Source organism: Psittacula echo, assembly GCF_963264785.1.
Source record: "Psittacula echo genome assembly, chromosome: 2".
In the NCBI taxonomy this organism is placed as follows: Eukaryota; Metazoa; Chordata; class Aves; order Psittaciformes; family Psittacidae; genus Psittacula; species Psittacula echo.
In genome coordinates, this window is record NC_137737.1 from 121,127,738 (window position 1) to 121,199,826 (window position 72,089).

The 72,089-nt window shown below is 40.0% G+C and overlaps 1 protein-coding gene across 1 annotated transcript; it reads right to left on the bottom strand.

The window, feature by feature from the left end:
• Positions 1 to 27,780: 27,780 nt before the first annotated feature.
• BPNT2 (3'(2'), 5'-bisphosphate nucleotidase 2) lies at positions 27,781 to 47,041 on the bottom strand. Its single transcript, XM_080611813.1, has 5 exons — positions 46,546 to 47,041; positions 33,180 to 33,339; positions 32,135 to 32,230; positions 29,985 to 30,146; positions 27,781 to 28,601 (listed from the first exon to the last, which is right to left on the bottom strand). Exons 1-5 carry the CDS (start codon positions 46,921 to 46,923, stop codon positions 28,330 to 28,332), a joined length of 1,068 nt encoding a protein of 355 aa, XP_080467939.1. The 5' UTR covers positions 46,924 to 47,041; the 3' UTR covers positions 27,781 to 28,329.
• Between the last annotated feature and the right edge of the window lie 25,048 nt (positions 47,042 to 72,089).

Sequence of the window (72,089 nt, forward strand, 5' to 3'; positions counted from 1 at the left end):
ACTGTCTCTTAGGAATGTACTATGAAAACTACATGTAGAGAACCTATTCCCCAATGTACTTAGCCAAACGAAAAATCTCAGGGCCCATTTTGAAAGCAGCAGGACATAATTATGGTCTTTGTTTAGATGAAAGGTGGAAGAGATGTAGAGGAGCTCCCTTGTTTGAACAGCAATTCAAGGTTAGGGCAGTGTGCCTGGATTCTTTTTTCAAACAAAGAGCTGTTCAGGTCTGTGAACACAATACCTGGCATGTGAAACTATGTACTCTTCAAATATTATTAGGTTATAAAAGAAATAACTATGTGGGCTGAAGGTAAAAAAAAATGCTTTAGGAAAAGTTTTCTGACTGAGTCTTAAGCCTAACTGTATTAGTAACCTAAACACTAGAGTGCTCTCTGCGTACCCCTCAGACTCCCTCCTTGCCAATCACTGGGCACATCCTGACACATTGTCCTTCCCTGTATTACGGAGGAATAACTTCAAGGTATGAATATGAAGATACCTGCTGGTATCATGGCTACATTTGTATTAGAAAGTGTACAAACACAACCTGGCTCACTATGGCCCAAGTCGATCCCAGTTGAAAGTCTAGCACATAAAATCACCAGCGTTTTACACAAGAATGGAAAACATAGGAAATGGATGTGGTTTCACCTAGGATTTAGGCAAATAATGTCTTTACATAGAATTTTACCCAGCATCTGTATCAACAGGAAACACTTTAAATATTGTGGCGAAAAATGAATGGGCAATAGTCTACATTTGTGACTGGAGAATTTCGCCTGTGTTGGGAAAAGCCTTCATAGCATAAAGCTGGAGCACAGATTTTCCAGCTGATTTAAGGAACTTCTCTGTTCTTTGATACTACTACAAACTAAATAAAGAGCTGAATAGGATGTCATGCCCTATCCAAGTTAAAAAGAAGAAGGATATATGCAAATTGGATGTAAACTTATCCTGTATTGAGACATCAAGTTTTCTTGTGCACAAGCTGAAGTCCTTGTTGCAAATTTTTCTTCTAACAGCATCTGTGGACCTAGACTCGTATGTTGAAGCTGGAAGGCTTCAGTGGTTCACCTTCTGGATTTCTCCTCCTCTTGGGGATTTCATACAGCTGTTCCTGTAAGAGGCTGTCTGAAGTAAACTGGCAATGATTTTGGTTTGTTTTGCTTCCCTGACTGTGACACTGGAAAGCTCTGGACCTGTCAGACCTCCTGCTGAGCCATGACAGGGTCAGGGTGGCATCCTTCTTGAGAGGGACTGGATGGGCAGGTTGAATAACCTGGCCCAGTTTAATCCACACTATATTCAAGAAGCTACAATAGCATCAACTCAGTACAGCTTCCTTAGTTGCACAAAGTCCTGTTGACTTCAGCAAAATACTTATTGCAAGGCACATAGTGAATCTGAACACTGAAGCTTAGGATGTTTAAAAAAAATAGGAATATTAGTCCTGACAGAGACCAAAGGACAATTGAGAGCTGAAATAGTGTGCTGTTTGGCAGACAGCAATTAGCTGAAAATGGAACTTCTTTGCTTCTCCTCTCTTCATTTATTCTCACAATACAGATAATACATTTTTCATGATAAGCAAATCTCTATGCAGATAAATGTCTTCAGAGAGTGCAACTGGGATGCAAGAACCTGTTTTGAACTTAGTTATAAGGACCTTTTTGAAGCTACTGATTATAAAGCAATATTGTGATGGTTTAGGTCATATAATGGAATTTGTATTGTGCCCTACTTGTCCAAAGATAAACCAGCCACTTGATCCAAATGAAAAAAAACAGGTCAAGAAGAGGGAAAGACATTTCTCATTTATTCTCATCCCTTCGCTGATACTTTCAGCAAACTTTACTTCTTACTATATTTTACTTGTATTGTGTTTCATTCCATATTTCTGCAACAGAACAATCAAGAGTAAAGCAAGTGACTTTCAATGTCAAGGCTGAGCTTAAAAGCTTTATTCACTAACATTCTTCATGCCAATCTCCTGCCCATTTCTTTGAAAATGCATCCCCATGTTCACACAGAAATGCTTGCTACTTGCAGTGTAGCACAGAGTATTCATAACACTTGGGTTTGCCAAAAAGCTACAAACAGAGATGATGGAAACTGTCAACCTCCATACACAGAACACAGGAAAATCTACTCTGAACTGAATTAATTCAACAAATTGACTTAGAGTTTGAAACAATGTCCGTAAACATTCTATTCTATCTTGACAGCTGTTTCTCAAAAAGAAGGGGTAAAGCTTGTTTTCAAAATATTCCCACAATTTAGAGAAAAAATTGTCAGCTCCTGCCATGTCCCCCACTGTAGAGACAGGCACTTGGCTACCACTGTGGAAAAAAAGTGGACACTTTTCCATGTTTGAATGCACAAAGTCAAGCCCTGAGATGAGTCAAATTCAACTGGGGAAAGAGGAAGGAAACGTGGATTAAAAGTTTTGTTTGCTTGGTCCTGGTATTGGTCAAAGTGATTGTCAGCATAATTTAGGGAGACTTAATACAATATTTAAATCTTTGCTTATGACTGATCACCAACGGTCTTGCAAGTGTGTCCTGCCAACGGTGCTTATATTGTAGATCAAAATGGGTCTAAAAATCAGCCCATGCAGAAGGTCACTGATTTCAGTGGCAGGATTTCACTGCAGCAGTAGGCCTGACACCAAATGGGTCTCCTTGTCCTCCCCTAGCCTCCCAATTTTTTCCTTTTTAAGATGGTATAAACACAGGACAGCGTAAGAACCATTTTCTCAGGCTGTTTCAGTCAGAGGGCTTACTACTGCTAATGCTTCTCCACAAAGATTTAATAAAATCAGTGACATGGAATGGAAACGTAAAATGTCATTAATAGAGACTAATAAGCTTGTTGTTCCTGACTAATTGTATTTTCAGATTGTTTGTGCAAGGATACGTACTCAGAAGGCCAAAGAAGGCAAGCCAATAAAACATACCAGGATGGTAAGCTATTACAGCAGGCTGAATTCTCTTTAATTTTCAAAATTATTTCTAGAGCATAGAAAAAACAAAGCAAACCAGAAAGAATTACACAGCCTACAGGAGCTGTGTAATATGTGAGTGTAGTTAACTTCCCAAGAGTTTTAGAAGTTACTCCTAGCAAACTTGTTATCCAGTGGGTATTATAACGATTATTGCTTTTGGACAGAGTTTTGCCTTCACTTTATTCTTTAATCATAAAAGGAGCTGTTGTGCACTGCATTGGTATTTATTTGCTTCTGATGGTAATTTACTCTACTGGAGACTTTTGTAGGAAATATAATCATCAGCACTCCACGAAAATTTATGCTGTGTCCAAATTACATACATTCACTGGTGCAAAATAAGATCAAGAAAAGGAAGGCAGTTTTTAGATTTTAGTTTTGCTTCTTTTTGATTGTGGAGTTTCAAAATCAGTCCATGAAATAACAAGAGAGAGCAGTGTTCTATTTTCCAGTTCCCAAATAAAAAGAATTATGCTACTTCTGCTAATAAATGTTATGAAAAACGTGTGCCCATAGGATACCCCAGCCTCCAGAATCCCTATAGAATACAATGGAGCAGTTATTTCAGCAAGATTCAGAGAGGGCTGTAGCTGTCAGGAAGCTCATTGCTGCAATAATTCTGTTATCTAAGGTGGTGAGATGCAAAATAGCTCCAGCCATGCCCAGAACATGAGAGTTGTGAAGCCACGGGAGGGCAATGTGATATGCAGAAATGTACCACATGACTAGGGGGTCAGGAGAGACCTTTCTGCACCATAAAGTAACATGATGGCAGCTAAAACGAGCCTTGGTAGTAAGGTCACCAGCGGGGTGAGCTTCCCTTGGACAGACACCTTTTTTTTCGTCTGGAAATTTTGTCTGGGAGGAATGGGAGCTTTAATGAATTATTTGGGGTTCCTGGATATCCTGCAGTATCACGGGGGCAGAGTCCCTGTCTAAGCTGATGGATATCAAGAAATCCCAGAGCCATATCCCCAGTGTGTGTCTACTAGGTCCTGTGTACTCTGTGTATGTTTAAATAACTTGGGCAGCACATGTGTGGTTTAACACATGTAGATGCCCTGGACCCACTGCATATCTGCCATAAGGCATAGACTCACATATTTCTATTAGAGAGACCCATAAGTATGGATCCATAAGTAGGTCACACATTTAAGTTCCCAATTTGTATATCTTCATGTTCAGGATTATATCAGTGTATGTGTGTATATGTATACAAATATAATGTACACATACATATATATAGACACATACTGGCCTCGTTGATACCAGTTCTTAAGCTCTAACAGAAGCTGGGATTCTTTGCATAAAGTTATTGCTCCCTAGCAGGTGCCCACACCCCCAGGCACATCAGTCCTCTAACAAGCTGGACTTTTCACCCAGGAAAGCAGAGCAGACTGGTGAAGCAGGATTGCAATGCAGCTAAAGGTAACACAGGGAGAAATACCTTTGGCCTGCTCTTCACCTTCGCATCCAAGCAATTCTTTGGACCATCTCTGAGTCAAGAATTCATTCAGATCTTATTATTTCTAAAGTCACTACTAAATCTGACTGAGCTTGAGTCATTACTTGTTCTGTATTTCTTTAGCTAAAATTGGCCTGCTTTGGTCTGCTTTGTTAATGCCATCTTTTGTACTCAAACCACTTTTTCTGCGGTCTCCATGCTCCACGACACCTTTTGTGTCTGGGCCCTAGTAATTCTTTTCCTGGCATTTCTTAATACTTATTTCCTGCCAGTGTACTTTCCTGCAAACTGGCTGGAAATAATTGGGTACAAAATAACATCAGTTCCACAGAAGAGTCGGTGCAAAAGCCTAAGACAGCAGAAAGATTAGACACTTTCTGTAGTATTTAAATCACAAAAAAATACTGACCTAATAATTGACTAGAGATGTAGAAAGAACAACAATAACAAAAAAGACTGTGATCCACTGGAAAACTCTCTTTTTTGTTGTTTTCAGTGTTCTGAAATATACATCTTTTCACACCTCTAAGCTGTTCTTTCCTCCAGAGCTGACTAAACTCAGCATGATTAGCTCCTTCCTGCTCAGAGGATACGTATTTGGCAACCTTTCAGAGGAAAGAAAATAATAAGCAACTCGGACTTTCCAAAATTAACCAGAGAGCACAGAACATGCTTTGCAAGAGCTACTGAGATTGAAAGAGAGCGAGGTTTCCAAATGCTCATTTGCAATTGCCACAAGATTTTTTAATTGTGTTATTTAGTGACATGGCCTTTTACCAGAGTTTCTACAAGACATTGCAATGACTTCCTTCCTCCTACTGAAGTTTTACTTTGCCAGAGTAATTTAAAATAAACGACATGTGTATTAGAGTCAAGACATTTATAAATTAAGGATAAAATCGTGTCCTTACCCATTTGTTACCATATCTTCTTTTAAGATTTCTATAGAAAATATCAGTGACTGAGGTTTAATAACCCTTAAAATCTCCTTGTAGCTATTAAAACAAAAAATACGATGCCTCTTGTATCAGCCATAGAGTCTGATACTGAGGCTTTTAGCTTCAAAACAATTTTTTCCTGCTTTCTGGTTTCACACAGCCTTGCTAAGTAGCAGAATTAGGCCAGGAGCATTTATTGCATTGGATATAGTTCCTGTAATATTCAAAGTACTGTGGACTTAAACAGAAATTTTCTTTCAAGCTCTAAATCTAAGTAAAACTAAAGAACTGAGGGGATGCAAACGTACTTTTTTAATGTTCATTGAGAGTAATTAATCAGTAATTAATCAAGATCAAGGGTAATTGCAATGGCTCAGGTTGGGAACAAAAACCAGGTTTATTCCAGGGGATTAATTATATTTTTGTATTTCCAAATGGCTTCCTAATTTGAGTAATGTGACTATTTGGCTATTTTTGGTAGAAGAGAGTTGTGCTCTTAATGATGCTCCAAGATAGAGCTTATATTACTAATATATCTGAATCACTTTTTTCTCCCATTGATTATGTTCCCTTCCGGACTGAAAACCATTAGTAAATCTGTAATTGCTAGAGTTCAGGATGCTGGTTCAATACTCCATACCTGGGATTAGACAGTTTAAAGGCATGACAGCAACACATACTGTTCCCATGGTAACTTTTTTTGGCATTGATGCTTCCAGGCAAATGACAATACTGGTGAATGTTTAAAGAGCAGGATTTCACGTTCTGTTTGAAATAGTTCTCAAATCCTGTTGTTGCTTAAGGGAGAAAAATAATAATAAAATACCAATATTAATTATAATAATGTTCTGACTCATGCACATTGCCTTAGAAATTCAATTTCTAAGTGACTCGATGCTGATCCCAACTGCATATTGGGATTCATTTTGTACTGGGCACTTTAATTGCATCTGATCTGGTAAAGGCTACAGAGGTGATTTTTCATGACTGCTCTTGGTATTTGTTTTAAAATCACTGAACTGATTCTTTATTTCTGGGGCCTGAAGCTTATCAGAGGTTATCCTGCTAGCCCTCATCAGCCTGAGACAGGAAGAGGGGTATTATTTCATCCTCAGGTGCATGTTCCAACACATGACATTAGACATCTCCCCTTGTGCCCATCCTCACAAGCTTTCAGGTCCTGTTGTAATTTATACAGCACTGGTCTCCCCAGGAAAGCTGGGATCTGCTTATGGACATTGAGGCAGGAGAATGGAAGGAGCAGAACTTTGTCCAGCTGTGAAGCAGCATCTGTTCACATATAAAGTAGGTGAATAGTTTCTTCCTTATCCTATAGTGCAGTGTTGCTGAGCAGCTTGGGGTGAGCACTCAGTGCAGAACCCTTCCTTCAGCTCTTTATGCTGATCACCAGTATGAGGGGCATCATATCGGCAGTGATTTTCTTGACCTGTTCTTTACTGAATTAATCCATTTGATCTTTTGTACTGCTTACTAGCCTTATTAGAGAAACTTCACTGGTGTGTTAGCTGTCCTTGACTTCCACTAATTACTTTTCAGTTCCTAAGTTACTTTTTTCCAAGAACATAAAAGATCACTTTTCTCCAGTAATACCAAATGCTGCGCAGAAAACCCCATATTTAAAAATACCCCCAAATACAGAAAGATGAGCAAATAAAAAACAGCGATACCTCAGAATAGAAAACTTTCATTAAAACAAGGACAGAATAGAGAAAAAAGAAGCTGAATTGCAGGGAACAGGGGGTTCCTGCACAACTCTGGGGCTGCTCTGGTGAAAGCTTTTTTACCCATTGACTTTGAGCTGATGCTGATCCTCACAACCAAGGAAAACATGACTGCCAAGGTCCGAAAAATAAACAGCATGGTTCTCACTGAAAATTTATGGCAGCAATAAAACTGACAGATAATTTTGTAGTTTTCACAAGAAATAAAAATATGTAGTATTTTATTGAACATGCCCTTTTTCTTCTCCCTGTGCTCCTCTTCATGATGACTCCAAGTGGCAGAGAAACTACCTTTACCACTGAAAGGCTGTTTGTGAAATAGAATATCTGGCACAGTGGGCAGATAAAAGCATGTTTTGTTAAACCCAGTGGTTGCTTATAATACTGCTTAAGAAACGGGCTATGGAGAGCTAACAGCATATTAAGGGAAGTTAATAGTTCTCAGGAGTGCTCTAGTTACGTATCCTAGGCTGGACGATTCACTACACTGTTCTCCTTTTCTGAGTACAAGGGTTTTCCTCTGTAAATGTGGAAAAAAGAAAAGGGTTATTGTCACAGCATGATAGACAGCATGCTGAGCCTTCCGGGAAATAGCACCATTACTAGACAGGTTTTGCTTAACATTGAACTGAAACCTGTGCTACCAAAGGAGCAGAAGCTACTAATTATTGGTCTGCCTTCTGAAATCATTTCACAAGTGAAAAGTGAGTGCTGAAGCGCTCAAGAGCTGAAAGGCTATGAGATGTAACATGAGCAGGTACAGATTTGTATCATCACTGGAGCATACCTGCAAGCTTCCAAATATTTTGATACCTTGAGTAAACATACACACAAATTTGTATGCTTGAAATCACCACATTAATCCAGCCTTTGGGCAAAAAGGGTGACAGGTAATACTGAAACAAACAGCCACTAATATTAATTAGTAATATTTATATACAGTAACAAAATACATATAAAACGTCATTGTTTTTTCCAGCCTCAGAGCCATTCTTTTGCCTTGTAACAATGATAACTTGAACAAGGATAATCACATTGTTTATGGCAGGTAGGTTAGATGTCAAGGATTTTGTTTTCCAGCTGGGATCCCACAGTCTTACATGGCATGGCATTTCTGCATTGCCCTTTTGTACAGCAGACTTGTCACCGCTGACTAGGAACACCCAAGATCCACCCAAGATCTGGACGGTCTGTCATCTGTTCTGCTAAAAACACGAGACAAGGAAGAGAAACAGAAACTAAATAACTGACACAGGGTTATACAAAGTTTTCTCTACTTTTAACTGGAATCATAAGGAAGCCAAGAAGAGTCAAAGCAAACACTATCATCTGTATTTTAACATGTGCTTGGAATAATAAATACTGTTACACGTTATTTGTTGGAATCACAGTTATTTACTGTTTGTGTCTTTGTAGCAATTTTACTTTAGGAAGTGCATGAGATTCCCAGGACTGTACAAAGAGTTGATTTTACATTCTACTTTTACGCAAACGTTCTGCTAACAGCTTGCCTAGAGGGAGGCATTAAGAAAAGCTAAAGCAATCTGACTAAAGTAGTGAAATTAAAGCACCTTGGATAAAAGCTCTCTTTTCAAAACAACCACCGTCATTCCCCCCAAAAAACCCTACAAAACAAACAAAAACTGCACCACATTGTGAATGAATCCTTCTATTAAAATTATCTTCACTGTAATTGTTTTCTGGGTAAAAATCAAAACCAAGTTTCCTTTCTGAAGGTTTATGGGATTTTGTAATCACTTTTCAAACTCTGTATGAACTTGCAGGAAGCAATCAAGTGATGAGAGATTTGTCTCACTCCAGCTGAGTGGACAATTGCATCAGCAGAGCAATCTTTCCTAACTGAAGAAAAAGATGAGCAGTTGGTCAAGCAGCAATGAAGAGGAAGACATCACAAACCCAAAATGTTAATTCCAAACCAACTGATGTATTTCTGACTCCACAGAAAGTGAGGAGAGGGGAAATGCATCCAAACAGAGCAATCCTAGCAATTTGAAAACTGTGACAGGAAAGGAATGAAAGTTAAAAGGTGGTTACTACTCCTGCTTGTGCCAGGAAGCTTCCCATCCTCACATGCACAAAGTGGGCACGTGTTGAATGAAATTATAACGAAAGAGCAAGGACAAGTTGCAGGATGTCAATGAGACAGGACTTTCTTCTCATAGAGGACTGGCCTCTGGCCGAGCAATTATAAAGTAAGTTCCAGGTTTTCTGCAGGCTATGTCAAACAGTAAAGAAGAAGTCATGGAGAATGAGAAGAACCTTATAATATCTCCCCTGTCATTTCAGCCTGGTGCCCAAGCAGGGAACTAGTAGTCACAGGTGGGCTTCTAGGTGGACCATGCATCTGGGATACTACTACAATTAAGCTTTTTAATAAAGAATAAAGTAAGTGTTGATCACTACAGAAACCTCTGGTTGTCTTTCAGTCACAGTCATTATGACAGTATTTAGCATGTCTGGTATTAAAACTACACGTGTGCTCCTGGGGCCATTTCCGATAGTAAACACCTGTATTATCAGGAGTTCTATTCTGTACCCCAGCAGAGAAAAATAAGCTTTGGGATGGAGATCCCTTATCTTAATCCATCTCCTCCAGGAAAGTTAATAAGCTGAACATAAGTTTCTCTGGCTGAATAGGGCATATCTCCTGGCCCAAAGATTCCTGTGATTCTTCTCTGAAGAATATGGATGATGAGTTTTCCCTTTTCTCTTCTAGCAGGCAGTCCTTGTTTTGCTGACTTTTTTTCCTGAAATATGGAGAAATGGGCAAAATGCTGCTGACAGCAGCAGGCGAGCTGTAAGAACAGTTCAGTCTGGCTCACTTACAAGCTTATATGGGGAATTAAATGGACTCCCAGAAATTCCTGTAGGTAACTGGGGAGCTGGCAGAGGCAGGCAAGGCTTGCCAGGGTGCAGGTATAGATATGTGCACTAGTGATGCAAGTGGCACACGGCCCATTGCTCTTCCCACATAAGGGACAGTGGTGTCAAGCACCCTGTCCTGCAGAAAAGCTAATTTTTGATGAGCTTTGCATTGCCGTGGATGAACAGTTTCCACACCCAAAGGGAGCTGCACCGTTAGTGCTATAGTGTGGCCTGCCAAAGAGCTACACATCATCCTGGGAAATATCCTTGAGAGATGTGTGAACGTGGGCTAAATGTATATGTTACAGCCACGGAAAGAGACAGTTAATGGGAGCAAAAAAGGTTAACTTAATATCCCTGAGGCTTACAGGTAAGCAACTAAGATGCCCATGTGTTTTCACTGAATGCTAGTGACAAATCACTCTTAACCTACTATGGAGATTACAGGAACAGATCCTGCTTCTTGCATCTGAGATGGAAGACCTCAATCCTGACCAGGTGCTCAGATGTACCACCAGACTCTGTCCTGGGAGGAGAGCCCAGCTCAAGCCAGGAAGATGGATGGTTCAGCCCTGGGAGGCTCACAGGCTGGAATACAGTCCATCTGCTTTGCTGGCTCACTACTGCAGATGCTGTGTTCTAACTTCTGTCTTTCTTTCTTTCTTTCTTTCTTTCTTTTAAGATTAATTTCTTGCTCCTTGGGCTCTCAAACCCTTCCACAATTTGTTGTGAGCCAGGAAGAAGCAACAAAGTAATTAAAGCCTTACCCAGATCACCATTTGGTCTTTTCGCATTAGCTCTCACCAGACAGCAAATTATAAACCAGAAGTTTCAAAGACAGCGTTAGCTGCCTATTAGCAAACCCCTGAGCAGCACGCCTGAATCAGAGGACAGTGTCCTGCCATGTTAACATCTGTGCAAAAAACAATGCCTCCCACTCAATTCAGTGGGGACAGTTTTCCACATGAGATTTGATTAGGGCTGTAGCACTGATTTTGTTATGTTTTCCTGAGAGCACATAACAGTCCCTACAGAGGCAATGGGGCTATTATTAGCTTCCGTGTCGACACACTTGTAATTCTGACAGAATATTAATCTGATGGCGTCAGTAAATGTGATGGCGTTAGTAGGGCCTAATTTTCAAATTAAGCTTCTTTGTAGCAGACACTGCTTGAAATAACAAGCACAATTTTTATCTTCGCTATTTACCCCTCTTGCCATGTATGCATTTATAGTCTTTTCTTCTTCAAAAAAGGAGAAACACCTCCATGCAAGCACTTTGCAGCCCTCCAGATCATTAACATCCACAATGATTGTTGATCTCTCTGAAGCGTGCACGAGCAAACATGAGAAAGCAAAAGCAACAAGCTTGCACATATCTAGTACCCAATCCTGTTACATCCCCTTATGCCTAATCCACAAGAATTTTCAGGTTACCCAATACCTCAAAGATCCCTGCCCATGGCAGGGCTGTTGGAACTAGATGATTTTCCTACCCAAACCTTGTTATAATTCTATGATTTCTTTAAAAGAAGTTCTGCATGGAGACAGTTTGGTCTGGTCCTGTTCACCTCCGTCGGTGACTGTTCCAGAAAATACTCACCCAAAGGTCTGACTACGAAAACCATCATGCAATACCACAGTCACATTCACGAGCCTGTTCGTGTGAATGACTTATACACATAAATGCTCCTTAGGTATTAATGATGGTTCTGTTCCACTGACATTAAACTTCTGCATTCCTCATAAGACATTTCAGTGAAAAGTCACCTGCTTGACAGTTAATTAGTACCTTCTAAAATAACATTCTTCTTTTTAAGTCATAATCCTGACATGCCAGCAGAAGGTTAGGGAAGTTTTTCTGAAGCCAAGCAGTACATTACAATCCAAAAGCAGAACCAAGCTGTGAGCTTGGTTCTTTTCTACCTGGAAACTACTTTTCCAGGTAGTTTATCCTCATTCATAACAAAATAGTAAGGAAAGAGCAACACTGCAGAATTTAAGGTTTGAAATACAAAAAAGCAAACATTTTATTTTCATTCTTTACATATAAAAATGAAAAGGTTGGTGCTGGAAAAGGTTTGGGATTTCAGTTTTTACTGACAAGGCTTAAATTCCATCAGAAAGTAGGAGCTGTTGCTTGCACCACCACGAACTTACAATGATACTCTGCTTCCCCTCTGTGGCAGAGTTTGACAGCTCACCAGTCACGCAGCAATATAGCAAGGAACGGAGGAGGTTTGTGCTTCCACTTATTAAAGAATGATAATGAGGAAAAGAAATTAGGAATGGTTATCAAGAACAGTTTCAATGGCATTCATCATTTCACTAGTCATTCATTTTTATTCCCACCTTCCACCCGTTTCAAAACTATTTCTGTCACCATACATTGCACTTCAAGGCAGGCTTTTAAAATCTTCCTATTACTGTACTACCAGACTTCAGGCTTGCAGCAATGTGAAAGAGGAAAAATGGTGGAGAGGAGAGTTTGCACTGCACTTAAAGGTCTTCAGCACCCACTGGGTTGCACTCAGGCACATGTGGACTTGAAAGCGGCATCACTGTCATTGTGGGGCTTGTTGAATTGAGCAATGCCATACGTGTGTGCCACTGCTGCAGAGCGCAATCAAGTACATCCCTATGACATTCTGCTTTAAGTTGAAAACAAAGGGAGGCTGTCCCACAGAGCCTCTTCTAGGATCTGCACTTAAGTGTTTAATAGGATGTCCATCCAGGTGAGCTGTTTCTTCTCATAAAAGGAAACCAGATGCCAAGATTCCAAGTCAATGTATTCCAGGGTTAAATCATTCATTCAAACAACTAACTTCTGTACAGGAAGAACCCCAACAACCCACATAGAGAAGGCAAAATAAAGCACAACTCCAAACATATACACTGGAAATCACTGTCTGCTTATTTTCTGTTGTTGTTAGAAGACAGTGCTAAATTTAGGCAATTCAATGATGCATTTGTATAACCTCTATTTAAATTTTATATATATAAAATGGTATTTTAATCTCATTGCTTTCTTTCTGATTCTGACTGCAATTCTTTTGGGGGGACAGATTCTCTATAATTTCTTAAATTAAATTTCCCTTATTAATCTGAAAGTATTTTAAGTCTCCAGACAATGCATATGACCATACTCTAAACATTAACTATTCCTGTATTTCTGGAAACATAATATATTGGTATTTTAAATCACTGAAGTCAATTAAAAATGGAGCTGTATCAGTTTAAAAGCTATTGACTTGTGAATCTCTGAAATTTTATTGCCTTTATTACAGTGATTTAGAGTGATTTTATATTGATAGTGGGTTTATCTCTCAATAGACTATTTCTTAAGGTCTTACTCTTGTACATCTTCCATTTTCACTTTTCTTTTTTGTCTTAGACACAGTATTTACAATATAAGATGTGCTGTTTCAGCTGTCATTGCTCACAATTTTCCTTTCTTGCTTAAGTCCCAGTTTGGGCACGGATCTGAGGTGGATGGGGAAGAATGTGAATCCTGAACAGGTGGAACAATTTCTTGATAACCCAGAAGGGGCCAGTCAGAGGTTTGCATTACTGCTGCAACAGGTGAGGTGTCCTTTCTAACAAAATGTGGGCACCCTGACTGTGGCAGAGTTGGGAGAGATGAATGGGAAACTACTACTTATACTAGGTAGCAAACTTGCTCAAAGTCACAAAGTAGAGCAGGAATTTGAATCCCTAGGATTGCAACCCATTGCATCCATGTTTTGGTTTCCCTATGAAAGTCAGAATGCAACGTTTCAGCAGTACCCAGGTTCATACCAATGTTACAGCTGAAGCTGAGAGACAGGCAGTCAAAGCTTCTTTCTCTGATCCTTTTGACACTGATGCTGCCAGATCAACATCCAAAACTGGAAACAACAGAACAACATCTTCAAGGGACATATAGCCAGCCTGGGATTTTTCAAGAGCAGCACTGTGTGAGGCTTGCAAAAGCCTCCTCACACAAGCATCTTCCATGAATCTTTTTATGAGTCTAGTTATGAAGCTATAAAGATGATCTATAGTTGTTTCCTAATTGCTAGTATATTGAACTCTTCTGTCTAGCAATATGAAGGTGAAACAATTTCTAAGACTGACATAACATAGGTGCCAGAAGAGCTATAGATTTCTTCTTCACTCTGCTAGAAATAGAAAGAGGATATGATGGTCCAATTGCATTTCAGGAGCCATGGGCACAAAGCAACAGCAGGTCACAGTCACACAGGCAATTCTGTGGCAAGCAAGAGCAATTCAGCAGCTGCCTCCTGCATCCTCTTTCCAAGTGGCTGCCCAGCCCTGACCTGAAACATTTCCCTATTCTTTGTCAAGTGAGTTGTTGTGTTGCCTTAGAGAGCTTAAACAGCTCTGCACAGGGTCAGGTGAGTGCTCAAGGCAGCAAGAAGAGCGGAGCAGCAGCAGCAGATTGGTTTGGTCTGCTGCAGCAGAGCAGCGCCTAATGCCAAGGCTAGGCTAAGGGATAGAGGGAAGGAGATGTAGCAAGTGAAAGCAAAAGGAGAGGTCTGAAGCCATCCTTTCTTCTAAGAATAGGTAGGAGTCGACCTGAAGCCTTTAGGGCTTTTTTGAGTATTTCTGAAGGCATTTTCCTGAAGGTTTTCTCTGTTACACCTGCCTTATAGAAACAGAGAAAGAATAAACAAAGCAAATACTTCAATGAAAATTAGCCTTTTAACTGCAGGGATAAACCACATTTTCCTTCATAAGCCTGTGCCTGAACTAGAGCTATTCTGCAGGGGACATATGTTCTGCATAACACAAAAAAAGGAACTTTTAAAGCTTAATCTCACATGTTTATGTAATTTTGGGAGGAAGGGATTGCTAAAGCTCACTAATCCAACATCCTAGGAGGTTGCTCAGTCACAACTGCCACCAGCTCTAGTTATTGCTCATGGCCTTGTCTAGACAGATCTTGAAACCCTTCAAGTCTAGAGACTCCACAACCTCTCCCAATACATACTAACCTCATAGTGAAGGAGTTTTTGCGAATGCCCTTTGTTGCACCATCTGCCATTGCCAAGAGTGTAACCCTGATATCTTTGTAGCTATGCCTCAAGCTGCTGTTAAACTGCCTCTCAGCCTTCCCTTCTCCATGCTAAATGAGCCCACCCTGCTCCTCAAAATTCCCTGGTACATTTTTTATTCAGGACCCTGACCTTCTTAGCAGTCTCCTGCTGGAGACTGTCCAGTGTCTCCACAGCTCTCTTGCAGGAATGAGGGGGGCTATCCTGGGCAAAGTGTTTGGGTATGGCCTCACTATCACCAGGGACAGTAATGATTTCCCTTGATCTACTGGCTGTGATACACTGGGCACGTGCTTTACGTTTTTTTTTGCAATGAGACACTGCTACTTTCTCTTATGGTGTCCACTACTAGCTTAAAAGGGTCATTCCTTCACCTCACAAGAGAAAAAGGGACTGGAACATCATTTTTGTGGCACTTCTCTTTAGCACTTAACTGAAACAGTGTGATGCCTTAGCACTCGCAAAAAGAGTAAACTGCAACAGTAAAAATGTAGGTAAAACTTAACCTCATTGCCAGGACACAGCAATGAGCTTAGCAAGATCGACATAGGTATAAATTCATGCTCATTTTTAAAGTTGCCATTACACTGTGCTCTAAAAGGAATTTCTAAATTTAATTCAAAGTTTTCTACATCAAAATGCAGGCAGGCGAGAAAGGATTTCTCTCTGAGCACACAAACCATGCCAGTCTCAGACTCCAAGCATATGCCCGCAAAGAGGAAGAGCTGCTAATTCCCTGCGATTTAGACCTTTCAGTACAAAGTGGAGGACATGCTGTACTTCTAGATGAATGCATTCCTGCCTCTGCTTCTACTCTATAGCACAGGAGTAAGGAGCTGAGACTGTTCAAGTTCATCTACTATCAGTGCTTTCCCAGTTAATCCTCTCCCATCAAAACTTTCTGCTTGCTTGGATGCAGGCACGGATCATGAACTTAAAAGAGAGGAAGTGGCAATTTGGAAAAGTTTTGATTTTTACCTCAGGTATGAATCATTTAATACCTTGCAACAAGATGGAAATTGAAAACAGATTTTGTCTTCAAATTTACTTTCACCATCATAGAAATTATTCCATGGACTTGTTCTCTTTTTATGTGCAAAGTATTTGCAATCCCCAAGGACTGTAAGAGAAAATAGAAAAGCAGCATAGTCTCTGACAGCTTTGTTGACAAAAATGCTCAGAAATATACCCACTCTACTATCCACACAAGGAAGAGAAACTCAAAATTCGCTCTTCCCAAAACCACAGTCATACCTCTCAGACAAAATCTGGAACTTTATGATTTAGTATTCCTTTAAATTCCCATCCTGAATTGTCTTTTGAGAGACTCCTGTGAGCGTTCACCCTGGCAGGGTTTTCAAAGGGCTCAAGTATTCTGCAGTTCTCAATAAAGACTCACAAAGCCTTCCACTATAGCAATCAGCTGAATGTCGCAGTCTAGATTTATATCAGACCCCATCATAAAATACTCTGGGGAGTCTCCAAGACATGAAAAAATCCTGAGACGAAACTACACAAACAGCAGGTCTTTCCACTTAAGGGAACAAGGGGGAAATAGGGTCTGAGCTCAAGTTATGTCCTTACATGGAGTATGACCTAAATTTCTACCTAATCCAATGCAGTTATGGTCATTGGCTAGTGCTTAAGTTTTGGGGTTTTTTTTAGGGAAAATAGTTGTACTGAGGTAGTAGGAAATGGATATAATCCACCATCTCAAGTGCCTCAGATGTTCCATCCATTCCTGAACTAAGTGCACCATAACGGTGACATAGAAGCTCAAGCCTCTCTGTCCTTGCTGTCTGGGCAGAAGATCACCCAACACCAAGATGCTGATTCTCTAGATTTTTAATTATTTATTGGCAAGGCAGCCATTTAAAGGATTACTGCCATTTAAACCAAGAAGCAGACAATCGCATTGACCTCAGGTAGTCCTTTGCCATTTTTATTCCACAAGTCTTGAAGGCAGAGACGTTAAGAAAAGACACAGAGTATGATATTTGTAATATCCTTCAGATCTTTGCCTTTGAAACAGTAAAGAAAACCCCCAGCCCCTTGGCGACTGAAAAAGGGAAGACATGGAAATAGTCTGCTATTGTCAAGAATTTTAATATTTAATACAGTGAAATATGTTTTCCATTAAGAGAAAAACATTTCTGGAGTTGCTGCAAAGACCGCACTGCTGATCCTGGAAATCTTTATTTTATATTGTTTGTCCCATTTTTCTTATAGGGTCAATCACAAACTACGGCAGGGCTTACAGATATGCCCTCCAACACTGAAAACACCTTTGAAACATTAATTGTTCATTATTATTTCAAACAAACTCCCTTTGCTTTGTCTATTATATATTTACAACATGATGCTGAAATATTGAAGCATATAAGAATGAACTTTGTGTTTTAAATGTTTGCGTTAATGGATTTCAGCTCAAGTTAAAAATTCCCAGACTGAACCAAAACCTAAGTAGCTTGGCAATGCAATTTTTCCGCTTTAGCTTAAAAGTCAGTTTTATGAAATACTGCTGATAGACATTGCCTTCTTCGCTGTCAATGTGTCATCATCATGATACGAGATTTGCAGTCTAAATATTTGAGTCATCTATGACAAAGTGACTACATCAGTGGACAAAAAAAAGGGCTATGGATGTTATCTACCTGGACTTAATGTAATGCATTTGATATGGTCGCCAACAACATCCTGGAAATGGATTGATTTCATGGATGGACTGTTTGGCAAATGAGGAATTGATTGGATGGTTACATCCAGAGGGTAGTCATCAACGGCGCAATGGGAGGGAGGTCAGTGATGAGCGGTGTCCCTCAGGGGGTCCATTCAGGGACCAGTACAGTTTAATATCTTCATCAATGACATAGTGGGATTGAGTGCACCCTCCGCAAGTTTGCAGATGACACCAAGATGAGCAGTGTGGTTGACACACCTGAGGGATGGGATGCCATCCAAAGGGATCTGAAGAAGGTTGAGTAGGTCCATGTGAACCTCATGAGGTTCAACAAGGCCAAGGGCAGAGTCCTGCACCTGGGTCTGGGCAACCACCCCTACATTGATACAGGCTAGGGCTAAAGGAATTGAAAGCAGCTGTGCAGAGAAGGGCTTGGGGTAGTAGCAGATTGAAAACCGTACTTTTTCCCCCTCAACTGCAATTTTAATAAGAAGGCTGAGTCTCAGCTGTGGAGTTTCAAGAATGGGTAGAAATGGTTCTTATTTTCCTTTTCAAGTGACTCAGCAGATGAGGACTGAGGAAAATTGCTCCTTTCTTTCCAACAGAAATGGTGCCAAATGGGAAGCAGCAACAGGCATCATCTCAGCAGGCTTCTCACTGGGCAGAAAATTTCTGTAGACCTTTATTTGCCCTAATGCAGTTTCTGCAGGTAAAAGTGTCAGACATGGAAACAGAAATCCAGAGAGTGCTACTCTCAGTACGGATTTTTCTCTGCTGACTCCAATTAGCCCACAGAATGATGAACCTTCACACCCAACGCACCCCTGCAGCTAGAAGACAGACACACAGAAAAGCTCAGATTAGTCCTGTTTCAGTCAGCACTGCAGAAAATGCCTGTGATGAACATGGATCAAGAACGATGCAGTGATTCAAAGGCTTCCAACCAAAAAGAAAATGCTTTCTTTTCTTTTTATTATTTTAATATTAGCTTTCTTTTTTTTAATTCCCTTTAATCTCCCAAGGTAGCTAAAGAATTTAGTTTTCATATTATTTTTAAGTATTGTACTTATATATGCAGCTATACATAATCAACAGGAGTTGCACACACAACTGACAACTCCGAAATTAGCATCGTATTAGGAGACAGATGTAAACCCAGGAAAGACCCAATCTGTTTTCTTCACTGTCAGCTCTCTCTTTAAAATTAGGATGCCTATTTTCTTTCAGCTGTTTTATCTGGTGGTTGTTGTCAGACTTTCTGGTATCTGTACCATACCTCTGGCAGGCAAGGACCCATTTATATTAGCTTCCACCACGGGAGTGCAATCTCTGCAGTTGGAGAGTGAAGTCTGGGTTGTAGCAAATGGATGTTCTTCAAAACTCCCCTCTTTCATCTTGCCTCAGTGAGAGTCTTGACTAAGTGAGAGTCTGTAGAGGCAGAGAGCAGCACACATTGCTTTGTTTGTGCAGCTGAATCATGGGGGACATGGACCTTTTCCACAGGCAGGAAGGTGACAGTCCTAGAAGTCTATACGGTGTGAATAAAAGGCAATGCAAAGAAAGCAGTAATATTACATTTTTATGTTGTTAATTCCTTACCAGAAGACAATTGTGGAGAAAAGCACCACAAGCTTTCTGGAAAAGGCTGAAAGAGAAAATTACCTTTTTTCTTCTCCTCCATGTGAGAAATGAACACAAAGCACAAAATGCCAGTGACAGACGTACCCAAAAACCTTCAAACAGCTTTTTCATTTGTTAAACTGATAAAAATTGTCTGTTGGGGAACACCCAGATTTTAAGAAAAAAGGGGAGGGGCCTTTATAAAGGGTTATCAAGTCATGCTTGTGGTAGGTGAGAATAAAGATATTATTTCCATGACACTGAAATGTAGTTGTTTTTGAGCTGAGGGAAGTGAAGGAGTCACTCTTCTAACAGTATCAGACACGAGCAATTGAAGAGGCAGGTGGAGAGGTTATGTACTCAAAAGCACACAAAACTTAATGTACAGTTGTCATAACTGACCTTGTTCTCACGACTTACAGAAGCAAAACTTCCAGGAAATGAGCATGAACATTAGACATCTTCAGGGGAAGTTCACACTGTGACTTTCAAGCTCTAGTTACAGATGTCTGTGAATGCATGGGATAAGTTTTAAGGAGCCTGAAAAGAGCTGCTTAACAGAAAGTATATTACCAGTAGCTTAAAAGCACTGTACAAAGTATGCATTCTTACTGCGATATTAAATCAAATTAAAAATACAAGAGAAAATGTGCATTAGAAATAGCAAGTAGCTGTCAAATTGTACCACAGCAATGCAGTACAGTCCTCTGGATCTGACTCTAGAATGCTGTGGGTGCCCCCCTGAGTAAAAACATGTGACACAACTGAGAAAGGTCAAAAGGATTAAATGGGCATGCAAATTCAAAATCTTTCTGGCTCTGCAGGGCATCCATGGGAGACAGAGCCCTCTATTGGCCTCTGTTGTGGTTTCCACCCCCCTTCCAAGTCTTTCAGTATTAAAGATCCAAGTGTCAGTGCTGAAAGTTATTTTAGCAAACGCATTTTCTTAGTCTAAATGTATTAGGATGGAGAGCAGTTTAGATTCCAAAAGCCAGCGGCACACCTGCACAAAACTATTTTGTAAAGATCAGGATCTTACCAGAATAGCAAGCAGAACTGTGCCAGTTCAGTCCTATAGTCCTGCAAATACAAAGACACCAGACCCACACAGCCTGGGTGGAGCTCAAATGACAGGAGTGCAAAGTTGATGCATTCTGAACTGTACAGTAAATATACCCCTTCAGAAGAAAAATGGTTGGTTTTAAAATATAAAAGCCAAATCCATGTAGTTTCATGTCAGTCAATTGCCCTAACAGAATTACTCTAGATTAGCACAACGTTTACTGTGCTTTTCCTTTCAATCATACCACTTAATTTGGCAGATGTCCTGCAATTTGGAGTAATTTTACTAAAGATGTGTGACAAGTAAAGGGTCACCAAGTCTAGGCCCACAGCAGAGCTGATGGGCATTCACTCTAGTTCATCTGGCCCAATTGCAAATCATTGTCACAGCCCCCCTCCCAGGTGCCTGACAGCGGTTTCACCACTTCTGTACCCACTAGTGGTGTCAGGTTAAACTTTCATCCTCTGCAGTAGGAGTACACAGTTTGGGGATGAGAAATTGTCCTCTTCTGGCAGAAGCTCCTAGAATGCTTTTAAGCAACAGAGTTAAAAAAACCAAGTTAAAAACAGGGCTGTGCAGTTACCCCAGAAAGACACAGTTTAATTATTGTAGCACTACAAGTGAACAGACATTTGGAGTCGAGAATCATGAGGCGGGATGCCTGTGTGCCAACAGACGAGAAGTCTACTCAGGACAGTCTTACTACTGTACAAAGAAACATGCAAATGGTTCTTCGACATACGTGATTTGAACTGAACTGACAGAGGTTTTAATGATTTTAGCTTGCATTTATGAACAGCATATGGACAACATGACCACCTGAAAGATGAAAAAGAAAACAAGAATGTGTCAAACGGTGTATGTGAGGAAGTGATTCAACAAACAAAAGGCAGACACAAATTTGGTTTATGTTGAGGGAACAACAACTAGACACATGCTATGCTTTCCTCAGACAAGCCTGCCACTTGGGCTGTGCAGGTTGCCACACACAGTCTTACTAAAGGCAGTTGGGGAAACGTCAATGTCACCGATAAACTCAAACGTCCATTTTCACGAACACACACTTTGCAAAATAGGAAGAATCCCTGCTCCTCTGGGTTGTTCCTACCCCAGAATGCTCTTCAGAGCATTGTAACAGACACTTCTTGCACCCAGTTACTGCCAAATTCTCTACATTGATTATCTGGTTAGATCACATACAGTCAACAAGGGTTTTTTAAATCATCCATGTATGGCTCCTGTGGCATATATTGCCTATGTCAATATAAGCCAGATATACTGTCCAGGATGATCCTGGATCCACAGCTCAACAGTCTGTACTATAGCATAATCACCAGCATGTTTCTGGCCTAAGCAAACCATTTCCATCTGAAACAATTTCCCAGGCACAGTTCAGTATACTGTCTGCACAACCCCAGGTCACGTAATGAGCAGTTTACATGCAGCCCTTCTGTCCTGGAGTCTGAAGGTACTTAATAGTATGTTCAATTGGTATTAGTGCCAAAGCACAACTTTAGGCATGCTGAAGCATAGGTTTTGTGAATAGTGACTGCATTGTGCTGGCAGAGAGGCTGCCTGAGAATTCTGGTTCATAGCTGGGGAAAGATGGGAATCAGCAAAGCATATGAAGGCCAGCATTGCCAGGATGACACACAATTCTGTTGCATATCCAGTCTTGCTTATGCCGATAGAGGTGGCAACAACCATATTTGAAGCTGCACCCAAAACAAGCCCAAAATGTCATATTGATGTGGGATATTAAAGCATTTGTCAACTTATTCCAAGGTTTCACTTAAGAAGAGTGGCACACTATTAGGAAAAGAGCTAGTAATGGTGGAGTTATTATTTTAGCACTACCATTCTCATGGAAGCAAGCCCCTCTTGCAGAATGAAGTAACATAATTAAGGAAGAGTCCTGGAGATGGTATTAGAAGGAAAACTTCTTCAGATCCAAGGAACAGTACTATATAGTGGATTTCTAAGCACACATTTTCCATCACACAAGTCCACCAACTTTCACAATAGAACACATGTATGAAAACAAAACCAGTGAAGATCTTCACTTTTATCATGAACTTGGCTGGACCTGTCAATAACAATATACCCTCAGACAGAAAGTCATGCATGCACAATGGATTAGCAAAGCTGCTGAGATGCGTTATAGGAAAGAGTAAAAGAAGAAAGTCTTTGGTGCACAAAGAAACACTAAATACCCATCAGATAGACAAGACATAGGAAAATATCCTCACAGACCAGTATTTTCAGAGAGTTTATTTATAGAATTGTTATTTCAATTTGGCACACAATTGGAAAATGCTAATACAATTTGGTGGGACAAGAAGAAAAAAAGCCAGTGTTGCTGGTCCTTTGGGGAGAAAAAAGAACTGTGAATTACAAGTAAGGAACAACTGGGCTTGAAAACAGTGTTATCTGAAAGTGGGTTCTCTCAGCTGTAAACCATAAGAAAGCCTGGAAGTCTTCAAACTTTGAGACACTGGTATGATGTTTCCAAGCTCTCCAATAACATAGACCGAAGCCACCAGAGGCAAGTTCAACACAACCCACGTTGTTTGCTCTATTGGCATGAAGCAGAGCTCTTCAGAGCTTAACTTAATTTACTGTTTGTGTTTTATCTGGCTTGCAGTGGGAATGCTACTACTGACTCCAACAAAATCAGGCCTTTCAAAGAGGACCAATGGAGCTTCATTCATAAGCAACAAAGCTCTGCACCCAGAGGAACAGAAATATTGAATGCTTATAAGATTACACTGAGCAGCTGTTTTCTTCTCTTAGTTTTTCAGACAGTTTAAGTTCTCTTTAGCCCATTTTCAGCTTTTCTACATGTTCAGTATGACCAATCATATGAACCTCTTTTCAAGTTGCCTTTATTTTGTTGGCATCTATCGCACTTCTGGTAGGATCAGCACCTTAGGCCTTGGTCTCAAACCAAGCTTCAGGATAAACAAAGCAAGCTTCAGGATAAAGTGGGTAGCTTACTGCTGTGGTCCTTTCACTCTAGGACAGCCTCTACCTCCAATCTCGCATTTTTCTTATCCACATGGACTAACAAGGAAGCAAAGATCATGAAACAACAGAGATGAGGAACACCAAAGAAGGGAAAATGGTTAATTACTGGCTCCAGAGAAAATATTATGAGCGCTTCTGAACCTCTCTCAGAAGAGCTGAAAGAGCTGGTACGGCATCTGAAAAACCATGAAGTATAAGGCTTCAAAAGCTTCTCAATACAACCTGAGAGGCATGACCTGCATCTGGGGTGAGAAGACACTGGTAGTGGGCTACCACTTCATACTAGCTACCATACAGAGGGTGTGGTTCAAAAGTCAAGCAACCTTTTCAGCTCAGAGTTGGTTACCACACTCTTGTCTCAGCAAGTTACATTACAGTGAAGTGGATATCATGTCGTTTTTTATCGAGGACAGCAGGTCAGAAGGCAGACTATGAACATTATTTTGGCAAAGCCTAATCTGTAATGGTTTGTGGGGAAGGGCCTAAATCTCTACAACAAAACATTGAAAAAAGGCTCAATGTGAGTGTCCTGACATGAAACCATCCATTCAGGCACTCCTTGATTAGAGGCAGCGTCCCCTGCCCTCATCCTGTTTGGGCTTAAAATCCCACAAGACTTTATCTCTGTGGTCCATTAAATCTTACCTGTGTGGTTGTCTAACCCCTGAAGGACAAAAGAAGTGAAATTATCAATGTAATTTAAAAATCAAGAAACAGAAATAATGTTCTCTGTTACAATTTTTCCAGCACAGCCATCTGCTTCTTTCCTCTCCACTTCTCTAGTTTACTTTAGAAAACAGATCCACAAAGTGGTTGGGCACAACTGGGGAGACTATAGCTTAGAAAAGCAGTTTTGCCATCAGAGAAACTGCAATTGGAATGACATCCACAATACAATGAAACAGGAAGCCTCTACTGGCATAACACAGAAGAGGCCCCACACAACACTCAGTCACTTCTCATTGCACTGTTCTTGAGGGATGCAGACTCCCTGCCTTACGCTGTTAAGCCAGCAGCATACAGCATTGAGCAGCAGTTGTACAACTCCAACAGATAACAGGATGCTACAAAGATTTTGGGATACATTTGCTTATAAACAAAAAGATATGAACTACAGTGCTGACTCCCTTCCATGCCCTTGATCTTCAACCATTGGTCATTAAAAAAAAAAAAAACAAACTCTTCTCACATCTGAAATCTGTCCACTCTAATGACCATGATGTAAAAGCAAATATATGAAACATCTCTAGATGACTTTGCAGCTTCACCTATATGGTTAATTCACCATCTGATTAAGCCATCTCTGCTAAATATTTTCATAATATTAAGTGCTCTGCAGATCAGAATAAACAGCTCTTATATAAGTCCACCTGTAAAAGTCTGGCAAAAAGGCTAATCTTGAAACCAGGTAAGTATAATATTCAACCCTTTTACTGCTGCATCCATTTATTTAGAAAATATTCATTCAAGTTAGGACTCTTAGTACAGTACAAGGTATGATCTATCCTACCACCTGCTCTTTTTAAGCAGAATTGAAAAGAGAAAATACATACGGCTTTAGAATAATTTCACCTGCAACTACCTTAACCATAATAGCCACTCAAAAAAATCCACCATTGGAAAAACAATGCTAAAACAATACATTCTCTTACTTCCCTTGTTTGGATCTACTATGATACCATGAAATCTTTTAACTGAAATTTGTAGAAAAGACATACTTCTGTAGGACCCACCTACTCCATGCAACTGTTTCAAGTAGCATCCCTAAAAGTGGTATTACAGTTTTATGTGGAAAATGCTAAAACGTAAAGTACAGTGTTCTATCCCAGCAGTGAGACATGGGTATGGTATGATTTCCTAGCACTCTGGGCATAGGCTAAGTCACATCCACGCAGCTAGGACCAAACAAATACTTAAGCCAGAGTAACAAAATGTTTTAGAATGGAGTGTGAAACATAGTCAAAGAAATAAGATATAGTGAGTGTTAACACTACACAAAGAAGTACCGAAGTGCACTGGCACGTGTGCACTAAGTACTTTTGAACAACTGCTGGTCTGCATAAGAGTTGCATTTATTGTAAAATGACATCAGAAACCGATATTCACCAGGTTCTTACCTATTCTCACACCAAGCAGCTCCTCTTTGAAATAGACTGGGAAACCCCAAGCACCACCTTACGCCTCAGCTGTGGGAAAGCTGTACGAGCTCAGGTTGTCCTAGAAGTAATTAACTGCGCACTTCACTCTCACTTTTCTTTCATTTCACAAGAAATAATATTGGGCCAGTAAGGGTCCCCACGAAAGGTACTGAACACTGATCCACTGCAACAAAGCAATTTAGGATGCAAATGGGTCTAATCAAGCACACATCCTCCCAATGGAAGACCAGGTATTTTAGCCAGCATACGGGACGAAAGAAAGGAGGACTGAAGCTCTTCCCTGGACCTTCTCTCCCTAAGGAAAAATAATTCATGCAAATTCTTGTTTACTGTTGTATACTTTCAACTAAGAGGTTGACATAAACCCTCGTACAACATGTAACATCCTATTTTTCCTTTCTCATATAGAAGCTAAGTCTGATCACAGCTTATGCAAGGATGTGATAGGATCGTACCCGAAATAAAAGCACATTTTCACAAGGAAAGTTAACACATGATTTCAACCTGAATCTAAAACCACAACCTGCCACAGACTTTGTTTTAATTGCCTATTTAAGTATTGTGCATTCAACCTCTGTGACACAATTAGGTTTTAATACTAGGCTAATTATGGCTATTTCTCATGTTTAAACTTTAATCAGTGTTCTTTAACTAATAAACAGAAGAGCTGCTCCTTTTTTTTATTTTTTTATTATTTCCATTAGGCTTTAAAACATTTAAATCAGCCTGAAGGAAAAAAAGCTGCAGTCTCCTTGTAAAATATTACTAAAGCCTGGATTTATTATTTTTCACTGACGTTTGGAAGCTCAACAAGTTCTTCAAAATAGATCAGACCCTTTTTAAAAAGGGCTTGTTCATTTATTTGTCACAGCATATAGTAATTTAAAAACTGGAAGTTGCTTTGTGTATTATCTACATGCATAAAAGCTATTTTCAAACAGCAGCAATAGTGTCAATTTTGGAAAAGAGTTCTCTAAAAAAACTACCCGTACCAGAAGGCTAGTAGGACTAAGCTGCAGTCTACTTTGCCAGTAAGTTTACAAAATAAAAGTCTGTATCTGTAGTCATGCAACATCCGAGGAGGCTGTCTTTTGGAAATATGAATACTAGCTAGAAGTTACAAAATGCATCTAACATGCTCCACTACCAATATAAGGAGAAAAACCTCTTCTTAATCAGAACAGCAGTATGATAAAAGAAGTTCAGATGAAAGTAATGTAAGAATTTCGTTTGAACAGCCTAAGCTTATACTGAATAAACTTTGAACAGAAAGAATCTATATTAACTAAGAATTTTAGCTTTCAAAGAGAGATGGGAAGCTTACCTACTGGTAATTCAAATAACAGGTAAATTTTTAACCTTCTGAAACCCTTCAAAGGGATGCAGAGAACAATACAGATGGCTACATTTTTGCAGATAGAAGTCCATGTGTTTTTGAGGTGCAATAAACTCATTTGATATCAAAGGGCCCATGTTCTGTTCTGTATATACTGGATTGACAAAGAACATTTTTTGGTAATGCTTTGCAGACCCAGCTGTACTTTAAGCACATGTTCTTCAAAGACTTGCTTGAACAGGTTCACATTCAAATTGTCTCTGTCTATATAAAGTATCACAAACCAAGTAACTGCAAGCTGCTTGGGATGGCTCAAGAGCTTTTTGTAGAAAAGAGTGCACCTTAACCTAAAAAGAAAGTTATTTTGGGGGTTGCAGAAAAATTGCCGGTTTTTATGTCATGTTGTAAACAAAACTAACCAATCAACTTACTATTTCTGTTAAACTCATTCCATATGACTCTGTCCAGTGGAACAAAAGAAACAAAACCCCAGGTACTGAAGGAAGAGGCAGCTTCCATAGGCACAAACACCAAATGATGAACAAGTCCTACATTAAAGTCCAGCATGCATCTTCAACACTGTAAGCAGAAATCAAGGACCAGAAGTAACTGTTAAAAACTATACACGGAAATGCTGCCTTCTTTAAAGAAAGGAATATGGAAATAAATACACTGATTAATAAACCACTGATACTCACAACCCATCTCAACTAAACTAGTTTACATCTACAGGAAAAAAGTGAAAGTAGTACAGAACATGTCTTTTTTTTTTTCTCTCTCTCTTAAAAAGGAGTGCCACACCATCAAATATAAACTGTTGCTGCATATAAATGTGTCAACCTTCTTGTGCTTTCCATTCAGTAGATACAGAACACAGAATCAGTTTCCTGCTAAATTGTCCACAGTTACCAGATGCCTATACAAATCAACCTTTTCCTACCTAATTCATTATGCAGTTGCTACAACTACAGTAACAAGATGTAAAAGGTTCCAAGAAATTCCTGTGAGAACTACTTATGAATAAATTTGGATTTTTCTTTAGTTCACCTACATTCACCAATATATACTGTAAATGCACCTTCAGTGTAAGAACTGCATGAAAAGAGTCTGGAAAAAAAAAAACCATGGAAACTGAGATGTGAGGCAGTCAGTCCCCTTCCTACTTCTGATTATTATTTTATTCCTTTTTAAATACCACCACTAAAGAAACCCAATGCATGATATAGTCCCCAAACCCACACCAAACTGCTTTGCTGTGCATCTTTCCCAGCAGGTTTTCACAACTGCTTCTTCAGACAGAGCATTTGGAGGTTACAAAAGCATGACTTGTACTTCTCCATCAGCCATGTTTATTTGTGTGATGTTTTTTCCAGATCTGGAAGTTTTTCAATTAGTGCTTTATGGTTCATGTTGATACTGGCTATAAGTCCTCCCTCATTGCCATCTGAGCCAGTGTAACTAATTTCTTCACCAGACAGAGTAGTCATATGGCCACCCAATGCTCTCAACACTGCATTTCCAGCACATATGTCCCATTTCTTAATGTAGGTGACATGGATATACACATCAGCTTCTTCTTGATTCTTTTCAGCCACATCAAGGAGGGCCAACACTTTATAGCCTAGAAGAAATGGGCAGAGGTTAAAGAAAGTTAACCTAAGTTTTCCTGTTTTCCACAAAGGACAAATGTACTAGCAAGTGTTAATAATACACATATGCAAGATTTAGGAAAGTGATGTCATTCATTATATCATGTATATAATGTACTTTATCTGCCCTTTGACCTGTAGAGAGTATTTGAAAAAGGAACACTGCCTCCCAACCCACAATTCCACTGCATCCCAATTAAAACCTTGGGTACTGGAGACACATTATTTTTAGACAGCCTTTACCAATATGCTACATAGACTTATCTAGAGATGCATTAAAAGACCCCCAGAAACTCAAATACAGTTTTGCTTTTATGTTCACTTACTTATTTCTCAACTTTTGTATTATGCTAGTCTACCTTTTCCTTCCTGGCTTTTTATTAACAATAGAAGGAAGATGCATATAAAGCAACTCAGCCCAGGGTATTCTCTTTTATCATACACTGCACAGTACACACTGGATTTTTTTCAATTTTTCAACTGTTCAACCAATATCCTTGTTTTATTAAACTGTTCCTTTTTTATCTTCTTATACAGAGTGAAGCCCTGGAGAAGATCAGCTATAATTAGTTACACTTTCACTTTATCATAAGAAAACACGTTTAGATCAATCATCAAGAATGTGTGCAAGATCTTCTTTACTAAACTATCTGTAGGGAAGCCCTAGCTTTCTATATTAAAGACACAGAAGGTACATTTCCATATAATTTGAATTTTGCATGGCTTTTCTGAGACTTTAAAACAGCTACTGCTTCACACTAGTGCCTCATATATTTGCATTCTGTCAGTAAAACGCCCAAGTATCTTGTGTGGGGTTACGAAAAGTATGCTAAAACCTGTTTGGACTGAGTATGAGGCAGATAAAAATGGACTTCAATGCCACTAGTTTTCTCTTTTGACATAAATACAAGAAATAGTACCAAACTTTAATGGCTTTGTCTTAAAAAAACCCCAAGACGTTTGACACTACTATTTAACTAACAACCATCAGATTCTCTTCGATGATTCTGCATGTGGTTACACCCTTTTTCCTCCACAGAGGCATTGGTGATTTCAGTGAACACACATCAGTGTGTTCAGTAAAAGGATCTCAGTAACATTGCTGGTCCAGGCTTAGATACACTGATATTAACTTGTGAACAGTCTAAAGCCTGAACCAAATTTGCATGTAAGCTTCCATATGCAGGAAAATAACCTGTGTCCCTATTGCCAAGTACTTGTTTATAGAGACATGAAGCACAAAATGTAAGAGGAAAAAGAGGAGATTCCACAGTTATTTCCTTTTTTCTAATAACAGCTATCCTGCTAAATCATTCAGAAGCAGTAAAATGGATAGGATGTTCAAGGAACCAAACCTGCTCCACCAGCTGGGATTATCACAGTTTTATTTCCAAATGTCTGTCGTGCAACTTGCTCGACTCTTCCTGCATGGGAGCGGGATACAATAATCCTTGGAGTTTTCTCATTGTAGGAAGAACGAGCTTTTATATTTGACCCGCCATCCACCATTGCCCAGGCTACAAGAAGACAAAAAAAAAAAAAAATCTGTTAAGATTTACAGAAGACAATCTCTGTTAAGTGTAAAGATAAAAGCATACTTATCTGAGAAAATGGAATTGATGCCTCTGATTTAATTTCTCTCCCTACTGTACAAGAGAAAGTTAGGACTGACAGAAGGACAGGTTACATGCCCACATATGCACACAAACAGAAGAGAAAGCAAAACAGCCCCATACCCACACCTTTCTGCATATGGCATTATCCCGTGCCAGGCTATTCTTGTGTGTTACTTACAAAAAGTAGAGTAAGGGCAAAGGGCAAAAAATCCCAAGTAGTACTATTGAGAACTTGCAATTCGAAAGCCACAAAAGTTAAAAGGATGGCTCTGAGTCTGGAACAGATCCAGAATTTCCACAAACAACCCTTTTACAAGAACAAGAAGCCCCACTACCCATCAAAGCAGACAGCAAAATGTTACTGAGGCATTTTGCTCAGAAGAGTAGTAATGCTAAGCAAGGAAATAGCTCAGGAGGACAGTAATACTAAGGAAAACATTAGATAGTGGGTTTTGGAGAATTGAATTTAGAATACACAACCTCCTACTTGTTTCATTATGAGGTTCAAAGCCAAGCTTGGTAGGTGGCATCCCCTAACCATTAATTTGCTGTTTACTTAGCAGACTAACCAGAAATTTCATCTCAGTAGAGGGCCAGATTTCATGGCAACAGACTGAGCTATGTGTAATAACAATTCTGACTGCCCTTTATTGCTTTGTATTTGTGTGGTACTATTAGGAACAATCCTATTCACAACATATTGGCATTTCCAGCTTGAGAAATGAATACTCGTTACACAGAATGACAGAATTCACTGCATCTCATCTGATGCCATGTCTGAACATTTCATGCTTTATTATTATTGAAGAAGACAAATTCTCAAAATTACAGTGCTAAAAAAAACCCCAAAACATTCCTTCAGACAGATATTGATATGTAAAAAAATATGTTCCACAACATAGATTCTTAGAGCATACTGGAATACAGCACATACTTAAATAACTGGAAATCAAGTTCATATTTAAAGACAGTAAAATACTTCACACAAAACACTGAGTATTCAGTGGGGAAAAAAACCCAAAACAACACATACACACACACAAAACCCCCCCAAACAAAACCCACAAAAAACAAAAAACAACCCAACCCCCCCCCAAAAAAAAAAACCAAACCAAAAAAACATTTATTCAGACTTTATTTCTGAGCCAGAGCTACTGCGTAACTTCACAACTCTAGAGGTCAGTATTGCCTAAGGGAAAACAAGAACAGAAATTCTTGTTTCAAATAGAGCAAGATGCAAGCACTAAAACTACTTTGAAGCTGTCAGAAGTGCATACACATTGCCAAACTTGCAGCCATGCCCACTGATACATCATTAATACTAACGAATTACTTAGTTCACAGCTGTAGCATTAAAAGCATGTCAGATAATCGATAAGGTTATGCTAGGCAGCCTTGCCTGTTACATATAAACAGTTACGACTAACATCTTCAATCAATCTTTGTTATTCACACTGAATAAAAACCAGCTTCTGGGTATAATGTCATGGTCACAAGTTCTTCTGCTGAATAAGCAAAACACTCTCCTGCTAAAGACTAACAGCACACATAAGACTGGTCAGTACGTGTAGGTTTCATTTTCTTTGGTTTGCTATAAGCACTCTGATTGAAGAGATCTTAATTCTTAAGCATATTTTCAGTTAATTTAAGTGCATCGTTTTTATGCTGGGGCAGCATTTTGCTTTGTGGTTTTATAGCACATAACACAGCTGCAGCTGTAATTCTGAGGTCTGCAGCAGCACTCTTTTGCCCCAGGTACTATTTTCTCATTTATACCTACAGATGTTCTCTCAGACATCATTTAAATTTTTAATTTAACTAATTTAAATTAACATTTTAATTAACACTATGACTGAAGATGCTGGAAAGATGTGAAGGCATAAAAGTACCTGTATATGCTGAGAATGGCTTGTGTATCACTCCTATTACTGGTTTACCATTTACAGCCACGCAAACCATTGTCGTGACATACTGTCGGAGATTCTCTGCAAAAAATGAAAGTGAGCAATTTTACAGCCAGGAACACACAAAGAAAGCAGACCTAACATTACAGACATTCTGTTCTTGGAAGGCAAGCCTACGTTCTGCCTCTTACAATTATGTAACTTTGTTGTACCTTCAAGCAACTCTTGCAGTTTTCAAAAGACTCCAAAGACTTTTTCAGCTTTCCAGCAATTTTTTCCTGTTCAGTAGATGTAACCTGTACTACTACGAGATCTGATGCTAACAACTGTGTCTTATGCAGCATGTGTTTTCATGGAAAATTGTGCCCCTATATTCTCCCTTATCTGTCCCACCTCCTATCCTCTACTGGTTCAAAGCTAATAATTCAAATACCGAAGACCATTCCCCAGAAACGACTGTATCAATGGAGTATTTGGAGAAAAAAGGAAAAAATATCCCCATTTTTTAGATGGCTCATCTGTACTTATCATCAAGAATTTTAGTTGGATCTTAAAACATTTGAAAAAGGGGAAGATTGACTTATGCATGTTTTTTTAAAAACTGTAACATTTTTGTTTAATATCAAGTCGAATAGAATACTTACAGAGTATTCCCTTTAACTAAACAAACAAAACACATTCCAAGATATTTAGCATTGCCACAGTAATAACTGAAATACAGAAGCTTGTAATTCCGGCAGAATCCATAAATGACAGTTATCATTTATTTTAGCAACTATTTATTTATTTTAGCTGCAAGTTACAAGGAATACCAAAGTAATTTTGGAGTTGGACTAAATAAAAGTAAACTCTGTTGTCTATTAAGTATAGAGATTTCATTATGAAATTTGAACAATTAAATCACACTGTCAAAGCTTTGACATCATACACTTTAGCAAAAGATGTCATTTTAAATATTTACTATTTTGACTCCAGTATAAAAGGTAAACATCAGAATTACACATATGATTTGTCAACAAGAATCAGCTACCTGTGTATTCTTGTGTAGCATCTAACGGATCGATCCATACAGTAACACTTTCTGCTGGAACCTCTTTAGGCTGTATTTTTTGTTTTATGTCTTCAGGAATACTGCGATTCCAAGAGACTGTCTCCTGATCAGCTGTATCAACACGCTCTTCAGAGTTTATCTATGATAAAACAATAAACGTAGCTGCATTAACTTATCAGATACAATCACTGCAGCATTCAGGAAAATTAGCTTTGCTCCCACCTTCTCTTTCTCCCTTTAACTCCAGCTAAAAGTACATGAATTAGTAACTTTCAGCAACTTGCAAGCTATTACCATCATGTAACAAGCAACGGAAAAGCACAATCCAGAATTTGATTGTGAACCATACAGCAGCTTTGGCTGCAGTTTTTCCTACTGAACATTCTTGCAATAAGAATTGCGATTTTTTCAGAAACAAAAACTACAAGCAGTTGCTTCAAAGACCACAAGCAGAACGTTTTGGAGAATCATGTGGTATATACAGATACAATGGCAGTCTAATTACTCCATTTATACATATCAGTAGATGCAGATTTTTATGAATATCAAGCTTATCCTGGACAAACTCAGACACAAAAAGGAAACCTACAAAGGATAGAAGCAAGGACAGGTAGCCTGGGAGGAATACAGAGAAATTGTCCAAGCAGCCAGGGATCAGGTTAGGAAAGCTAAAGCCCTGACAGAACTAAATCTGGACAAGGACAAAGACAACAAGTTTCTGTAGGTTCATGAGCAATAAAAGGAAGACTAGGGAAAATGTGGGCCTTCTCCTGCAGAAAACGGAAGACCTGGTTACCTGGGACAGGGAGAAGGCTGAGGTATTCGGTGACCTTTTTTGCCTTGGTCTTCACTGGCAAGAGCTCCAGCCACACTGCCCACATCACAGAAACCAAAGGCAGAGACCAGCAGAATGAAGAACTGCCTGCTGGAGGAGAAGACCAGGTTCCAGACCATCTAAGGGAGGTGCACAAGTCCATGGGACCTGACGGAACTGATCCACAGGTCCTGAGGGAACTGGCAGATGAAGTTCCCAAGTAATTATCCATCATATTTGAGAAGTCATGACAGTCTGGTGAAGTTCCCACTGACTGGAAAGGAGGAAACATAACCCCCATTTTTAAAAAGGTTAAAAAGAAAAATATGCGGAACAACAGGCCAGTCAGTCTCACCTCAGTGCCTCGTCAGACCATGGAGCAGATCCTCCTGGAAACTATGGCAAGTCATGGAAAATAAGGTGGTGCAGTCAATATGCTGGAGGGAAAGGATACCACCCAGAGGGATCTTGACAGGCTTGAGAGGTGGACCCATGCAAACCTCATAAGGTTCAAGAAAGCCAAGTCCAAGGTCCCTGAGTCAGGGCAGTCCCAAGCACAAATACAGGCTGTGTGGAGACTGGACTGAAAGCAGCCCTGAGGAGGAGGACTTGGAGGTGGTGGTTGTTGAGAAGCTCAACATCACCCAGCAATATGTGTCTGAAGCCCAGAAAGCCAATTGTATCCTAGGCTGCATCAAAAGGAGTGTGACCAGCAGGTCAAGGGAGGTGATTTTGCCCCTCTATTCTGCTCTTGTGAGAACCCACACAGAGTACTGCTTTCAGCTTGGGGCCCCTATCGTAAGAAGGATGGGGATCTGTAGGAGCAAGTCAAAAGGAAGACTATGAAGACGATCAGAGGACTGGAGCACCTCTCCAATAAAGGCAGGCTGAAGAAGAAAAGGCTCTAGGAAGACCTTAGAGCAGCTTTGCAGTATCTAAAGGGGCTTTTACAGGAAAGCAGGAGAGGGACTTCTTATAAATGCATGTAATGAAATTATAGGGGGAATGGTTTTAAACTGAAAGAGGGTAGAAAATTCATCCCATTTACTTTTAGCACCTCGGTTACATAAGGAGACTAGTATTTATATGCTCCTTCTACAGCTAATAAAATGGAAATCATTGCTACTGTGCCTTTCAAACGTCAGCCTGTGTGGACCCTTCAGAAATGCCCAACTCCCCTAACTACTCAACAGGACAAAGATGTTTATGGCTTAGATACATAGGTTGAATGTCTTAAGTTGAGTGTAGCCAAACTGGACTTTTAGGACATTTCACAATATTAGGACCACAAGGTTTTTTATTCTTGCTATCTTTAAAGGTGACTTCCTCTAATATAAAGGATGATGATATATATAATATATATAATATATATACTTTTTTTATATATATATAAATTTATATATTAAATTATACATATTATATATTATATTATTATATATTATATAGTATATTTATATATTAATATATTAACATTTATATATTTATATATTAAATTATTATATTTACATTATATATTTAATGAATATATATTATATTAATAATATATTAAAATATTTTGTATATATTTATTTTTATATTAATATTAAATATTAAACTAATATTATTTTATATTAATAATTTATATTTAATTTTATATTAAAATTATGTATTATTATCTTTATTAGTATATTAATATTATATTAATTATATTATTATAATATATTCGTATATTATATTAGTATATATTTATATATAATATATTGATATTTATATATTTCTATTTGTATATTATATTATAATATATTATATATTATATTATATATTAAATATATATTAATTATATATATAAAATATGATATATATATAATATAATATATGATAATAAAAAAGAGATGCCAAACTGACTAGCTCTGATGTCCAGTCAAGGCAAAATAGTAGGCACATGTGTGATGCAATGTGTCCAACCCTAGAACCACTGATTTATCTTTATTTGCTACAGGTGGAGTCAAGACTGCTAGGTCAGATTCAGATACCTGCTAAGTCAAATAAGACCCCTCTGACTAAAACAACTTGTTATTACAGATGCTGCAGGCAAGTGACATTGAAAGACAATGAAAATAAAGAAGCAATCAGACTACATTTGAACGTTACAAACTTTGTATCATAATGATATTTACATAATTCACACCATGACAAGAGACATCACATACCTTGGCTGTAACAGATTATTAGCAGAGGGTTAAGGGCCATCTTCTCCAAGAGAATTCAAAAAAAGTAAGCAGAACTGCAGCGACTCCAGCCATGCATCACAGCTGTCTTCCCACATAAAAGCAGTATTTGAAGCATTGTATATCAAATACAGAGACCTTGAAGTTGCCATGACATTTACAAATTAAACATCTGTCACGATACAATAAACCCGATGATTGTGTTTCCCCCTCAGGAAAACAGTCCTGCAAAGTCAAGATGCCTAGTCCCACAGACTTGGCAGCCCCAACACAGCCCTCAGGCAGTTTAAGTTCCACTACAGCACATTACGCAGCACCATTAAAAAAAATAATTTTCCTCAACAGAAGGAAGAGGCCTTCAAAAAGTTAAAGGGTTGGAACCAATCCTCAAAAGGAAAAATATCTTGTTAAACCTGTTGTTACAGTACACAGAAATTAAAAGACTGCAGCTATCTGTAAGGTATTGTTTTCAGAGAAAGACCTTCTACTAGCTCAAATTTTGTAGTGGTGGCCATGGTGCTGCAGCCTTTATAATGCTTGTGGAAAGTCTCTCTCAACAATCATGATGAGTCTGCCAGAATAAACAAAAGGGAAAAAGGGGGGGGGGGGGGGGCAGAAGAGGTGAAGATAACAGCAACAAGGTTGCAGAGCTATCTGGGGAAAATTAAAAAAAAGCCCAACTGGGTCACTTGCTCTTCCTCCATTCATATGGCCATTTACTCTGTAGCCTTGGCTAAATACTCCAAAAGTTATAGTCCCAGTAGAAATTCATAGCCATTTCACCACAATGCAGTTATTAAATTTATTTATTGTTAGGAAGCTACATTATAGATTTTGCAAGCCAGAGTTGCCAGAGAGAGGACCAGCAACCCTTAACACTGGGAACTTCTTTTTTTCCCTCCTGTTTTATTTTTAAGGCATGAAAATATACCTGGAAAACATGACTTCGTGCTAGTATGATGCTACCTTCAGACTTGTCATTCTCATTTGCTAGAAGTCTCCAGAGGTCATGACCTTATATTTCAAGCTTTCCTGAAATGATATCTAGTTGATTGTAGTCCTAAATCTTCACTTAGAAATTAGAAGCAGTGACGGTAGAAAGACAGTCACAACAGCAAATGTTTCAAACAAGACATTCTGAGTCTATTAAACTGCAACATTAGTGTGAATAATTTGCATGCTTGCTATCACATACATAACTTTGCGTACTCCTAAGAGTCAGATTTAGATTGAAACCCATCATGCCAGAACTTGAGACGGCAAGCAGAAGACAGAAATAGGTATTTGAGTTAGCTGTAAACTGTAAAAGCAAATCTTGGGAAGTTCTGTAAGCTGCCCACCAACACCAAGCTTAACTATGTTTCAGCAGTCTTGTCTTTTTTTTAATGCTTGAAGGGAAAGCCCTCCTCACAAAGAACTGCATCAAACCCAGATTTAGTTAAACACACAGAAATTGTTAAACAGAATGCAATGTACAACAGAATTGTAAAAATAATTATTTCATAAATGAGGGAGTCTGGCTGCATCTCACCAGCACAAAGCTTCCTCAAAACAAGCCTGTGAGGTGCAGGAATCCCATAATGGAAGAGGGATGCTGCTCACAGGAGCCACAACAGAGGTCCAATTTGAACATCTGACAACAATGACGTGTCTTTGGAAACACCCAGGCATTCCTAGCCTTCAGAAACCCCTCACACAGAAAACATTCTCCTCCAGCGTTTTAGTGATTGGAATACAGATCTGCCCAGGGACATGGGAAGCAATTCAAGTGTACTACAAATCCATGTGGATAAATGCAGTGCTCTAAACCAACAGCCAACAGTCCTGACCACGTAAAGACTTCAGGGAACCTCACAGTGGATCTTTGTCCTATGTTGGGCTACTCCCTACCAGTACTTCCTCATATCTTCATGGCAGCTCATCACCCAACAAACCTTGATTACTAGATAGTTGTTCATGGTGAGATGGACAAACTCAGGCTTTTTGCTGGTTTGAAAGAGTAGCACACAGCTGTAGCTGTGCCTTTGAATTCACCCATTAAAGATAAACTGAAAATATGTAAGCTAAAAAACAAACAAAAAAACCCCAACCAAACAAAAAGCCCCCAAACCATCAAACCAGAGGTTTCTGTTCAAAACCATTTCTTTAATAAACATTTGCACATGAAAATGCAATGCTTTTCTTAGAGTGCTTGGTGGTATGTGAATATTATTTAAATTTATTACTACTCCTCCTTCTTATCCAGCCCAATACTCATTTTGTATTTTAATATGCAAATAATCCAGTATCTTGAAAAACATGAGGCAGCCCAGCTCTTTATTCCCAAGAGTGTCAATATCCACATTTGATAATTAAAGTCCTCTCAAATCCAAATCTCAGTGCTGTCTTAATTAGAATAGAAAACAGAACAAGAACAAAATACTATCCTGCCTGCATTATACAAAAGAAACACTAATTAAAGCTACTCAAGGTAAAAACCAAAACAAACCCCATAGTTAACAATAAAAGGTAATATTCATTAGGCAGAATATAAGTATATTCCAGGCATTACAATTCAGGAACAGAGACTGGCACAGGTCACCTGGAGAGGTGGTAGATGCCTCGTCCCTGGAAACATTCAAAGTCAGGCTGGATGGGGCTTTGAACAACCTGATCTAGTTGAAGATGTCCCTGCTCATTGCAGGCGGGCTGGACTACATGAACTTTAAGGGTCCCTTCCAACCCAAACCATTCAATGATTCTATGATTCCATGATAAGTCTATTGATTTGAATGGGACCATGAAAATGAAAACCCTGGAGGCCAAGACAAAACTGCATGTATAGGGGAATATTAGTAAAACATTAATAGATGTTTGACTTTGTTTTTCTGTTTAGTTAGGGCACTAATTCTGCATGACATACACAGCCCCTTCACCAGTGATTCACAATGTAAACATTACCCATACCTGAGATACAAATGGTGAAGTTTGAATTCACACATCACGAGGCGGAGGAAAGATTGGAGGGCCAGAATTAAATAAGCAAATGCAAACATTTACAAACCATAAACCAACAATGGTTATGATACCTCCTTAGAGGCCTACTGAGAGATGTTCCCTGAAAACAGCAGAAAATATTTTACCACTATATGCACCTTCTGGACTAATGTCCAGAGTAACCAGTAAGAAGATACCCACAACTATGCACATTGAAAGGAGTACTGACCTACCAGGGGGTTGCGTAGGACTATAATTTATTTACTGTTATTTGGCTGTGCTTCAGAGATGTCACAACTCAAGGGACAGCAAAAGCCTTTGGGCTTTCTTCCACTTACAGACCAGGCCTCACACCTTGCACCTCCAACCAATGTTACTGCCCTGCTCGGAAGAGTGACATGCCCCACACTACAAGTCAGACTGTTTTACCTCCACTTGCTCATCTTCTCTCTGTTTTTTTTTCCCCTCAAATGTATCAGAGGTGAAAGCAGTCTTACCTTCTCACAGTATCTGTACGCACAAAGTTGTATGAAGGGATCAGATGCCAAAACCTCTGAACGTAAACACACCCTCAAGAAGTCAGAATGTATAAAAATGCACAACAGGAGAGCACTCTCCAGGAGAGCAAGAAGAGGTCAAAGCACTGTATTTCCAATAGCCAAGAAAAGTATCTAACTTATACAAAACAGGACTCCAGAATCTGCTAGAGAAGGACAGACTTGCATTGATACCAAGACTTAGCTCACCTGCTGTCAGGACCACTCATGGTCCCTCCCTTCCAACTTTGAATTTGCAGTAGAAAGTAACAGTTTTCACAATGAACAAAAGCTGCTTCCTGAATACTTATCCTACTTGACACTGAAAAGAAAACAAACTTGGAAATCAAAGTATCACTTCCTTTAAACACCTTTGAGCTTTAAACAATCTGAATAGTAGCCTTGCCAGCATAGTAAAAAACTCTATTTTTATTTAATACACTGACATTTTTAAAGACAGCTGCTTCCTTTTGGAAAGGTTCTTTTCTCCTTAAATTACTACAACACATCAGAAATTAAAAATGAGCTTTTACAAGTGATGATCTTCATGCCTTTCAAAAAGGTTCCTCTTGCCAGGGTCCAATTTACGAAGAGTTTTAGCAGTGTAAATTTTGTTATCAAAGGACAGAAAGGACCTTAAACTACATGGTTCTCTAAATAAATGGTTAGTTAAAAGGTAAACAAGTTTAAAAAAAAATAAAGTATATTTGTATATAAATGTGTAAGGTACAAAAATATACTAACATGAAATAATAAAATGTATAAAGCCCACTGGTCTCGTCATTCATTTGAAATGAAAAAAACAAATATTTCTATAATAATGCCACAATACAGATGAAGGACACATGCATTTTTCAAGGCACGAAAGTCCAGGCAGAAGTTTCCATCTACCAACTACATCTTTATTTAATTTAATGACAAGAAGTCATCACTTCATGCAGGAACAAGATCATAGGGTATGCAAAGAACAATATGGACAAGCCTAAATGTCAAAAAGCTCAACTAGTGCTTATCAAAACTTGTTATGTGGCTTTGGTCATTCAGCCAGTAGGAAGCAGAGTTAAACAGGTTTTCATAAATGGTAAAGATATATCAGATGACAACTCTGCTTCTACTGGCTTATAATGAATAGAACAAAAAATACAAGACTGAATCAGCATGGATCACAGAATTCAGTTTCCACCAGTAATCTGTAGAAACAACTAGACTTTAAGCCCAGCAAAAGAAATAAACCCACTCACTCATTAGCTCACACAAGTTGTTTCCGTAGATGGCAAAATTCTCCGTTTCAGTTCTATGCAAATGCAAGTCTAGCAAAGAGAAAGGGATGACTAGCTTGTCATGAGAGTTGCAACACTACTTTTTATTTTAAGAAAACATCCAAATAAGACCAGATGAGAAGCCTACCAATACAATATATAATACTAAGAAAACTTCCAGTGTGAGTTTAGCTAACAGATGAAAAAACCCCAGTACCTACACAAGCCAAAAAAACTACTTGTATTTCCATCTGATAATCAAGAACTCATTAATATAAAGTTACAGGCTTTGATTTCTTTTTATGTAGAGAGAACCATCATAAGTCATCTAACATCAATTAGAACCCATGTTGAGAGATGCATCTCCAGACAACACCTACTACTGAGATTTCAGATTAACATTCACACTTCTTACTTTACTTAGAAACCTGATGGCAGCTGCTAAGATCATCTGGGTCAGAAAGACGTTAATTTTGTTAAAAACTTAAGACCTGAAGATGCCATTCTCACAACACAAAGAGACAGACAAATTACTGAACTTACTCAGCAAAGCACTGAAATCCTTTCAAAGTTTGTTTTTTTAAACATACTTCTTTAACAAATCTATCTGTCCCACAGAATCTGTATCAGATGCAGAGCTAGCCATCTCAGATGAAATTCCAGTATGATAGTTGGCACTGTGGTCAGAAGCCTGTAAACGGCAAGTTTAAACCTAGGAAGTACTTCAGGTACTTCACAAAAATGGAGTACTTGGAGACACTAATCTTCAAAAAGTGGAATTAATTTAGAAGAAAATCTCATTAAAAGTAAAAACTGTCATGTTCTTAAATTTCCATTTCAAACACTGATGCCTGATTCTGGTATTATCATGCTCAAACTTGAAACGAGGTATTTATCATCTGTCTTAAGTGGGAAGGAGATAGAACGTTCGGATTCAGATCAGTGGCAAGACTAATAAAAAGAAGCCAGAAGACTGGGACAGAGGAAGATTGGACATACATCACAGTCACAATAACAAAACGACCAACCCCCAAAACAATCAAAAAAGAAAAACCACAAAAAACACCCGAGAAGGAACAAAGGATATTTCTCTATTCAGTATTTAGAAGAGAAAACAAGACAAATAGCTGGTGCAACTATGGAACATAAATTAATGGAACTAGATGAGTTTAAGATCCCTTCCAAACCAAACCATTGTACAATTCTACAATTCTAATGCACTGGTCAAAAGTAAGCCCAAACTTGAAAATGAGAGTATAGGGCAGCATTTATTCTGTCAAATAAGACTGAAGGCTGCACCCCATGAAAGTAACGCTAAGACGGTGCACAAGCAAAGTTAGCAGAATTTTTTTGGGGGGGTTTAAATTCCACCAATTTAAATTGATGGGTTTTTTTTTTTTTTTCATAGTCAGAAGAAAGAGGGAATGTGGCTAAAGTACTAGTTTAAGGGTCACATCTTCCTCTGTCAATCACTCCTGCCTTTAGAAGCAAGAACAGGTGCTCCTTCAGATGTGCTGGCACAGGCTACTGATAGAGCCCACAATGCTAAATGAACTAGGGCATTCCTAAATAACCGTTATTTTACATTTTTACCTTGCATATATTCAAATATCAAGCTCCTGACACTGATCCTTGGACAAGCAGTGCTAAAAGAATGGCAGACCCTGATGCATAGGGCTGAGAGAACCTCTTTTACCGGGTACTGCTGCTGAAACCCAGGTATCAAGAATCACCTCTTTAAACAGAGAAGCTCCTCTCTGCAAAACATTACAGTGTTTCTGGCCAGTCTCTAATTGAATTTGGGAACACTGCCTTCCCAGTTCCCTCTTCCACTGAAGCATCTTCCTAATCCCAGGGAGATTCCCATTCCAGCCATCGCACCATCACTGTGTTAGCACAAGGAATAAACAGGAGAATCAATCAGGAACTCAGCAAAGTAACCCAGAAAAGATAACAAAGACTTTAAAAAAATGAAAAGGAGCAGTGGGGATGATTATAGCTGGATCAGAGGTTTAATTCATTCTCAGCATGACAAATAGATAAGGACAACACCCAGGTAGTGCAGAAGAAGTAAACACCTCAAAGCCTGTAACGGCAGTTCAGGACTTCATCAAGGGAAACCACTGCATATATTTTAGCATTAAATGTATTTTAAACAACTATACTTCACAGAAGATGTATGCAAATAAGCACTGCTGGATGCTGACTGTGATCAGACAGACAACACTGGGTAATACCCAAGTTAGAAATAACTGAATTGCCTCTTCCTCCGTTATCTTTCTCATACCTATTTCTGAGGGATATAACAACAATACCCAATAACACTCAAGTTTACTACACAGTGATAAAACAGAATTGATCCATTCCTCTTTGGTCTTACCTAACCTAGCTGTAAGAAGTCTTGAACTGATGCAAATGCATCTATTTATATCAAGTAGAGCAGGTGATGTAAGCAGTGGAGTTCCTCTTCCTCTGTAGAGTCAGTACCTTTATGCAAAAGAACAAAACATCCTCTATGCTCTTTGTTGTGGTGGGCTGTTTTTTTAACTCTCTTCCTGCCCTCAGATTTTGAGAGGTTTTGTATAAATCACTACTTTCAGGACTGTAAGACTTTTTCCAGGTTTATGTCAGCTTTTGCAAGTGAAAAGCCTAAGTTTTCCATCTTCTCTTAATAATCACACCTTACGAGAAAATCTGCTTCAGACAGACGATTTGCATGCTTTCCCAATTTTATGTCCAGCAGCACAATACAGGGAAAGCAAGGCTGCTCACTGACTTCAGCTTATTTCAGTCAAATAACTTCTCCCCCTGGTTATTTTTAAACATTGGAAAGCCATGGCTATTCTTAGAGGTTCATAGCATGGTTTGGGTTGGAAAGGATCTTATAGCTTACCTACTTCCAACTCCCCTGCCATGGGCAGGGACAACCTTCCACTGGACCAGGTTGCTTTAAGCTCCACTTCCTTTACATTAGGACATATTCTGGCACTTTGGGGTTTTTGTGCCAGTTTGGTTTGTTTTTGTTTTTCCTGGCTGCAATATTTGGCAGCAATTTAAATGTTGAGGTACCCGTTAGACCAAGGACTCCATGATGAGAGTAAATCAGCATTTTACATAAGTTTACTCATGGGATTATTTCAGTTTTGTTCAACAGCTTTGTTAGCAGGACCTTCCCTAGCAAGAGAAGGGTTTTTATTCCACTTCAGCAATGTTTTTTATTCTGGAGCACCACTCTGTACAAGGGGATAAGGCTGCAGGTAAAAAGTACAATCCTTCTTACAAGATGCAGCTCATACTGTCTCACATGAAAGGTGTCTCCGGGAATCCTCTGTAATCCTCCTATTCAACCCAAAACTGCAGCAAGTCTGTTCTATAGAACAGTTGCAGTTTTAGGTGTGTTGTGCTGAAGGGACACATGAAGGATTTGCAGTTTGAGACGAAACCTTGTCTTTACACCTCAGGAGGGTACAGTGCCACATGCATATAGTGTAAAGAAAAAAAAAAAAAAAGCTTTTGTTTTGGACAGATGTTTACAAACACATCTTCACCGTAGGATAGACTTCAAGAGGCAGAATGTCTTATCAGTACATACAGCTTAGTGCATATTTTTTAAACGCTGCATGAGATAACCTGTTACTATCCAGATCATGTACTCAGAGTACCAAATATTCCAGAGCTGGTATGTCAGACTGAGTAACTAGATCAGTTGAAAGATTTCTCGAACAAACTCTTCCCAGTCATCCGCAGTGCTCAAGCTCAGCGGCAGGAGAGGGATGAAAAAAGAAAAAACATATGTCTGATATTTTTTCCCCCAGTTCCACAGATGTGCACACATATTTTTGTCCTCACACATTTTTGTCCTCACACTATGTTGGAGAACACACCTGCACTTCAGAAAGTACTATCTAGTTTTAAAGACTAGCAGCAAAAGTTAACTGCAAGGAAAATAAAAAAGGAGTACCAAAGCTTTTTAGAAGTAGATTTTCAAAGTCAACACCCTCTGAGAGGAAGACACACAAGTCACTGCTACGCATCCCAGGTACCACAGCAGAGTTTATGCACATAGCCACACACGGAACAGGCGCTACAGTTCACTGAGCTCAAGTCCAGACCAAAGCCCCAGCCTTCTCTAGAACAGACAACTCCCATATCTAATGAAGTCCCTCCACCTGCAGAAGGGGAGAAACTGCACAGGTTTCAGGCAGCAATACAGGCATGCTGTAACACCAAGCTCTGTGAAGACACAGAACAAAAGAGAACAGGGGACAATGCTTTTTCTTCCTTTAATGCAGGGCCTGCTAAGGTGGTTTGCTGTTAACTGCCAATCCAGCAATCTTCAGGACATAACCTTCACAATCTTTCTGTAGAGGAAGATTAATCACATATCAACTTTCTTGCAAATATTGAAGAATTTGGTGTTTTCTTATTATATATAAATTATATAGATATATATTAATTATAATATATATTAATTATAAATTATATTAAATTATATAGATATTCTATATCTACAACATTTAAACCCCCCCCCAAAAAAAAACAAAGCACCAAAAAAACATACACACCACCCTGATCAACTTCTAAAACAACCACTGAAAACTCACTGAGTAGTAACTAAACTTAACCAAAAAGTAAACTTAACTACGCTACCTGTCCAGGAAAAGCATGCAATCATCACCTTTTAAATCCAAAACTAGGGTTTGCTATCAATTTTAAGTGACAATAAAAAAGTAGACTTTAACATCAAGAGACTGCAGAGAAGTTCCCATTCACTACAGCAAAAGTGATAACAACATCAACAAAACCCCCAAAGTATAACTCTGGTTTGGGCGTGACCTTAGGTGTTAAGACTCGGATTTCATAAGCTCATGAGGGCAGGGAGGGGTATGCACCTATGAAGGAAAAGTAAATTTATTTTGCCCACGTAGGCAGTGATACAGTGACACAGCTGTTGGTTTACCTGCTGGCCCAAAGCCACCAGAGCTAAGACCTCAGGTAATGTAACACTATGTTCCTAAACCACAAATTTCCAATCCTTTCTCTCTGTAACTTAAAAGTGGGAACGACAACTGGCAGGTAGGATAATTACAAAAATAACAGTATTCCTAATTACAGCACCACAAACACGTGTAGAATAGGCACTATGAAGTGGCCTTTATCCTTAACCACAGAGCACTTAATCTGCAAGTTAGACTCAGTGTTCTTCATTCCTCATGTCCATATCACTTCAAATATACTGTTTCATATCACACAGCTTTGCTTACACATGATCCATCTCCTTCTGCAACCGAGCACCCACAGCAACATGTATGAGGTGGCACTGCCACTGAACCTAAGAGAGGGGAAGTAAAGTGCAAAACCAGGGCAGCGTTTCCCCTCAGCAATTACAAAACTGAGAGGCGACACGTGTCTCCCAGCAAAGGGCTGAGCCCTCATGGCGTTACAGGAGCAGTATTAGGCAGCCTACCCCCTGGGGCTCTACACCACGGGCTGAGTGCAGCCCAGGTCCGGGCCCGCAGCCGCCCACTTGAGGGAAAGGAGCCCGGCACCCACCTGCACGGAGGGGAAGGCGCTCTTCAGCAAGTAGAACATCTTGCGGTTGGACAGCAGGTCACCGCTCGTCAGCTGCTCCTCGGCCCCCTCCCGCGTCTTTCCCTTGGCCTTGGCATTGAGGTCGTTACCATCGCGGACCCGCTTCACCTCCTCTCCACCCCTGACAGCAGCCAGGACGGACACGGCCAGCAGCTCCCGCACGTCCACGGCACCAGAGCCGTGGGGGGTCTCGGGCTCGCCGGCCGCCGGCTCGCTCAGCATAAAGAAGGCGAAGCGGCCGGCCAGGAAGCCGGAGTAGAGGTGGTAGAGAACACCCAGCCCCAGCAGGCAGAACACAGCCATGCCGAGCGGCGAGAGACGGATCCCCATGGGGGCCATGGCCGTGGGGCAGGGGAGGAACAGTGGAGCAGGCAGCGGTGCCCGGCGCTCACCACAGACCCATAACGCCGCCGGGACACTCCACTCTCTGTGCTGCTGCTGCTACTACACTGGTGGCTAGACCAGCCCGGCGCCACACTCCCCAACGGGCCGGCGAGCAGACAGCGCCGTCTGTATCCGGGTCAGAGGGGGTGGAGTTCGCCGTTCGCACTGAGCATGTCCCGCTGTCCGCTCCGCGGAATTTGAGGTCTTGTGTCTCTCTGTGGGTAGCTCGGTGGGGCAGTTGTGCTGTTTTTTGCCGCGGACATATCTGACAGCACACAGTCACCCGCTGTTTCTCGAGAAAAGTGTGATTTCGGGTGGCTTCATTTCCTAGGCTGCAGGTGTGCGGTGGGACACTGGCTGGAGGTGCCCCAGCCCGCTGTCGGCGAGGGCTGCTCGGAGTGATGGCTCGGCAAGGAGCTTTCAATCGAACTCACTATTTGCAATAATTGCTGCTTAATTTCTGAGATTTGTGGTTCTGAGCATCTCTTGGTTTTTTCATACTTGCTGGGTAACTTTGGAACCTTCGGCTCCCTTGTGCTTCAGGAAGGCGCATTCCTTTCATTCAGTAAACTGAAGCATATCCTACCATTTTCTCAACCAAGTGGTGTGCTAAAGGCCCACGTGTCATAATTTATGCTTTCTCTTTCCTTCTCAGCTGGTCTGGGAGAGTGTGAAACTGCGTGTCTGTGACCAGGATGGACTTCTGAGGTGGAAATCAGCAGTCTGATTGTTTTCCTCTTTTCTAACTCCCTCTAGTAGTTTTGAGTGAGTTATATCAGAAACAAACAGAAAGCAGGTTTTGGATTAATTATGTGTTCTTTTACTTAAGCGATACTCTTGCCTCTTGATATACAGGTTATAGAAACAGACCTTGTTAGTGGCTCTGGGCATAACTAAGTACTAGGGATCATGCAGTATAACACTTTTCTTGGGTTCTTGTGGTTTGTTTGGGTTGGTTTTTTAAGTAATCGCAAATGTCTAAACTAGGAAAGACCAAAATTAAGATTGGCCTTGCAAACTCAATTTTGAGTATCATTTCCTCTGTTTGCACTTTAAACATGAGTCCATACCAAGTATCCTTCAGGATCACACTCTGAAGTGTCTGCAGGGACTGAAAATGAAAGGACTGTAGAAAGAGAAGGCATACTGTTTGAAATGGAATTTAGAAGAGTTTGATTTTACTCTTAGCTTTAGTGAGATTTAACTTTATATGCTAGTAGACAACTAGAATGCTTCCCATTCTTATGGTTTAAGGGTTTTTTCCTATGCAGTTGCTTCTCTGGCAGAAAGGAGGCTTGAAAAGATACACTGGTCACTTTTTGATTTCATGAGTCAGCTTTTCATGCAGTAAGGGTAAGAAGCTGTGCAGCAACACAGGGTTGGTGTTGGACAACGAGTAAATTTGTGTCTGTAATGAGCAATGAATGCAAGATTAAATTAAAAAATGCTGGGCAAAGTAGTCAGCAGCTCTGCTGCCTGATGCTATCAGTCACAGTTTATGTGTGTTCGGTAAACAGGAATTTTAAGCTACTGGTGGAGGAGGAAACCCAGGAGAAGGAAGAAAACCTGCAACTTTCTGAACTGGTTTCCTACTTAATGGAAAGAAAGTGAAGTATTAGGATTTTTGTCCTACTGAGGTTTGCAAAGACCTTGCAGAGGCATAGAAAAATTATGGATTTATTACTTGCTGCTAACATTCTATGCCTGCAGTGAATATAAAGAGTAAATATTAACAGTAATGTAGACTGTGAAGAGGACAGTGCGCAGAGGGCTCTTTATTTCAGTGATACTGTATATACCATCTGTGCCAGCTTTCAGAGTAAACAGTGTTTGTTACTGAATGCAGTCACATAACCAATAAACAATGTGGTGGCATCCCTTTTCTCTGTAACAATCTTGTTCTGTAATTACCAATATAATTTTTAAATGACTCATTCTGGCACCTGACATCCTGTTTTTCCAAGATCCCTAGGTCAGGTTCCTCATGTTCGTCAAGGGTGCTGTTGATTTTAGCTGGGCTCCAAAGCACTGCAGAAATCTTTGCAAAGTGTTCCTGGCATATGGCATAAATGGAGTTTAGGCTAGGTTTTCTTTATGGCTTCAACATGTAACATGGGTTTGCAGAGACCATAACGTAGGCACAAAATGAAATAAACTTGGAAAAAGAAGAAAAATTTGTCTGCTTATTCTTTGCAAAAGGAGCTACATGACATGAACAGTAAAGTAAAAATCTAATGGAAATGTTCCTTTTGAAAATATAAAACTATTCTTTTGGACATTTTAATCAATTATGGGTCAAATAATTTGATAGATTTGGAAAATTAGAGTTTTGCCTGAATCAAGCCAAGTTTTAAAACATATTTGTGTTTTTGACAGGAAAATTACATCCATCTGTAATATTGAAACGATCCTTGGCTGAGTGAAGAAAAAAATGCTCCAACCTGGATAGAAGCTGAGGATGCAGATCTGATCTTACATATATCCCTGTTGGATCTGAGTCAGCTTTATGTGAAGGCAGCCCTGACCTTGAGGGCCCAAACAACAGGCTGATTTGATGAAAGTAATGTGTCCCTTTAACTTCCCACTGAAAGAGTTGTTGTGGAAAGTCTTGGCAGAGCTTCTCAAATGGGTTGCAATGTGCTGGGAGTGAAATGCATGGCTTTGTTAGGTTCATGTAGCAGAGGCTGTGCATGACAGAGAGGCAATGTGTTGATGCAGTCTGATTCTTCCCCTGAACTTACCAAAAGTGATGCTTGTGCAGTTCAGCACAACATTATCATAGAATACTTTGGGTTGGAGGAGATCTTCAAAGGTCATCTAGTCCAAGTCCTCTGCAATGAGCAGGGACATCTTCAATTAGATCAGGTTGCCCAGAACCACATCCATCCTGGTCTACATTCATGGTGACTTTGGCGGAAGGGTTGTACTTTGAGTTTGGGAGATTGACAAATGAAGGGGTCACTAGCTGGCAGGGAAAAAGCATAGAGATGTTCTGAGCAGTGGGTGGGGATCTTTGGGGAGCACAATGGGGAAGGCTGTGTAGGTACTGGTAACCTCTGACCACAGTCAGGGGAGTCAGTAGTGGAGAGGAGAGAGCCATGGCCATACACAAAACCCCTGTTTGTGCTATGGCTGTGTGGGGAGCATGCCAGAGCACAGAGTTTGGTGTGTGACTTGTAGAGTCTGTGGCAAGAATGTATAAATTAGTGCTTGTCCAGACTCACATTTTTTGTTGACAGTACGTTACACCACAGCTGCTTTGCCAGCATCAGCACTGATTCATGGAAAAGCAGCTAATGTCTGCATCTTCCATAGCTCCAGCCATGCGAGCAGGTTAACAGGGGCTGGTGGCAGCATCAGATGTGCTTTGTTGCCGGTTGTTTTTCTGTGACTCCTGCTTAACCCTGATGGTTTATGGAGCCACTCATGGGCAGTTTCTGTGAGCATTTGTTTTTGTGTCTGCAGCTGCAGTGTGCTGGAAAAGACGGGGAGTCCCTCAGGGTCATAGCAGAGTTTGATCTATGGCACATGGAACAGATCTGCTGTGTCTGTGCTTCTGAGAGGCCAGGAAAGAGCAGATGGCTGTTGGACGGGACCAAAGTACCTGAGGGGAACCTGTTGTGCAAGTGCCAGCACCAGCTGCAGCCACTTCACTTGCTTTCCAGTGCTGGGAAGGTAGTCCATGGGGTAGCCTATTCATCCTTTTTTTAATCCCTGTATTTCCTGTTCTTGCCTGGTAGTTTTGCTTGTAACACAACCTTACCCAATATTTTTTGAATCAGAGACCCAGTTATAGCTAGATCTTTCTTATATCCTGTATCCTGGCTGGCTCTGAAGAGCTGAGAGTCTAGGGTGGGTTGTGCAGAGACTGATGAGGCTGCACCTCGAATACTGTGTTTGATTCTGCACCACTCACTACAAGAGAGATACTGAGGTGCTGGAGTGGGTCCAGAGAAGCACAGTGAAACTGGTGAAGGGTCTGGAGCACAAGTCTGATGAGGAGCAGCTGAAGGAAATGGGGTTGTTTAGTCTGGAGAAGAGAAGGCTCAGAGGAGACCTTATCACTCTCTACAACTGCCTGAAAGGAGGTTGTAGTGAGGGGGGGTTGGTCCCTTCTCCAAAGTATCAAGCGATAGGACAAGAGGTAACAGCCTCAAGCTGTGCCAGGGGAGGTTTGGATTGGATATTAGGAAAAATTTCTTCACAGACGGGGTGTTCAGGCATTGGAACAGGCTGCCCAGGAAAGTGGTGGAATTGCCATCCCTGGAAGTGTTCAAAAACCATGTAGATAAGGCCCTTAGTGACGTGGTTTAGTGGTGGACTTGGCAGTCCTGGAGTAACAGTTGGACTTGATGATCTTAAAGATCTTTTCCAACCTAGTTGATTCTATGATTCTATGAAAATGTCAGCTAGTAGGACCCTTGCTGAAGCGTATGAGGGACAGGTTAAATGGGAAAGTTGTTGCTGAAAGCATGGGAGCAGCTGCAGAATGGGTCTGAAGCATGGTGAAGACAACAGGCCTGGGCACTGCTGAAGGTGAGGCATCCTAGTTGTTTTGTTAGATCACTCTGTTGGTTAAATGCCTATGCCTGGCTTCACCCCCAGAAGAGAACTACTATGTTAGGAAAGGTCCTAGAGAGTGAATTTCTTATCTGGTCTTGATCCTGGATCTGTCTAGAGGTCGTGTAGGAACTGAAGAATCCCTAGGTTCCTGTAGTCCAGCTTTTCTCAAAGGTTTCCTCCTAATTGCAGTGCGTTCCTTGGCTAATGTTATTCCCTCTTCCTTAGTGAGGAAGAAATGGATCCAAATCCAAAACTGAGAAGGGCCCATAATCTGCAGTGCATGTGGGAATTATGTCAGTATTCCTCACCAGGAAATACAGCTCCTGAAGCTTGCAGCAGGTCACTGCTAAAACTAAAGCTGTCACAGGCGTTCATGGTCCTCTGGTATGTGCTGTTCAGGACCTGCCCTCTGCATTGCTCCAGGTCCACTTAGTGCTGATACTGAGATGTTCAGTCGTCAGTGATGCAGCAAAGCTCCTCACAGTCTGATTGCCAGGAGAGATTGCTTTGCCCTCCTGCCTGCTCACTCCCATGAGCATCTCACTGCACAGAGCTGCATCCAGGGAATGCTGCTTATGGCAAGTCTGGCTCTCTGCTAGGGCTTGGTTCTGACTTAGTGGCAGTGCCAAGATTACTAGATACAATAACTGATTCAGGAAAAAGCCTAAGGGAAGGAAGAAAAGCCTGGTCCAAGAGGGGGCATTCAAGGTGAAAGACAGATGTAAAATGGCAGGAAGAATGAGTATGGTTCAAGCCTCTGTTTGACAAAGAGTAGCTGCAGCCAGGTGCCACGAGCTCAGGAGCCAAGGAGTGGGAAAGGAATGAGAAGGGGCCTGAAAGGACCTGTGGGTGGTCTGAGGAATTCTAATGTAGGCACCTACTGCTTGATCTGATACAAAGCTGTTTTGCCAGAATGTTTGGAACAAATTTTAACAGGCATGATGTTTAAAAGTTAGATCAGTACTTATCTGACTGCAAAAGCTGTAACATTCTCTTTCCAGACCTATTGCCATCTTATCGGTACAGTCAAACCTGGGTTAGGATAATGGGAAAGAGTAGAATTTTACTACCTTATTGAGTCACAAATTTGTTAATAAGCCAGCTAGGTACAGAGCTTAACAGTGATTCTGCAAATGAATTGTTATATCTCCAGAGAAATAAAAAAGTCTTCAGAAGTCAAGTGTAGAAATATCTTCTGAATAAGTAAGAAATTAAGAAGTTTAGAAGGGAAAAGGCTGAATTTGTGTGGAACCCTTGGAGGATTAGAAGAGGAAGCTTGTCTGTAAAAGCTTATGTGATACGTAAAAAAAGGCTCTGTAGATACAGCCTGAGCTGTATAGTATGCAGAAGACTGTAACCACAGGAAACATGAGGAGAGATTTTTTTTGTTTTAAATACTTGATCTTTGTGCAAAAAGCTTAAGTACACTCAACTGTTTTGGGTTTGGATGCTGTACAGAGAAATCCTTTTTTTTGAATTGTAAACAGCCCAAGAATTAAATGTGATTTCACTGGTAACTGAACTCCAAGGCTGTGGAGAATCTGAACCACAGCACACTGGCATTTCAGCTTAGGAAATATCCAGCACTCAGCACAGGTGAAGTGCGTTGAAGCTGTACAGAGCAGCCTGAGAGAATGTTATGAAGATCAGGAAAAGCAGAAAAATCTGCTGGTCACAGTAAGGAAACTGCTGTGACAATTATGGAACAGTGGGGAAGACACTGAACTGCAGGAATAATGAGGAATTTTGTGGCAGCTGTCGAACACAGCCTACATTTTGATCAAATAAATTACTTAGCTTAGTGTGGAGTGAAGTTTAGGAATCCAAGGTAAGGAGACGATACTAAATGACCTGATAGTCATTTCTGGTTTTAAATGCAAAATCTTCAAGTCTGTAGATTGAGTAAAAATGCTATGAAAATAGAACAGCATTTACATATGAATTGGAAATATCTCTTACAGTGAAATACCCATTCAATTTATAAAGGAATAGATTACTATTTAAATACAAGGCTGTAAAATAACCTATTTCACAGCTTTGTGGTGAGTCCTTTAAAAGTCTATTATATATCGCCTGAGAGGTTTAATTGCTGATGGATTCTAACAGGCTCTTCCAGAAAGGGTTGTGGTGGTAAAATCTTCTGGGCTAGCCAGAACTTCATTTGAACACCATGCTGGTTTATAGAGGCACCTCTCAGAGCTGTCATGTTTATTCACAGATTTCCTGTCCACCCAAACCAACATAACATATTCTCTTGCTTCCAGCACTGCAGAAAGCTTCAGAAATTACAGTGAATGATAACACTCGCTCAATAGTTCAGTGGCAGTCACAGCTGAAGGGGGGTTTTGCTCCTTGGCTTTCACCCACTACTGCACACTCCTGGTCCCACACTCTTTTTTCCCCCAGTTACATCAGCACAGATATTCGTGGACCAATCCTGCAAACTGGTGAACTTGAGCCAGAGTTCAAGTAGTTTTTTGTCCCAGAGTGGCGCTGCCCACCTGAGTTCTTTTAACTTGGGTCAAGCCCAAACCTGTCTGCTTTCCCCACAATAAGCTGTCCATGGACATGGAGATCAATTTTACACTGCTCTTTTAGATGGCAGAAATGATTTTTTTCCCAGTTGAAGTTGCTGTGTCCTGAGGAATTGCATGTTGTGAAGTGGACTGCAAGTGAGGGTCAAGAACACTTTAAGACTCTGAAGCATTGTCTCTGAAGCCTTGTGTTGTGAAACTGCCTGGTGTGCTTCCTATTGCAGCTCCAACATAGCTTTGTGAAAGAGTGCAAATACCCTTAATAAAAGTGCCTGTGCTCTTTGAACATCTGAAGATGGTTACCTCAAAAAGGAAGTAATAAAACCCAGGTCTTTCCACAGTTAATCTGTTTGAATAAGGCAGTCTTGAAGTCTAGGTGAGTTTCAGCACTCTTGGCCTCGGCCCTCAAAATTAACATCTGGCTTCAGGATACTCATGCTTTGCACTTGATGAGGAACAACTGAGTAGCGAGTGCCTACACGTATACATATATATATGTGTATGTATATAATGATATAATATTGTTATATACATTCTTAGTCAAAAGCTGAGGACAAGTGTCTGTCCTGTATACATCGGTTAAAATTAATTTCTTAAATTAGGGGGTACAATTCAGGGGGTCCACTAGTGCAAGATCTAACAATGTTGCATGAGGCCATATGCAGGGATAACAGTTAATACACCATCTACTACTTCTAAGGTTTATTTTTTTTTATTCTGTAGACTGTTCTTAACTGAGTAATAAACTTGATAGTCTTGGCTTTAATGAGAAGGTCATTATGCGAAGGAATGTTAAAATAAGCCTGCACAGAATCGCTTTGCTTGGCTGCTGTATACGAGTCTGTGCTCACCTTGAATTTCTCTGTGCCTAGAGACAATAGCAAGCTGGAACTGAGATCTGATGAAAAATACACACTGTATTTCCTTTGGCTCCTTTGAATATCTCATAGTTTCTATCTTTACACTGCTGGTGCTATTCTGCCGGTTGGAAAGTAGCATCAGGGTGCTTGCGAACAAAACTTTATGTGAAAAAATCTTGATTTTAAGAAGGGGTTGCCTTCCCATTCAAAAAGTGGATGAAACAATATTATTTAATTGTCTTTCTTGTGTTCTGTGAAAATTAATGAGGGTATTTCTGAGATTATTTGGGGGAGTTGATACTTCTACAGGTACTAGCCTGACAAATATTTGAGATAATTTTGTTGTTTTCGCTTTCATGTAAGCAACAATGGCTTAAACATAACTGTTATATCAAAATGATCCAGTGATTTATAGTTCGTGTACAGAGCTTTCTATTTTATCGTAATATTTTCAAGTCTGCCCCCATTATACAGAACTTTTATTCTGAATATTGACAATGGATTAAATTCTTTCCTGAGCCTGAATTCCACTTCTCTGATGGTCTGGTATCCCTCTCAAATTAGGTGTATTAGATTAGCACAGATATCAGCTCTGCTTTTCAGGTCTTCACACATTAACTGAGATTGGTTTGAGCCTGGAGCAAGTGCTGGCTCACCGCATAAGGCAATTTAGGCATAAGGAAGATTCAAGCAGGGTGGGGACTACCAGTGTGAATTGTGTGGTGCAGCAAACAGAAGTCCCCATTCAGAAATTACTCTAGGGATGTCTGAGAAGGAGCAAGAGAGGAGCTGGCATGATTGCTTCACTGACTAGTTTTTACTCTTTCTTAAGGCAACTGCTGAAGTAGGCTGGAGGTCGAGCTCATATACTGGTAATGCCAGGAGAAAGAGAAAGGAAGATCTGTTTGCAGCCAGAAGCTGGTGCTTGTGTACCACATACTTTTCGAAGGGGAAATGCCAGTGTTTCATTTTTAACTTGCCAAGAGCAATAAGTCTGATGGCTACGGGCTGGTCTTTGCTCATCATAAAGATTTCTTTAGCATGTGAGATATTTCTGGGTTTACTTGCTCATTTGAACCCATGAAGTCAATTCTTTTATAGAAATTGCACAGGGGTTTAGTGAATACTTTGCAATAGCAAAGGTCTCTGTTCTGATTCCATGTAGTTTGCAGTACTCCTTCACGTGGTACGGCCCCAGATCTTCTATAGTAGCCAGGATTTCCAGTGCAAATGGACCACCATTATAGCAATTATGAACTGGAAATGCTGTAGGTCTAGGTATCCAGCAGCTCAGTAGCCACAGCTGTTATGTGGGTTTGGATTTTACTCTATTTCCATGGACAGCTGATGGAGCTTTGGGTGAAAATATTTGACTGCCATCAAATGGATGTCTTTGACTCTCTTTGCAGTGCCATATCAGACTATGTTCCCTGCAGAAGGCCTGATTACACAACACATCTCCATAGCTCTGTAAGTGTCTATGGGTTTTGATGTGAAAATGATGAGTATGACAGAGATCCAGTTAATGGTTAAAGAAGAGGCTCTAGTTAAAGTTTCCATTCTGCTCTTCTCTGTATTCCGCAGTGGGTTTCATACTCATTACAAAGAGTTGCAAGGTTATATTTACAAAGGAAGAAGTGAGATTAAATGATCATGAGCTTAATCATGTTATAATTCTCTTGTTGAAACTCATGGTAATTAGTTGCTTTTGGTGTTACCCTTCAGCCACACCTGAATCTCATTACTTATCTTTTAACTCCCCTAATCAAGACCTCACTGGTTTGCCTTGTTGTTAATATTAATAATTCTAGTTTTAGACCTGTGTCAGAAGTATTTATGTTTATCTCTGACTATTTTTCTAATATGATCCTGATTAGAATACTTAATTTGCAGAATATATTTATTAAATCATAAAGCTTTATGACTTTAATTAGGAAAATTAGGAGATTACGGATGAGATTTAAAGACTACCCAGGAAGGCATAACTGAAAGAATAATTGCTGGTTTGTGCTTTTAAGACTTTTCTAGGTATAAGACTGGGCAGATGAAAAGGAGCAGTGAGAGGAGGATATTAACTGAAGGAGAAGAGTGTAAAGTAGCAGTGTGTGCTGTTCTCAAGTAGTTATGGGAACCTTTTGTCTCTGTAGATATCATTAGAAGGTGTGACAAACATTTTGCTAAAACGTTTCAGAAGGAGAGGGACTAATTTTCATGTGGCTGATGTTGCTTAAGTTTCCATACATGTTTGCTGTGGTCAGTTAATGCATACTCGGCAAGTCACTAACCAGCCAGATTCTTGCATTAACATGTAGTTAGAGACATGTAGTGTTGTTGAAACTCGCACAGAAATATTAGGGTGTGTTAGAAACTAAGTACAACCAAGTATGTGGGTCCAGACTCTAGAGGCATCTGGAAAATCTGAACAAGAGGAGATGGAGACAATGCTGTTCAGATACTGAAAGTGGATCATACACCGTATTCCTGATTGAGCATAAACCTATCAGCTTGGAATCAATATCTGGGTTTTTTTGCCTTGTGTACATGAGACTAGCACCACTTACAGATACTGCTTACCTTTATCCTCACGATTTCTTTGGCAAATAAGGGCTGTAGAACTGGGCTGTCAATATATACCTTGCAGTATAACTTTGGATTTTTGGATACTGATGACAAAGAGGTAGGGAAAATTTTTTTAAAGCAGTACCCTAAAGACAAGCTTATCTAGCTATGCCACATTCAACTCTCACTTTCTTTTAATCCTAAACATTGACCTCTAGGAACAGACAGTTAAAATAGATCATTCTTCCGTTTAACTCTAGCAGTGCCTTTCCACATGTTAAGAGATATGCTTAAAGGGATGAGCCAGCAGTGTCAGAAGGAAATAGAGCCTTACTCTTGGTTTCTAATCTTCACTTAAGCATAAAATATGTGTGTATATGTATATACATGAATGCTGTCCTCCAAACAATTCAAATAGTACTTTGTCTAGTGTGCCTGCAGCCCTACTGCTTACATATATAGTCTCCCACACAGTTTATTTCTCTTCCACTGTAGCCTAAGTAATATATAATTTCCAAAAACTTTTAATTTCTTACAGATGCATTTTAATATATTAGGCTGTATTTCATCAAGTTGCAGGTTATCTTATTACATTGGTCCCTAGTTTTAGGACATTAAAGCCCCCAGGTTGCAAACTTCCCAGTCTGCCAAAGAGTTGCGTGTTACTGGTGCTGTATTTCTGGTTTAAAGATTGCTTACCTTATCACAGGAACATAATTCAGACCTTTCCTGGGCTGATTGCTCCTGGAGCTGTTGCTTTGTAGTGCACAGAACTAAATAAATTGCTCTTCCATACCCCAAAAAGCAGTGGAATAGAAGATTAAACTGGCATGTCAACACTGTATTAATTTTCCAGGGAGGAAACAGTGAATTTGCCTGAATCAGACTGTTGTTGCTAAGATACTGGCATATGAACAAAACTTCATGGTCAAAAAAGACCAGATACAACACGTGAAAGAATTCAGCCTTAGGCACTCAATCTCTTCCCACAGTAGAAAGCTATCATCCATCAACACAATCACCAAAGGGGTACATGCAATCTTAACAAGCACTTTAACATAACGGTGGTGGAGCCAGAGGTGAATTTGTCCAGAAAGTGCTTAAAGCAAATATCTATGTGTAAATTTGTCACACTACATTGCCTAAGCCAAAACTGGTTTAGCTGATACTTCAGGGGTTTCTATGTATGTAATACATACACAGACAATAACTGATACTTCTGTTTGTTGTGTATTCAGACTTGTTCACAGGACAGGCAAGTGATATTGGAGCAAGTAAGAGTCCAGAGGGGTGACTGAAAAGCCTTTATCTTGTACCCATTCAGAATTCTCCAAGATTCTTAATAATTAAAAGCTTGTAGTTATCAGCCTACAAACAGTACATTTCACCAAAAAGATTCAATAATCTGTGAAGTGAGAAACCTGACAAAGCTGGCTCTTTGCGATACAAGCAAAGACAATAATGGATCTTGTTCAAGCAAACATATGATTAAATCTGCAGTACACGTTAAACATTTGATATGGGCAACAGTCAGTACTAATGGAGTCTGTTAGTGAAGTACCCTCCAAAGCATCTGGTAAGGGAGGTGGATTGAAAACAGTGAAAACATTAACAATCCAGTACTGTGGTGAATGCTAAAACCCTTCACAAGCAGCAGATGGATTAGCAAAAATAAAAGAATCACAGGCTGTGAATTAATGTAATCAGTAAAGACAGATGCTAAAATGACTGAAGAGGTAAACTGAATATTTTTTTGTTACCATAGTTCAATAAATTTACTTCTTATGCAACATAACTGGTTCTTCGTTGTTAATGCTGTAAGAGCTCTATTTGATTGGAAATTGAATTGCTGGAGAAATGCAGTCACAGAAACAAATCTGTGTTGGATAAGTGGAGGTCAGACCAGAAAACAAACCTAAAGAAAAAGGGACCTGTGGTAATTATTTCGTAAACTATTTATACTAGCAGTATCATTAAGCCTACTTCAGACAGTGCTGTGCACTGAAGACGCTGTGTTGAACTAGACTAAATTTAATATTGCTTCCAAGAAAGGGCAAAACTTCAAATGCCTTCAAAAGTTCACTATTTTGGAAAACTACCTGTCAGAGAAGTGGAACACAGTTTCTGCATTGGAGTGGTCTGTTAATGATTGCTGGAACGTCCCAGAGGTTCACACTTTTGAGGGCAGTTGGATGCTCTGCATGAGCTCATTCCTTAAGGTCCTCCCTTTCGTGTTCCTCTGACACTTCAGAAACCAATGGAGGGGCAACCAGAGAATTGCCCCTTGCATAGAGAAACTCTGCTGGTGGAAGCAGAAGCCTTCCTTTTTTTATTGCAGCTATGGCCATTAGCAGGTACAGGCATTTGGCAAGCCTTAAAGCATGCATGATATAGCAGTATAGCTGCTAACTGCAGAAATATGTATTTTAAATTATGTATGTTAGCAGCTGGTCATTTCACTTTCTAGCAAGAGTGAGATGTTTGTTTCTGGTGGTTGTGCCTACAGGATGCAAACCACCTTCTGCTGCCTGCCTGTCTTGGATTCACTGCACTGTTACAGACAGCTGCCACTTACTTCACTGTTTGCCTAGGTTATGAGTTGCTTTGGTGGGACACAGCCAGTTGTGTGGCTCAGTTAGTTCTTCACCTGTCTTACAGTAATGCATAATTTCAGTCTTACTTTATATGCTCTGTATCTCAGAAATATCTCCACATGTATATGTAGATATATATATGTTATGAAACAATATGGCAACAAAACTGTGGTTTACAAATCCAGAATGTCATGTGGTGTTAACCAATACAGTGAATAATCAAAGAGCTCTACACTGCAAATGTAGATGCCATGAGCTGAGAAAGTGTTCTATGCTTTACTGAGGAAGTTCAAGTGTGGCTGGATATTTCTGACTCTTTGAAAAAGTCTCCTCCTGCCAGGTACATTTCACAGTCTGAAATCAGTCACAGGGACTTTGTGATCATAACTGAGCTCTCTGCATTTCCCATCTGACTTAATCATACTTTTGATCCTGAGCCTTTACAGGACAGCAGTCATTTGTGAGCAGTGTAGGGATTTTCAGATTGCATCTAGGATATTAATTCAGTGAAGACTGGATAGCAATATATACTATCAGTGAGAGATGCGATAAGCTATGTCCATCAGGGAACATTATTTTTCCTGTTTTGTTATTGCTGATAATTCTATTATTGATGAGGTATCATTGAGGCACAGATGTCTCTCTACATATCCCTTGCCATGGGCACCTTGCAAATTTAGCATCACTCTAGAATGTTACTTAGGTAATGTTGCCATCTGGACATTTTGGAAAGACTTACTCCTGAGGAAACAGGTCCTACTTGTGGAAGCTCAGCTTAGCATCTTTGCTGGGGCTAAGGAGGCTCCTAGCTCAATAGCTGACTTGTCCCAGAGCTGTAAATGCAAGCTGCAGAATCAGACACATCTCGAACACACACTATGCTCAGTCCTTGGTTACGAATTTGTATGTTTTAGCCTTTTATTTTTTAAGAATCTAATGGAATTATGTTATTCCAGGGTTGAAGGTCAAGCCTTAGCCAAGACTCTTTCGAACAGACTTGTTCTGATGACTTCTCTTGGGCAGGCTGTTCAGCAGTTTACCCAATAAAGGAGAAAATTATTCACATTAATGTCACCTGTGTTTTAGTAGTGTTTAAATCACACTTTGCATGTTGTTCAGCTCCTTGGAGCTGCTAGGTTTTTCCTGTCTTCCGAATAAATAAAAGGAGTCATGAATAACAGTTGTATTATGCACTTTTTAATGATTTTTGAAAATTATAATAGGCCTATGTTCCAAGTTATCCTGGAAAAAATCTGGAACAATTTCTTTGGGGCTAATGAAATTAGTGGAATACACAAAGTAAGTGACAACAGAATCTAACACAACAAGCTTAAAAAATATTGGAATAATTAATGACAATAAAAATGAATCAAGTGTTAAATTTCTATCACAGTCCCTACAATGGTATTTAAATCGACATTAGCTAAAATTAAAAAAAATAACTCTGTTCTGGATGAGCAGTTGCGTTGCTTTCAAGCTGCTTCGCAGGCAGCCATTATATATGCATTCATTTGAAAGCAAATTGTTTCCACATTCTACTTCCATCTTCCTACTTAAATTGCATTAGTTAAAATTCTCCATAAAATTAAAATGTGGTGTTAAAGTGAGGACTAGCAGTGCTTGCTGGAATATATGTTATCCTCTGTTTTGCACTGCCTTGAACCTAGAATAATTATAGCAATTAAATTACTTCATATTTATTCCACCTTCAGTCAGAATAGAATCTGAGTTTGGAAAGTGTGATTTTGATGTCATGTAACTTTCTCATTCATATTAAGTGATGCTGATGTGTCTCAGGCAGAGAAGACCAACTCAGCAAGACTATCAGTGCTGTTGTGTTATGGAAAGTTATTTGTGCTTAATACGCTTTTGAGATGTAGCGCAGTCTGTTGAAATGTTTTTTACTTTGAGACCTCCCCCAGATTGCTGGGATTCTTTGTGTGTGGTTCAGCCAAGTCTCTAATTTTTATCACTTCAAAGCAGCTGGGAAGCAGAGCACTGGGAGGAGGGTCCCACATGCCAAGAGGGAGTTGTTCAGCACAGGGCTTTGCCAACACTGCCACTAAATGATAGCAGATGAAAATTGTAGTGGGAGAGCTGTGGGATGAGAAAAACACACAGCAGAAGAGCATAGTGGTGTCTGGGTAGATATTACAAGGGGGATGGGAAGAGCTCGGCTGAAAGTTGCTGTTGGGTTGAACTGCTTGAAAGCATCATAACTAATTGCAGCTATAAGGAGTATTTTTCTTTGCTCCCTTTCACACATCTCCCAAATTGCCTAGCACTGATTCCACAGGCCATCACTGCTTTGTAGAATGGAAGACTATTTCAGAGACAAATAGCACTTACTTGCTTTATCCTAAAGCCAAGCATTTTATGGATAGCAACAGACAGTCAGGAGTGAGAACTTCATATACTACAGAGCAGTTAAACATATACATTTTATAATGGGGAAGGATCTTGCACTCATTTTTCCAGGAAGCATAACTGTGTATTTTTAAAAAATGCAGTAACATACCTGCATTCACAACCTCACAGCCAGATTTCAAGGCACCTCATGATGCAACTTATATTTTGGAGAGCTTTATCAAATCCATGTACATTTTTGACATTTAAACAGCTTGTGTGGGATTCATCTCACCTTTGTAATTCCTAGTAATGAGGCTCTGTCTACAGTCAATGAAAGCAGAGTTAAACCTCTGGATTACATTTGTCTGCTCATAAGAAAGTCAATTGTTCTTTCAAGCAACTTGTTTGTCTCTATTGACTGTACAGCAATCTGAAGGACAAGCCAGCTCTTACATAACTAATGTCAATAACTGATGAAATGTATTCTGCTCACATTATACCACATACCTAAGGAAAAATGTAGCTACCTACTGCCTCAATATTTTTTCTTCACATTACTATGAAAAAAGTATTAGACCTGTTTGTGAGGAATTCTGCATCAGCCAGAACTTTAAGGTAGAACTCACCATTTTTCTATGAAGGTATCAACCAGAAGGTTCTCAGTCTTCACAGGCTGGGCTTTAGGACACAAAGTCTAGAGTAAAAACTCTTCCATCTGCTTGGTGAAGCATGCTAAGTAAAAAGATGTGAGAATAAATTTGCCCTTCCTCAGTGGATTTTTGCAGGCTAGTTCCATTTCCTCCAGTTTTGATTTCTCTTTTCTACACTTCTAAAGAAAGAGCAAAGTAATTTTCTTTGAAAAAGAGCTGATGTTCCTCCCCCTGCCCACTAGGTGTGTCTGCTTGCTGAGTCCCCAGCTTGGCGTGCAGGAGGCAGGGCAGCAAACAAGCATCATTCTCATCCCAGATGAGAATAAGGGAATAAGATTTCCTCAGAGAGCTAGCACACATGCCTGAGAATATTTTCCTGTCAATTACACTTACTTACTTGCTATCCAGTAGATGTTTGCTTGTGTCTAGTGACTTGACACGTTTCATAGCTTGAAAAATGTCACAAATATAACTGGCTTCAGTACAGCATCTTTGTTCCTGACTTCAGCAGAGAAACCAAGGCTGCAAGGATCTTCCTCATGAAGTCCATCCAGATTAAAACCATAGCAGTCAGACAAAATGATGTAGGAAGCTTGTTTATTTGACTTTTAGGAGCCTGATGTCTGATTACAGAGAGTATGTAAAACTGTTGTACTCCATGGCCACTGAAATGTGATTACTTCTTTTACTGCTTCCTTCTCAGATCAATATTTTGCTTGCTTGAAGATAGGAACAACCTGCATAGGTAAAGTTCATCATAGGAAATTAAAGAAACTGAGTCTGAGACTGCTATAAATGAATGACATCCTCATTATACTTTGTGTTTCGATTTTCTGTCCTATTGTAGGTGAAACCTCTATTTCCCTGCAGAGGGAGTTCATTGTGTGAAAACAGCTAGCTAATATTTAGCAATTAAAAACTTAATTGTCAGTAAATAGAACTCTGAAAATCATAAACAGATATTTGAGCATTTAACTGTTAGCAGAATTCCTTTTCTGGGTAAGCATATACTTATGTCTGTATTAAATTGTGCCTGAGATCACAAATAATGTCTTGCATCATGCAGTTATTAATAACTATTACATCATAGTATTTAATGCACTTTCAGTAGTAAGTTAAAACTTCCTAATATGCATTACAGCTGATGAAACACCAATATTAACACCTACATCATAACTAAAAAAGTCCTTGCAGATAGCTCCCAGGCTCCCCAAGAAATCATGACTGCATGCACACAGCTGGCTTGTGTTACTTTTCTCCTCTTTTTGCATCTGGTGAGGGTTCTTTTTCTTAGCTTGACCCCCAGAGTTTGGAAAGGAAGAAACTAGGTTTCTTGAGGCAGAGGAGGTTTTACACCATGCTGTTCAGTAAGTATGGGTAGGTTGATCTTTATGTAGACCCTGCATTTCCCTTGTAAGTTTCTAATCTTGCTCATTGCCTTATCTCTGCAGCTGGAACCCATGCTGACAGTCTCAAAGAATCACAGAATTAGAGTTGGAAGGGACCTCTGGAGATCCTGGAGGGCCCAACTGCACATGGGGTCAAGCACAAATAGGCGCGAACAACAGCAATCTCAGTATAGTTAACAGCATATCAACTTGCAAATTAGAGATGGAGAAAAAGATATTTTGAGGCAATAAAAATTGGTGGGAAAGCCCCGTTCCTCAACCCACACAGTGTCTTGCTGAATGCAAAAATCATTATCAGTTTCGTCCAGGAAAAAACAAAACAAACCAAAACAAACAGAAACAGCAGGTTTAGACATATGTATATCTGGCTAGAAGCTTCTGAAAAATTTCCCCCAAAAGCTTGGTTGAAACCTGCCAAAAACTTTTCTAAGCACAAGAAAGATGTAAACAAACAAAACCCAGTTTTGAGTGAAGCAGATACTTCAAATGAAAGTGCTAATTGAATCCCAAATCTGATAAACATTGATGGAAACTGTTCAAGTAAGGCTTCTGGTGAGAACAGGCTTAGGCGACCCACCAGGGTTGTAGCTTCTCCTTGAGCTGCATTGGCCCCAGCTGCACAGTAACACATGGCAAGGAGGAGGCATAAGGTCTGAAGGCTCTTTACAGGGTGAAGATGCATTTGCAAAGTAGGAAGTATGGAGTCTTATTTCTTCTGTGCACCATGCGACAGACTGACTTCCTCCTGGGGTAATAGGGCTAACACAAGTCTCAGCTTTTAACCAGAAAACATCAGAGGCCGGAGAGCTCCATCTTGCTTCACCATTTAATCATCTGAAGTCATTGCCAAATTTCTTGTGAGGAACTAAATTAGTGACTATTTAGAGAGTTTTTCTCCCTGGATATGAAAGCAACATGTATGACTTATTGCAAAGTAATAAAAACTGGAGACTGAAAGTAAACTTTACGAGAAAGCTAAAGAAAATCTTATATTTTGGGGTTGGTGTTGTTTTGGTTTGGTTTTTTTCGACACAGTAAATCCTTGGTAAGCAAATGTAAAACAAGCTTATGTCATCTTGAATATAAACATTTACCGCAGCAATATTGATAATTATGTGTTCACCAAACTTTCCCATTTGCACTGCATTTTTGCAGAAGACCCCTGCACATGTTTGTTAGCTGGGCAATGCTCAGAGCTGCAGGCTTGGAATCAGTCTGAGATAGAGCTCTTCTGCCCTGATGGTTGGGCTCTTGCAAGCGTCTGCTTGCTGCATTGGTGTCCCACAAAATGTCAAGGCCAGGTCGCACAATAGCTTTGGTTTTGACTTTTAGCTAATGCCTGGAGCCCAGCATGTGTGGATATTGCCTAGACTGCACAGGCCTATGTTTCCGGCCTTGAGACAAAATGGAAACCCTACTATAAAGGGAAATCAGAGCTGTTTTGGTGACGCAGAGATGAATAGCAATATTACCACCATTTCTGCTGCTGTCTAGAGCAGGATGTCTCAGGACCTCCCATGATGACATCCAGACAGCACAGAGGAAGAAGAAATCCTGGTTTGTTTGCAAAGAAGATTGAAGCTGATTTGATCATTGAAGGAGAAAACAGACGTGGAGAGGGAGGCTGGGAGCAGTTGGAACTGCAAATAAGAGAGGCGGTTCGCAGACATTGTAATGCCATATCAGCATGGAACATTGTGGAGACATGGGATTCAGCCCAAGGTGGCTAGGAAGTGTTTACTCAGTGATTTAGCAGGTTTTTGGTCCCGGTTTCACTGTTAATGGTACCTATGTTAATTAATTTAAAACTAGCTTGGCTACATTAACAAAAGCTCCATCTGCAGAAGCAAATGCAATGTCAATCAACCTGGAACGAGCGTATGGGAATTGGAGACCAGATAAGGCTGAGCCTGGCTGAGAAAATTGAAACTAAGAGAAGACTAAAAGGTAAGGCTAGGGATGGATGAGATAAGAAATTTGGTGCAGAGGAGAACAGACGAGAATGCTGTGATTTAGTAAATGTGCTATGCATTTACATAAATGTGCTATGCTGAGCAACAGGGAAAGCACAAAACATGAATTAATTCCTCTGTCAGTGATCACAGTTCATCCAAGGCACAGAGTACACTTGTGCCCTGTGGAAAGAGCTGTGTATGGGCATATAATGAGAGACAATGTCATAAAAAGTGCATATAAAGAGGCTTCAGGAAGGCTGCACAAGGAATCTTAATCATAGCCTTTCTTAACTCTGAAGCAGAGTTGCCAACCACTCTGTCGTCACAGGTTTTTCTGTACATGAGATAAGCTCCTGTAGATTGTCAAGTAAAAATGCGCCTTATGCTTTTGGATGTAAGTGAAAAAATCTGGATTAGGGAGGGTTCTACATCTTCCATAGCACAGCATGGGAAACAAGCTGTTCAAGCTTTTGGTTTGTGTAACTTTTTCCTGCAGGAGTTGCATATTGGTACTGGCTAGAGGCAGAATGTCAGAAAATGTAGTTTATTGAATGGGAATAATATAGGGAAATTTGCTTGCTGAATAAAATCCCTGTTGATCTAGAAGTTGAATCTTTTTTCTCTAATCTTTTGTTTGTTTGTGGGTATTTTGAGGGGGTTGTGCTGCAGGATTTTTTTGGGGGAGGTGTGAATTCTTTAACTTTTCACCTCCTAGAACATGTATTGTAGTAGACAAGATAGAATATGCCTTTCACATAACTTTTTTTTAACCGGGTGAGTAAAATCTGTTAATCAATAGCCCACTGAGTTCGATAGATTTATCTTTATGCTTTCATTGAGGTGCTAAATGCAAGCTCCTGATATTACTGCAAGTAACGCAGATAATCTATGTACTCCCCGATAATCTATTAGATATTATTACTATCTAATAATCTTTGTGAGAGTAAAACCTGATCTGATGTTACACATAACATGAGAAGTACGAAAAGGTGTGACATTCAAATGAAAAATGAGACTGTTTAAATTCATTTTAATAGCTTGTAGGGAAGTGTGGTATATATAATTAAAAATATAGATTTTGCCCCCACATTCCTAAAACTTCCATGACAGGCAATTGTCATGTAAAAGTTCTGGCCTTTATCTCCAAGTATGGTCTACGTGAAAGTTCAGCTAAATTCATTGACCTTTAGAAGTGGATAGAACATGGCAATACAACTCATGACATCAAAACTCATTACTTTGTTAGTTTGCTTTCCAGCATTTTGTGAAAGACCCTCCTTACTGAGCACAGGAAGACAGGACTGAACATAGGGCAAGACAACTCAAACAGGTGCACTGCGCAGATCACCATTGCCACAAGAACCCGTCATACATTTGTGAACTTGCTTTTCCTCCAACTTAAAACTCTCTTGGCCTTCATGAGGCTATGCCAGTATGTCAGGCTGATCTAGATGCTGCCATTTATCATGGGGAATGATGGTCCTAGCAAGACCAGCCTTCAGAATTCCCACGCCCTGGAGACCAGGGGGAAAATCTGGAGCAAAGAAGATGTACCTTCAAGTGGTAGAGGGTCAGGTTAGGTCAGGTACAACAGAATCAGACTAAACAATGCTTTAGCCTCAGTATGAGAGACATGGACATACTGGGGAGTTGTGGACTGCTGGGCACATCCCAGGTTTCCGGACACATCCCTGGCTGCCAGTCTTTCAACTCTTAGAATGCTACTCTGACCATATGAAATGTTCCTGTGATGTGCAAGGATGGCCGCAGATAGGAAATGTGCACCTGTATTTGAGAGAAAATGTGTGTCCAGAGAAAAATACTACCCCAAATTTTGTGGTCTTAACTTTGCGCTCATTGAAGCTCTGCTTCTTCAAAGGTAAGCATACACTCTGGTGAGGTCACAAGAATCCCAGTTTTTAGCTCTCTGCCCTGCTTCCTTAATAAAGAAGCAAAGCCCCCCTTTTTTGTTCATATCAGTTGGCCATCCTAACACTGGTTTGTATTAAATAAATCCCAGGCATGCAGCAAGGATTTCTTCCAAGTAGCTTTAGACATTAAGATATTGACACTTCTTTAAAAATGTCGTATTTCCCTTGAGATAATTTAGAAAGAGAAGACAAAGGGGGAAAAAAAAAAAAAAAGGGAAAAAAAAAAAAAAGGAAAAAAAAAATAGAAAAGCCAAAAGCATCTAGGCGTTGTGCAGAACTGATTTATCCTGGTGGCTTTGTGGTTTTTCTCTGCACTGCCCGCTAGAGAGCAAAGCAGTCCAGGATGGCTCAGTGCAAAGGGATGAAACCAAATCACTCCACGTATTGGCTCCTGGATGCAGCACAGTCCTGCCAGCTTAGCATCTCTGCCCAAGGGATTGTGTTTTGCCTCTAAACCTGGGTTGCCAGAAAGAGAGAGTGGGGGATGCTGCTGCTCAGGTTTTGGAAATGACTACATGATACCTACCCTGGAGCTGCCTCTCAAGCCATGCATGGGGGCCCTGTGAATCTGGGTAAACCTGCAGTTCTCTCAGGTTATCACATGTGTTTAGAAGGGATCAAAGCAATCCAGCAATACTGTTGTCACTGCCAGCCAGAGTTCTCACTTCCATACTATGAGCAATTCCTTTCAGATTAGATTTCCCACAAAAAGGGAACAAAATCACATCTATTTCTGCCTTTATGATCCCATTAGTCCTTTCTGACCCTATTAGTGTAGGACCAGTGGGCAGCTGAGCTGTGACTCCTGGGCAACCAGGGCTGCAATGGAGCCCCAGTGCCATCATAGTAGAGGTGAGGTGTGGGAAGCTGAGGTGAGAAGAGCCTGTGCCCTGCTGCTCTTGCTAGTGGATTACATTTGGACAGGACTGAGATGGATCAAAAAAGGGTATCATGGGGCATCTACTCACCGGGTGCCAGGGCCAAGCATTCCTGCTGCTCCCACACTCCAGAGCATCCCTGCATCACCCTAAGACCCACCCTCTGCAAAAGGGAAAAAGTCTCTCAGAGGTCACCTCGGGTGTGAGGGCAGCTCTGAATTCCGTGCTGCTGGTCCTTCATCTTGCACAGGTGAGCAGCTGGTGCAAGAAGCTTCCACCCTGGCAGAAGGCTTTGCTGCCTATTTTGTCAGCCCCAGGAGCACATGCCCACCAGCTGGCAGAGCCAAGAGCTGGCTCCATGGCCCATGGAGAGCATTGGAGTGTTCAGTTCTTCAGTGCTGGATCACATATTACAAATTATTTGTTAGCATCCTTCAAAGCAAGGATTTCAAGATTGATTTTAGCCATGGTTTTGTTGTTTCTGTAGCTTTAAAAAAAAAAAAGAGTCGAAACAACATTTCTTGTCCAGGTCATCAAATATATATTTGCTGTTATATTGGGTACTCTGTCTGAATCGATCGCTTCTACCTTCCTTGTAGTTGTGTCCATATCTTGGGTCAATCAAAGCTTTTTCTGTAAAAATAAATTCATACAGCTGTTTCAGAGCATATACACCAAACTGATGTAGGATTTATTTCTAATGTGTTGAACTCTGCAGATGTATGGACCTTGAAACCTCATCTCTTCTGTGGGATCTTGGAACATGTTGAATTGCTTTTCTGATTGGCAATGAGTGTAAACATTTACTTTCACATGGAAGAGCTTCTATAGTCTGACTCACTGGTTAAAGACAACAGAAATATGGAACTGCATGTGACAAGGAGGAGAAAATGCTGTTAATCATTTTCTGAGAAGCAGAACTTTGCAGCCTAGGCTTTTGTGCATTAGGACCTCACTTAACTTGCATCTCAGATTTGCTCATCATTTTAGCATTGTAAGAAGGAACAGATTCTTTCTGTATACATGATAATTTACATTTAATAAACAGCATGAAATTGTACTACACTTGTGATAATTTTTCCAGACTAATGAAAATTGAATATGAAAATATGCCTGCTAAAATAAATCTAAGCTGTTACTGCAATAAAACCCAGTAATTGTTTCAATTGCATACATTTCTAGCTACAGCAGTTGCAGAGTTGCTGACTACCATACTCTGACATCCAAAACACAACAGACTTACCTTGAAAACTTCATATAAATGTAATATTTTTAATATGGCACCCCTTTAAAATAGTGACTGTTCAGTAATAGGTTCATAAATTAAAGCATGACAACAGAAACATGTTCCTGCTTGGCAAGCTTAATAAATAAACTACTAATGAATTAATATTTCTTGCCACTTCTTCTGTCTCTTTTCCTCCTCACTCTACCCTCCCCACACTACACTCCGTACAGGGTAGAGTACCTTTCAGGATCCCACATGTTTACGTGAGATACTTCTGTCTGAGAGATCACTGTATGTGTTGTCCAGTTTGCAGCTAACAGTACAACTGCACACCTCAAGGAAATTCTCTTCCTTCAGGAAATTACTGCGTGAACATCACTAGACCAGGATCTGGTCCAAGTCCAGATTGTGGTATTGATCCTGGATTCTTTCTTCCAGCAGTTTCTCTGTGAGATCATTTGCTCTGAAGCTTTACCAGGGGTGCAAGACTGGGAGCGTAGCCACAAAATGGGGATGTACAACTGCACAGAAGATCATGGCTACTCCTTCCCTAATGGATGGGGAGCATACGCTGTGTTAGTGCTAATGAAGGAGTAATGGCCCCTGTAACCCTGCCCATAAAACTTTTACTTATAAAGTTTTGGAAATAGGTACTTACAGGATATGCTGCAAGCATTGCCAGACTCTCTGCAGTGATTAGCCCTGAAGTGAGGAACGTATATAGAGCCGTTTGTCAAACAAGCCTTTGAGTTACCAGCTGAATTTAACTTCAGTACATACCTCCTTGAGCTGCAGTGCAGCAGTTTTGCCCACTTATTCCCACATGGACTCATGCACTGTTCTTCCTGTAATCCATATCCCCATCCCAGGAACTACTTTTTGCCTACCACATACTTTTACCTATAATGCACTTCTGCAGGAGAAGATGGATAGTGTTATTAACATGGTGCCAACTAAAGATGAAATAGTTTCGTTAAGGAAGTTAAGGGTGATAATAATGTTTCAGGATATCAACAAAAATTCAACTATATGATAAAAAGGAAATTTCAGGCTTGCCTCTACCCTGAAAAAAGTGAGCAGCAACCTATAAGCAGGAGCATGGTCTTGACTGCTGGGCTACCAGGGGTATGATGCAGCCCTGGCATCTTCTTGTTGGAGGCAAGGCAAGGGGAGAAGAAGAGAAGCACCCACCACTTGCTGCTCTTTCTGACTGATTTAATTTGTGCATATGTGAGCCAGATCAATAAAAGGCACTTTGGGGTACCTGACCACTGGCTGCCTTGGCAAGCCTGTGATAGTTCAGTTTGATTCAATCCCTTTCTCGAGAGTGAAAATAAACACCCTTTTCTCTGCTTTCCTGATGATCTTTCCCTCCATCAAACCTTCACCCAGTTCTCTCATGCGTTTGCATGCCAGAGTCCCAGTAGTCACTGCACTGCTCTCCTCCTAAGCTCTCTTGAAAGCTAATTTCTTCTGCGATGTCTGCAAAGCGATCAGCACTGATGGGCTGCTACTGCTGATTTGTGGGGTACTAAAGGACAGTCATCTTGGTTTGCAGCTCTGTAAGCAACTGAGTTTTCAGTTTCATACCTTAGCTTATAAGAGAATAAA

Coding starts and splice junctions, on each gene's coding strand:
- BPNT2 (XM_080611813.1), bottom strand. CDS start 46,923: ATGGCCCCCATGGGGATCCGTCTCTCGCCGCTCGGCATGGCTGTGTTC. Junction 32,231..33,179: donor TGCTACACAAGAATACACAG/GTAGCTGATTCT, acceptor CATTTTTTGCAG/AGAATCTCCGACAGTATGTC. Junction 30,147..32,134: donor GCCATTCTCAGCATATACAG/GTACTTTTATGC, acceptor GTCTTCTTGTAG/CCTGGGCAATGGTGGATGGC.